Raw genomic sequence first — 60,948 nt, forward strand, 5'->3', positions numbered from 1 at the left:
GTGAGGATTTTTATGGTGGTTCTTTTAATATGTCTCATTTCTTTAACTTTTAACTCTTTCAACAACTCATCCACTCTGAATTCCTGTGGGGACAGATAATTGAGAGGACTTGACATATCAGCTAAATCTCATCAGTTTACTTCTACCAGCCCCTTGCAACATGAAGGATGGCAGCCTACCACAAATGAACACCCACTTTTCTCTCTCCTTAAAGGAATGAACCACACTGCCCAATGTGAATGGTACCTGATCCTGTCCCTCAGGCACTGCATGAGGGCTCTGGTATTCCAAGATCTGCAAACAACCCAGATACTCAGACACTGAAGTGCTTCACGCTCATGTCCAAGAAAACTCTTTATTATGTTTACATAGAGCATGAGCAATGTGGAAAACACTGGAAACTCTGCATCAGTGACTTGGGTTTTGGACAGCATTGGAAATGGCGATGCAGCTGCTCACGTGTCTGTATTACAAGGTGTACAAAGTGCCACGAGGAGCCAAAGCTTTGCACTTCCGATTGGGAAGGGCCCACCTCTGGCACATTCACTGCTTGCTCCTCTAGTGCCACAGTTAGGTGCTGAGCTGTCAGCTTTTCCTCAATTTCACTTGGAACTTGCAATTGTAGTACCTTGGAACTTGTAATTTTAGTACAAAAGCACACTTTTTGAAACCAATCCTACTAATCCACGAGAACGTTCCCCTTCCCTCTCCTCCCCCCTCCTCCCAATCCCATCCCAACTCATCCCATCCCCCATGCTCCCACCAACACATACCTCCTTCCCCTCCCTCTCACCCCGGTCACACAGCAAATATCCTGATGCTGCAGTTCCAAGCCATGTGTCCGCCCCAGCCTATGTGATCCAATGGTCTCTGACCAGGTCCCTTTGTTCAGACGTTCATACAAAACACACAATAGGAAAAAAACAAAACAAAAGGAGCCAGACACAAGAGGGAGACACACTGCCGGGCTCCAGCTCTGGCCTCTGAGCCCTTCCACTAAGCTCCACAGCACTAGGCTCTTGGGGTACCTCCTTTCACACTCAAGGCTGCAGGTCCCAAGGTTTCCAAGGTGCATAGGAAAAGGAAGAAAGGAAGTAAACTACAAGCCTGTTTCTGTTTTAGGTTCCCCCCAATCCCTTTCCCTCAACCCAATGGCTGCTGGAGGATATTCTTGACTCCGACAGGTCTTTTCCCGTCTTCCAGTGAGACCCTGCCTGGGGACCAGGTTCACTGTAAGTCACCGGTTCCTCTCTGGAACGTGGGCAATGGGTTTGGCAGCGAGGGGAGGGAGCGGAGCACGTTGTGGGGGGACGACAGGCTTTTGTCTCACAGCAGGTGGGGGGGAAGATGTCAGGGAAGGCGAGAGAAAAGAGCCAAGGGAAGCCGGTCAAGCTGGCCTTCTGCTTGATGTTCGTACTCAAAACTTCTCCTTGGGGTTGCTTCCGTGTGCCAGCGCCGGCCCGTTGTTCAGTCACCTCTCGCAGCCCTGCTGAGAAAAAGCACGTGGCGGGGTGCTTCCGGCTGCTTCATCCTCTGGCTGGCTGCCCTCGTGCCCGCCGGCGATCTCAGAGTCGCAGTCAAGCGCCTCATAGATGGTCGGCAGCGTGGTCTGCTGGCTGAGGCGCTTGCGCAGGCCCACGAGCAGCGGCTGCGGCATGGAGGAGACGTCCACGTTGTTGCCGAGGTCAACCCAGGCCAGGCAAGGGAACTTGTTCATGTCCTTCATGGTGTCAGTCAGCTCCTTCATGGTCGCCCGCGTCAGCCGGTTGCCATTGAGGGACAGGTGAGTGAGTTTGGGGAGCGCCCAGAGGAAGGGCAGCAGCAGGCGCACCATGTCATCGTTCAGCTCCGTGAAGCTCAGGTCCACCGAGGTGAGGTGGTCCCCGTTGTTCTGCAGGTAGTAGGCCATGCGGTGGACATCCCGCATGGTCAGGGGGATCCCTGACAAATCCATGGAGTCCTGGCTCACCTTCTTCTGCAGGCTGGTCTTCAGGCTGATGGTGGAGAGGGGGAGACAGAGAGATCATGAAGGGGAGCACTCCCATCCATCTCCCCCAAGTGAGAGAGCACTTGGGACAGGGAGAACTCATTAACAACATGGGCTAGAATGTTAAGGAAGGGGTTAATAGAGCTCACTGGGGAAACAATCATTTGAACCTCAGGGCAGACTGTCCTGTGGCTTTGCTGTGTATTCTCAGCACTTACACGTGAACTTTGCCAGAACTGGCTCAACACAGGTTGCTAAAGTGTCTCCCACTAGCAGATGTCAAAGGGTTTGTCTGTATGTGCCCATGCAGGCGGCTCATGCATAGAAAGCAAAAATAACCAAGGTAAGCAAACTTTCCAAGAGCACTGGTTTACACTGTGTGGGGGCTGTTTGTGAGCTGCCTCTCCAGGTGAATGATAAGGTCTGTGCTACAGAGGAGAGCCATGTTAAATGTCTGGGAAATGGCTGTTTCATCAGGAAAACACTAGATAGGCAAACTGCACTCCAGGAATGGATTTACTGTGTGTCCCTTTAAAATCTTTCACAAGCAGCACTTAGTCAGTGAGCAGCACCAGTGGCTGCCTGTTTGGGTCTCTGTGGTCAGCAGATCATCTGGGATCTGCTGCAGCTATGAGGAGGCGGGGAGGGCATAAGGGTGCTAAGAGATGGCTTCAGCCATTTCTTTTGCTGTCTGCCTGGCCAAGGGAGCGAGGAGGAGGTAGGAAGGCTGTGTTGTGAGGCTGCTGGGTGCGCAAAGGGAGTGGGGTGTGGAGCTTAATGATGGACTGTGTGTTTGTAAGAGTGCTGTGAGAAGTGGGAACTGTGGGGCTACAGGAGCTGCTGGGGGATACATTGCAAAATTGAGTAGAAATGTGTGTTAGTGTAACATAGGAGAACCTAGTCCAGGAGTGTAAATTGTGTTACTCTTGCTGCTCTTTCAGACACATCTTGCCTTAAGGACATGGGACCCATAGTAGGACCCCCCCAGTCATGTGCTCAAGGGGTCTTGTAAGTGCCTTATTGAGTTTGGGAGGATCAGGGTGGGTTAAGCATTAACCACCACTTTGAAGGTCCCCACTCTTCCTATCTGGCTCTCTGTAGTGTCCTGCACACCTGTGGCACAGCCAGTCCCTGAAAGCAATGGGTACATGGGGACATGCAATCTCCTCGGAGGAGGCTACAGCACCGCAGGAGCTCCCGTGGCAGGTGAGAATGTCCCTACAAGCCTCAGTATTGCCAGGCTCTGCTGGAGCTGTGCAGAGGTTGTGGCACTGCCTCTGTAGCTTTGCTTTACATATGCAGTTCATGGCACCCTAGAAATTTCAGCTCTTAATAATCCCCTATAAGCATGTGTTGACACAAGGGGATAAATGTGCACCGGTGCAGGCAGCAACCCTTTGTTGATTCAACACTGGCACAAACCTGCAGCCACACTTCCTTGTAGGAGCATGAGGCAGAAAGACCTCGTGGCCTGTCCTGTCAATTCTTAAGCCCACAAATTCCTGCTCTGGGTTTAGCAGTACTTTTTTCAGGCTACTCCTATGTGTCCTTGTATTTCCCGTGGGAGTTCACTGTGCAAGGCTGAAACTGTATCTGCAAGCATGCATTTGGACTAATGAGCTCTCATGGCAGAGAGCTAATAACAGCATGAATTAACTTCTATTCAGACCTAAAGCATTTTAAGTGAAATGTATTACCTACTAAATATTTACACGTCAAATGACCCACACTACACCTCAGTGGATCACAGTGGGGTCAAAGGGAGCAGTGCTTGTCTGTACTGTCAAACAGCAGGGACAGATGTACTGGGGAATTATAATTGGTCTGAGCACATGAGGGAGGTTGCCAGAGGGCCTTGAAGATGGTACTTGATATGCCTCCACTAGAGATTGGACTATGAAGAATTAATCCACCACATTGCTTGTAGCAGCAGTGCAGTTCTTTTACCTTCTGCAGCAGCAGTTGTGAACTGTGCATGCTGTGGTTTGGGTGGCACTGAGCAAGTCTCCCTTTTCCTGCTAATCCAAGGGATGCTTGAGATCACCCCAGGCTGTCTGGGAGCTGTATTCCTTCAACTCTCTTGAAAAACAATGTGTGTGGTTTGGTATAGTTTGTCAGCAATCACTGGCAGTGGTGTAGCACAGTCTACCACAAAAGAGGGTTCATCTTGTATGAAATTTATCAGAGATTAGCCTTGAAGCTGGAAACTTCTCAGGTTTCCCCTAGCACAAAAGGAGTTATCCTTTTAGCCATGCTAGGTATTTTATCTGGATGTTTGGAGTACTTGTTCTAGCAGAACAGAGCATCCAATGCACAGTGCAGGTGTGCATTCATATGGCTCAGGTGGAACAGGGAGAAATGAAATGGAGTGTGAGCCTGAGTGCACAGGGCAACTGTTCCCTGTATCCACAAAGGGCTGCTACAAGAGATACAGCAGCCTTTTCTGGCCTGTAGGGGTTTAGAATAAGGCTTTCTTGGGAGTGTGAGGAATACAGGAATAAACAAGCATAGAAAGAAGCCTGTAACTACTTCAGTGCCCAGTTTGTATGAATGCAGCCTGTGGCTCCTGGAAATTCTCTTCCCCAGTGCTGTCAGGCCATGGCAGATGACCCCACCTGGGTGTGTGGGGGACACAGAAAGGAGACATGAACACAGGGGCACCTCCCCCAGCCCTAAGCCTTGTCTCGGTCTGTGCAAAGCCTCCTCAGACCTTCCTTTGTATAAATCTCCAGAGCTGGAGCCTAGTTTGGAGTGGGGATGGGAACCAGGCTGGAGTGGGGACCACTGGAGGGCACGTCTGAGCCGGCACCGCTCCCGCTGCCTGCCCTCAGCATTCAGGTGCTGATTTTCCTGTCACGGCTGCAGCAGCAGCTTCCTTAACAGGGGGCAAGTTTGAAAGGCTCTGGGGGTCCCCTTGGAGTGACTTGGCTCTGGGTGCAGACAGTGATGACTGAAGGGAAATGTCTGAAAGACAGAAGCAATGTGCTCATCTGTGTCTGCCTGTTAAGCCTCCCCTCCTGTGACTGCCGTGTGGAGACTGCAGTAATAAGTCACAGATCGTGCTCTCACCAGAACAGGTACCTTCTGCTGCTCTCCCCAGCAACCAGCCAATACCCCAAGGAGGCTTTAATCAAGCAGACAAATTATCTTCCCATAATTGATTCTCCAGACTGGACTGCTCCTGGCTGAATGTGCTTAAACCCTCCTGTCCTGTGCCAGAGCCCGCCCTCCCTTCTTTGCTGGCTTGTTTTTCTTTCCTTTCCTGTATTTTTTGCTGCTTCCTTTTGCCCTCATTGCTGTACCTGCCAGGGTGACTCTGGGCCTCCTGTCTCAGAACTGGGGGCTCCCTCCTGTGTTTAAGCTGCTCTCTTGCCTATAAAAATGCCTCTTGTAGGGATGTGTCTGTAGGAGCCTCATCCTGGGGGACACAGCCCTGTGCTGCAGCCAGGCCCTCAGCTCTCTGGTAAGTGCTGAAGCATGAGATACAACACCCCACGCATGCTGTGAACCCTGGCAGCCTCCTCCTCGCCTCCTCGGTGTTTTGGGCAGCTCCAAGAGGCACAGCTAAACCCCATCTCCAGGGCAAGGCACAGAATAGCTGCCCACTCTCTCTATTGCTTTAGAGGTAAATGTGTCTGCAGTCACAAATGGGTCAAGGAGATGTGGGTAGATGCTTTACTCTGAATTATTTGACACTTGGTATTTTTTGGAGCTCTGTTAAGCTCTATTGCTTGGCAGGAAGAGGGGCATGATACACAGGGCACCAAGCTCTCAGTCACTTGTGCAGCAAGCAGCTGAGAAAATACTAGGTTTATTTCCAGGGAAATGGGTCATCTATTATCCCCTAATTTCTGCACTTGAAACAGGCTTTAAGATTGCTTCAGCTGCAAAAGGCTTTTTTTCCTTTGTATGAGATACAACAGCTACTTAGCAACGTGGCTCTTGATGCCCATGGGCCTTGTGGACAGAGGCTGCAGAGCACTGGGGGCTGGATTAACCTACTGCTTCTGCAACTGCTGCTCAGGGCACATTTGTAATTGTGAGGATTTGCATGTAACAAGGATCTGGACCCTGGATGCAGGGCAGCAGACTGTATTTGTATTATCTGAAACGAGCTTGGAGAGGAAACAACCCCCCACTCCCTCAGATGCTGGAGAAATGGCTGCAAGTGAGAAATTCCTGGAAAGTTTGAGCAAGAAACAAGGGCAATCAGCAGCCCTTCACCTACTGCCTGCCTGGGGATGCAGCATCCACTGAGGAATGGTGCTGGCCCAGAGTCCTGTTTGTAAGGGATCAGCACCCTGCTTGCAACCCTTGTCCAGCCCTGCTGAGGGATGAGAGCTCTTTGAGGTACATCTTGATTCTCATGTGAAAGGTTTTACTTTGCATTGTTCTCAACTCCCTTCTTGGGGTCTGGCCTTTCTCCCATGGACAAGGAATCTTCCTGCCACCCTCACTGCCACTTATCCCTTCCCTGGGTGCCAGCTCTACTCTTCAGCAGGCATTACCAGCAGTCCCTAGGCTGTACTTTGAGCCTGGCTATGGGAGATCCACCCTGGATCAATCCAGGCAGAGCAGGGGCCTGAGGGACCTGTGGGTGTCTGGAAAAAAAAAACCCCTCTCAGTGAAAAATGTGGGCTGGGAAAGAGGTGAAACCATCTTGTGCCTCCCCAGGTTTTTTTGGGAGATAAAAATCTTCCTCTTTCCACTAACACTCAGCCAGTGCTCCTGCCTCCTGGGAACTCAGCTAGCATAAGCAAATAGAGATCTGTGTTGAAATGGGACAATTAGGAGACCTGAAATGAATTGCTAGTTGTTTGTCTCCAGGACTGTCCCAAGGGAAGTAACCCTTAGGCCATCTTCCAGCTCCTTCTTTGTGTCCATGAAGCTGCAGGCTCAGCACATTTGGGTTTTTTCATTAGCACCAAATCCCACCAATTTCTTGCTCATCAGCAAAATTCTTTGGTGGCTGCAGGGAAGGGGTGTAGTGGCTCCTGAGTGCTGCCCTGTTGGGACTTGTAGCAGTCACAGTGGTGTCTGACCTCTTGTTAGCTTTGTGGGGTTTGGGGGAGCTCGTTCAGCCCAAGAATGTTGATGTTCCTGGAGTCCCAGTGCATTTGCTTGTCTCCATGCTGTGGAGAAAGGCTGGGAGGAGACAGTAAGAGTCAGATAGAATTTTACTAATGAGGGGTACTTCGTGCCTATTTCTCTGGAGAATTACCAGCTTTCTACCACTCAGTCTTTTATTTTTACATTAAATTTGTCTCCAAATACAAAACTTTGCTGATGGCAGAAATTCCCATTACTTCATATCCCCTCTGTCATTAACAGGCACTGCCAGTAGTGGCTAATTAGCCATGAGTCAGGTATCTCTCAGCTGCTCTTTCTTGCACAGAACATCAGGCATGTCTGGATGGCTTCCCTGCTTTGAGCAGTGACTTAGGGGATGGATTCTGAGCTTTTTAATTGCCTGCTTAGCATAATCTGCTTGCTTTGCTTCCCCAGTGGCACAGGGTGCTGCTGTGCAGGGCTGGCATTAACTGCCTCTAATGCAACATGAAAAAGGAAAGAGAAGCCTCAAAAGTACTGACCTAGACTAACCCAGCCCCAGCTGATCTGAGGCTGGGCTGGCACTGCTGTGAAGATGGAGGCAGTGCACAAATAGGTCACTTCCATGAGAAGTCCCTTAGTCACTTGTGCCCAAGTTCTCTTGACCAGCTGTGGAAAGGAGGCGAAGGTATCCTTTCTCCTGTCTCACTCCCTCTGCAGCTGGGGTGGGACATGGAAATCTGTAGTTGTTGATGCAGCTGAGTGCCTGTCTCCTCCTGCCTCTGCTGTCACTTTGTCCTTGAAGGTGTGTTCAAGAGGGCTGTGAACCCTTGGCCTTACTCCTGCTGCTACTTAATCTGTCCAAGGCCTCAGGTTGTTTCCCTTCATTATTTAGGCCTCTCCTAGCAAAGCAGGGAATGATGCTGCCTTCTTGCTGTAAATATCATGTCCTTGTCAGACCTTCACCTGGGTAAGAGTCACAAAGGCACAAGGTCTCTTCTGATTGCTTTTAACTACCACCTGCCAGCAATCTCTGTTATTTCATTTGCTGTCTCTCCATCAGTGTCCTGCTTCTCTTGCCTGCCAGTCTTGGCCTTTTTACTCCTGACTCTGTCAGGGCAGTGTCAAGCTGCTGGGTGACCCTTTCTGCCACCTCCAACAAGCCTTTCCAAATGTAAGGGCCTCTTGATGCTGCTGAGAGCCCTCCCCAGGGGCAGTGTTTGGGATGCTCTGCAGTGTAAGATGAGGGCACAATTCCTGCCTCTGTCCACAACTCATCCACCAGCTCATGTCTGTCCATCTGACATCTCTGTGAGCAGCAGCTTCTTGGAAACAGTGTGTGGGGCAGTTCCTGTACTCCCATATGATGTTTACCATGTGGCTTTAGTTAACTGGCTTGGCTTCCTCTCAGCAAAGCAGGAGTGATGGTGCCTGTTTACCCTGTTGCATAAGGGTGACATGAAGCTGTAGTTAATATTCTCCTCATGCCATGTGAAGGCTGGGATCTCATCTGCCAGAACTGTCAGCCTCAGTGCTGAGCGATGTTTTCAAGGAAAAAAAAAAGATCTGAAGCCCTCTGGAGCTATTTCCTTGAAGTCCTCTAGACACAAGTGCTTTCACTGCATTTTAAAAGTGCATCTAATGCTGCAATGTCTGGCCAAGGCACATCAATAACAGAAAGGGAGCAATAAGCCCAGAAGGGATCCTCTGCTCTCCATCCTCTGCTCTCCACCCCCTTTGGATTAGCCATGATGAAATTCACTCAGATGAGCAAAGTAAAGCTGTGATGAGATTTGTGAAAAGGACAGACCATATGCACGTAGTTTGGGAGTTAACTCCATACACACAACTGCCTTTTCTCTTCCAGAACCAGCCACTGTGTGAAAAATCTGGGGGGCTTTTTGTCACAATTATAAAGCTGTGTCTACTGCCTGCCTGCTTTGTGGATTCAGGTTTGATCCTTTGGATCAGGATCAAACCTTTGGATTGCTCAGGAAAGGAAGTAGTTACAGCTCTGGGGATGATGCAAGTGGAAGATACATTAAGGTTCCCTGCCATGGCCTTGCCAAGACAATTCAGTAGTAATCCAGAGCTTCCTGATCACAGTACCAGACTGTGATCCAGCTCTCCAGACAAAGGCTGTCTTCACCTGATACCCTTCTCCCTCTCTGCTCTGAACTGCAGCCCAGTGTGTCTGGCCCTCAAAAAATAATACACCCTCTGGGTCCCACCCTGTTCTGGCAGCAGATTTCTTGAATTCAGCACGGCAGGAGGCCCCAAGAATTCTGAAAACAAGAATTAATAACATCTAAAACTTCTGCATCTGTCAAAATGCCACAGAAGTGGCACTGACAGCCTAAAAGATCTATGTATAAAGGAGCATTTCTTAATTCATTAGTCTTTACACAGTAAACATCAATTTAATGAGGAAGTGAAGCTGGAGTTATACAACACTCTAGGATGTGTTCTGCTCGTTAAGTGGGAGTGATCTATACAACTGTAAAATGGTGCTAAAACTAAATTCCCTCTAGGATATAAAGGACTGAAAATTGTGCACTAGTTATGCTAGTCCCTGCTGCAGAAATCTTATCCTCCAGCTTTTGAGCTTTTCATTTTAAAACCCTCAGAGTAAATCTGCAAGAGCTCATCTTCCTGGTTTGGTTAGGCAGCCAACCCAAGTGGGGCAGAGCCAGTGGGGTGCAGGCTGTTGGCTGAGACAGGATTTTGCAGGAAAGGAGCCCCTTCCTTTCAGCGTGGCAAACTTGTCTGAGTATCACCTGGGCAGCTGAAATAGTCTCTTTGGGTGACTGCACAGCTGGGGATTGCAACCCTTCCTCCTACAAGGCATGTAGCCACTCCAAGGAACCCACAGGCAGGGATCCAAGAGGGCATGTTGTCTCCCAGCTTCACCTTCAGCAGTTTAGTCAAGCACAGAAACCAGACTGAGCCTGGGCTGGATGGCTCCTGCTCCCTCCAGCTGCTGTTGAATTGAGTTCATGGACCTGCACGGAGCTTCCTCCTTCCATATTTCTGTATGGGCTCTGCCTGTGTACTGAAACAGCAGTGCTTGAAGAAATGGATCTCATCCTGTTTGCTTTACCAGCTCATGGGTGGCTCAGGTTTGTACCTGCTGGATGTGGGTCCCTCTGACTGGGGATGTAACTACTGTTAGTTGGTTTGTGACCCACTGGTTTGGCAGTGGGGACAAACACCTGGTGTGTGATCCCACTCCTGTACTGCAGGTCTTCTCCATCTCCCATAACACATCTCCATAACAGCCCAAATGTGATTAAAACCTGGCAGATGCTCCAAGCTCTCTGTATGGCTGGGCTTGCTAATTATCTCCTGGACCTATCTAACATGCTGCCAGAAAGTAGAAATTGCATTTCAGAGAACAAGGGAGTCCAGCATCAGCTCTGTGAAAGCCAGGAGGCTGCAAAAATGAGAGGATAATTTGGTTTCTGAATGTGGTTTCCATGCAGAGATTCCTCCCTCCTGTCCTTAACCCCCATGAGATTTTAGAAATTCCTTCAAAGTCTTGCTGCTACACCCATGCTCTTTACAGGACCTCAGTAGCAGGAAGGGTGCAAGCCAAAGGCACAGGGTTTGAGACAGACACCATAGTAAAATACTCCCACTAGCAGACAGAGGGAAGTGGAGAATTTGGATCATGTAAAACAGCCTGCCTAAACAAACTTTAGGCCTTGGTATCTCCAAATGAAGCAGCTATTTCTTGCCTTCCTGCTCCTGGCAACACCCATTTTCTTGCAGCAGCCTCAGATGCCAACTCTGCAGGCGTCTTGTGCTGCAAACTGCAAAACATTTCATCTCCACACTTAAAAGAGGAATCTCTGCTGTTAAATATTTAATCAAAATTAATTTATGCTTTATGTAACACATCGTAACTGGGTGTGGTAGCCAGGCAGGGCAGCCCACTTTAGACCTATATTTCCCTCCATTGCACATTGCCTTGTTGCCCTCTCCCTGCTTGTGCTCACAGATGTTCTGTACCTGGCCAATACTTGGGGCCTGACCCCTCTGTGTGGGGTGCTCACTGGACCCAGAGCTCTTCCTCTGGCCACAAACATCCTCTCTGTTGTTACTAAGTGGTGGGTTTGCAGCAGTTTGCAGTCCTCTGCTGTCCCCAGGCTGTGCAATCCCACAGAACACTCCCAGTTTGACCTTCATCCTGAAATCCAGCAGGAGAAGAGCTTTGCTTACAAGCAGGAGTTTGGAGTCCTGAACTTCTTATCTTTAAATTTATCTTGGGAAGGGACAGGGATGAGGTCAGAACTGCCATCTATATCCTGCATCTGCAGGATTCTGCAGGATCCTATGGCAAAATGTCATTGAATGGGTCTGGAAAAGGACTCACTCAACTCTGAAACCTCAGCCTTGTTCTGTGCTGTGGTTGCTACCTGCAAAGCAGCACAAACACTCCTGCCCTGCAGGGAGCATTGGGAGTGCTCGGCTTCGGTGGCAAAGTGGGGCTACAGATGCAAGAGGCAGATGGCCTGGAAACCATGGTATTAGGGATTTTATTCCTTAAGATGCATTGGGAACCTGCCTCTGAGTCAGAATTAGAGGTATGATGGAAATGTCAATTCCCATGGGGGATTTTAAGTTGCTGGCACACACATCAAAGACTGAAAGCATCAGAAAAGCCCAAGGCCCTTCTCAGAGTGCTGCTGATTTTGCATTTCTTTTTATCCAATCCTGCATTTATTCCTGTGAAGCTAATGGGGATGACATGAGCTCTTTTCTTAGTCACTTCTCTGTCTTTTCTTCAGCAGTGGTGATCTGTGTAACAGGAACAGGGTTTGCTCCAAGAAAATGACAACAGGAGGAGTGGATTTAAAAGACATGGAGATTGCTCTTTATCTGGGCAGAAAAACCAGCAAGTGTCAAGGAGGGAACAAGTGTGGGTGTCTGAATACACTTCTAGTAGTGAAAAGCAGCTGCCATCCAGTAGCTGTCAGTGACCAGCAGCTCTGAGTTAGGTTCTCTGTGCATCTGCCATCCCAGGGCCCTCTCCAGGTGCTGGCAGAGGAGCAGGAGGAAAGCAGGATTGGTCACCTCTCTGCCAGCCACCCCAGAATGGTTCCTGCTGAATGGGGTGATCAGCTGGAGGTAGTGCCTGGTAATGGGACACTTCTCCCATTGTCAGGGAAACTCCAAACTAGGATAGGGTGTGATGCAGAGATGGGAACAGCTCCGTTTGGCACATGGGTGTTTGTGCAGGCTGGTAGCCCTGGCCATGCTCCCAAGGCCAAACACCCTGCAAGCCCTGCAGGAGGCTTGTCTGTGCTGTGCCCTCAGGGGATTGATTTCAGTGAGCTTTGGAGAGGGTGAGGAACTGTAACAGCACACACAAAGGAGCAAATGGCAAAACAGATCAAAGAGAGGAGTGTTGGGCTGGGTTTTGGAGGAGGCTGCACCACAGATGCTGTGCACTGTTTTCAGTCCTGCCACTCTCTGAAGGAGGGCAGTGGTGGCAGGCTGGGATGGTGCTTGGCTGCAGCACCATTTGCCCAGGCAGATCCCCCTGTGCCCATCCACACAGTCCCTGCCAGGCTCTTACCACACTTGGGACTTCCTGCGGGGCATCCCGTGCCGGTGCCATTTCGAGTGCGGGGTCAGGTGGTAAATCAGCTGCCTGCAGATCCTGTCTGAGGATTTCCAGGGGTCATATTCCTGAAAGCAAAGGGACAACTTAGACTGCCTGCACCATAGCAGAACATGAGAAAAGGAAGAGGGCAGAGGAAGATGGGAAAGGAATAAAGATGGCAGTAGAACAGGGTCATGTATGTAAGGGAGGCGATGAAAAGAAGAGAGAATGAAAGAGGAAAGGCGAGGCCTGAGATGCTTCTGCCACGTGCCAACTCCTCCTGGGGTGGAGGAGGAGGAGGAGTTCTGCACTGCCAGAAGAACCCCAGCCCAGCCAGCATGTTCCTGCCCAGAGCAGGGCTACAATTTCACAGCCTACCCAGGAGCAAGGGAAACTCAAGAAGGATTCATTTTCTAGGGCTGTGGCAGGGGTGACTGACAATGCTCTGTTGCAGGGACCCCTACGCTGCCAACTCCTTGTGTTACAGGACAGTGCTAAATTTCTATTAATTACCTTGTTGCCATGCTTCCCCAAAGTCTGTCTCGGGGTTATCTGATACCCTGATGTGGAAAGGTCAGTAACTGGCACCCTTGCCCCATGCCCAAGGTGCTTCTTGCTCCTCCTGCAGTAGCACACTGACTCCACGACCTCCTGTGCTCTAGCTGGGAGATGTCAGGACAGGGAACTTTGGCTACTTCCCCATAGTCCATCTGACTTCCATGCAGTCCACTCTGCTACTGAAGGTTTGAGTTTGGGAGCTTCCAATGCCAGCAGTTCCCTCCTGCCCCTGTACTAACTCATCAGGAAAAGAAGGCACCCACATGGTTGCTGCCTTCCTGGGTTATTTTTGCACATGTTCTTTAGTGCCATGACTTGGAACAGAACCTCTTCCTCTGGTGAAGCACAATGGCAAATGGCAGCTGCTGAAGGCTGGGACTTCTGCCTTCTCTGTTGTATTTTCCAGTTGCTGACAGACACCTGCATTCCCACCCCTCAGCCCTCCAGCCATGGTGCCACATGTGCATTTAGGGATTTGATAGGTGAACACGCAGTAAAGCCATCAGGGAATGCACTGATTTATTCCTTACTGCCAGTGGCTGAAGCACTGGGGGCCAACAGCTGCACTGTGACTTTGCTCAGCAGCTCCTGAATCAGCTGAACTCCCCAGGGATGCGCTGCCTGCGTGTGGCAGTTCTCCTGTGCCAAGGGGAGAGGGATCCCAGCCTTCTGCTCAGCTGAGCATCCCCTGATCCCCATCCCAGCTTCCCTAGGAACCCCATGGGGACTGGCCCATGCCTTTGGCTTAGGTGCCTTGTTCTAGACTCCTACTGTGCTGGCAGGGCTGCAGCTGGCACTCTGCTGTCACCTAGAGCAGCAAACCTCTCCAAGTGGGTGCACGTGCCCACCAGGCTCCAGTACAGCAGCTGGCACAAAGCTCTGCGAGCAATTGTTGGCTCTCAGCTGAGAGTTACCCTCCTGTTCTTTCCTGTGTCCTCACTGATTTAATTTCCACTGACAGACTGGGAATTGCACTCAGCCTGCTTTCCTGTAATGCAGTTACACCCACCAGATGCTCAGCCAGGGTCGGAGAGGGGACATGGGCTGGCATTGTTCTGGGAAGGGTGCTGGTGCTACTGAATTTCTACAACCACATAATTAAACTTCTGTTGGCTTTAAAGGGCAATTCAGGTGCTCAGCATCTTCCTTAGGAATGGGGAAAATAATTTCTTATGTAATGGGACTTGTGTCACTGCATCCACAAGGCATGAAACTAGAGTGGGGGTATAAGCAGGTGTATAAAAAAGGCAATGTGTTATCTGCCAAACACATGGGTACTGGATTAGAGTAAAATCCTCTCCTGCTGCCTGCCCTGAGGGGCACTGCACAGCACAGGCTTGGAGATGGTCTGGTAGAGCAGCTGGAGATGAGTTCAAGTGAAGTGTGGTTAAAGAGATACTACTGCTACAACCCACCCCTTCCTTCAGAGGCTTACATGAATTACACAGACATTACACTTGGAAAGATTTTTTTTTTTTTTTCAGGCTGCTCTGCAGCCCAATAATGATGATTAAACTTTGGCTAAATGTAGTTTGTCTATTGAGACATGACTGGTTAATTGTTATCAGTGAGCCTCAGGAGATGGCAGAACAAGGTTAGAAATGCCACTAATCTACACCAGGCATTCACTGTATTCCCTGGGGCACTGCTGCTTGCTCTGAGCTGTGTGTATTTAATATCTCTCTTTGAATAAAGAAATTCACTCTATTCCTCTCCTTATAAAGCAAGCATGACACTTGCCAAGCCTAACGAGCAAATGGATACATTGCAAATCCAAGTGTTTGTGGTGGAAAAAGGGTAACAGAAATAGATGCTGGTTGTTGCAGTGGGACTGGAACATCTGTGATGTTTGTCTGTTCTCAGCCCTGTCTTTCTGTCTCAGCTCTCCTCATCCTCTGAAGGAAAGTGCTGGAGCACGCAGGGATACCGTGCACATAACACATTTACCTCCTGAAACCCCAGTGGCAATATATTCCTACAGCACCATTCTTTACAGGGAACTCTGAGAGTTTATGGGGGGAAATAATGCTGGGTTGAGGTAGTTACCTATGGCAAAGGGCCCAGGAAGAGAGAGCTGGTTTTCCTGCAGAGATCTCTGCTTTCCTCTGCAGCCCCATGAGCCCCCATGAGCTCTAGTTACTTTGAACCCCTGTGATACCAGTGATGATGGCTCTCTGCTCTGTCACTAATTTACTATGGGCACAAAAAGGAATTTCCTAATATCTGTGCATGTAATCACCCCCTCCTTCAGCTACATTCATGTTCTGAGGTAGCTTTAACTGATTTCTACAGAAGTATGCCCCACAATCCATATGCAGCCACTCCCAGGGCACACACTGCCTGGCTCTGGAGGATTGATTGCAGCACCAGCTGCCCCAGCAGGGCTCTCTGCATAGTGCTGTGCCACAAAATATTCACTGAGCTCAGGGAGAATTCACCTTTTTGGGACATTGCAGATCTCTAGCAAGGCTCATCAGCAGGTCATGGGAGATTGGATCCACCAAGTTGAGGAAAGTTGCATTTTTGTAGAGCACTTCATTGAGAAATGTTCCTTCCAGTCCTAGGTCCTACAACAAAAACAGACAGTCAGGGACACAGGCTTCCTCAGAGCTGTATCCATGGGATGTTCTGAAATCAGAAAGTAAATCTGATGTGGTGCCAGACAGATGCCCAGTACAGGAAATTACCCAGCAGAGGTGAAGCAGCCGTGTCTGACCCAGCATTACTGTGCTGGGGGTGCAGGCAGCCAGAGAATGAGATTCAGTGTTAATCTGAGCTAGTCAGCCTAGGGCTGACCACCTTATTTCCACCTACCACAGGAAGGTGAGAATTCTATCATTTCCAGGCTGGCTGGAGCCTGCAGAGAATTAACTTCAGAGAAACACAGTTTTGTCAGCCTCTATGTGTGAATCTGCTGAAGAAGCCAAGCAGGAAGGCTGGCTCTAAAGCTGCTTCTCCAATCTCGGCTTTTCTGGAAGAATCAGACCTTTCTCAGGTATTTAGATGTTGCCATATGCCCTGGTGGTGGCTGGCTGAGCTGAAGTCCTGCCCATCTGTATGAGTTTTTAGCTGTGCTGTGAATTTCTCAGTAAGAACTAAGCACTGGCAATATGGGGTGTAATGGTAAATTTAGAGGTGGCTTTACACCACAGTCAGAGGAACTCCTCTTCCATCTTCCACAGTGTGAATTAGGGGAACCTCTGTGGTCCATGCAACTTATCTGTGTGGACCAGGGCATGGAGCACCTTTGGAGGAAACCTCAGCATCTTTGGGAACAAAAAGCCTCCCCAGGGCCAGATGGATGACACTGCAAAGAACTAAGCTGTGTCTTGCAAAGAGGAAAGCAAAGAGCTAATATACTGACACAGTTATTACAATCAGAAGGTACCACAGAGCTGTGAAAAACAAACTAAATTTAAAAAAAATGTGGGAAAGAGAGAGATCACATATCCACATGGAAGTGTCACAGGGGCAAAACAAAAATACCCTAGGAGTAGAAATGTAGAACAAAAAAACTCCCTAGTAAAGATAGTGCTGGGTTTGATTCAGTTGATAAAGAGGGCTCAGCTAAGGGAAGAAACAAGTCTTCTCCCCATTCTGTATGTGGCTGACAGGAGAAATGAATAAGCAAATGGGTGCCCCATATGTTCACACTGCTCTACTGAGTGTGTGTTTCAGGCACCACCCAGTGACTGAGAGCTAAAAAAAATAAATGGAGTGAGATGGGGAAAAAAAGCTGGATGTATGCACATACATCACCAACAGGGACAGAGCCATAGCTGGCAGAGGTTTGGGATCTTAACTCTAAGCATCAATCAAAGCCAGTGTTTCATCCTGTTCTGGATATGCTGGATTGAGCAGAAAGCACAATCCCAAAGACACCCTGGCTAGAGACACAGAAAGGGAGAATAAATTAAGTACTTTACAGCCCCATCACTCTGTGGACACAAATGACACCCGTAAGCAGGCAAGGAACCCAAGCAGTGGATCACTCCTGAAGGACAGACAGCCACAGCTGGATATGGGCCAGGAGCCTACCAAGGCATCATGCCAGTGTCTCCCTTAACCATAAGGCTTCAGGGAAATGGAGCCTCCTACACCAAGTGTAATGTGCACAGATGAAGCAAGCTGCCGTGAGGATGGCATGGCTGGGCATGCAGCAGTGGATGTCAGAGCAGTAATTAAACTCCCCCAGTTGGAGCTATTGCATTAAGATGAATCTGCATTCCCATTATAAATCCTGCCTGTGAGGGTTTTGTAAGTAATATAGCTGTAAATATTCACTTCACATTGATATTCCATAAATTCTTAGCCCAAAGGCATTTTCCAGCTCCTCTTACTTAGTTCCCTATCTCCTCCCTCCCTCCCTCTCTCATTTCTTGGAAAATTTTGTACCACCTAAAGGGTGGCTGCAGACAGCAGAATATTATAACTCTTGCCATTTCAGCTGGCTTACTGCTGTTGTCTTAAAAATGACACTTTGCCATTGTCTCAGCACAGGGGAAACAGATTATACCAGACTTTTTGCTGGTGTAAGTCTAATGTCTCCCTGGGCTTCAGCTGAGCAACACCCACCTAGATCAGCAGGAAAACTGATCTGGCTTGTGCTGGTGGCCATTTCTGGGATAGATGATGTGCAATGGAGCTGTCCAAGTGTTCATGTACAAAGCACACATGCACCTGTGGTTTGCAGCTGTTCTCCATGCAGTCTTCTAAAATGCTGGGATCTCACATCTCTCTTAGTGGATCTGCTTGTGCCTGGCTTGCTTGCTTTACATTATCACAGCCTCTGAACATCCTAGGAATAGTGTGCAGCCTTTTGAAGTCTGCAGACCACAGGTCAAAAACCACTGGCAGAAACACCAGCAGGGTGCACCTGCAGGGCTGGGCATGGGGAGTGTGTGCTGGGAGCAGCAGGAGCCACACATGGGATCCCGTGTCCTCAGGTCTGGCTGAGCTGTCTGCTCACCTGAGCAGGCTGCAATTCCAGTCCCACCATTTCTCTGCCTTCCCTGGGGTGTTTGCACCCTGGCCCCAGGCACAGTGATGAGGTGTGGTGTTAAATATCCTCCCTATCCACTAGAATGAACAAGGTATCTCTCTTTTTACAGGCTACAAACAGACCCTCACCTGGGACACATTAATCCGTGACTCCTGAGAGCACCATACTGCCAAGGTAAGGGGTGAACACAGTTGTGGAGTGAGGAAAATTTGCAAGTTAGAAAAAAGGCTGATGTGAAGGTGACATTTGACATCTGAGGAGGACTGGTGGTGATTACATGACTGGGTGGCAGCTGGGGGTGTGGTACATGTTAGTGGTATAAACCCTCTGTCTCTGAAACCTCGGAGCACTCAGTGAACCGGAGGCTTTGTGGTGTTGCTGCATGGGTTTCCATCTTGCTTGGCAGATGTTGTGGTTACAAGATGCGTGTCCCACTGTCCAGTTGTGAGCAGATGGACAGACAGTCACTGTTTTAACATGGGGAGGCAGAGATGGGGATCAGGAATAACATGGGGAACTGGAAAGGCAGCAGGGAAAATGTGAATGTTCAGGACATGGTAATTCTCAAGCACAGATGTGGGGAAGCCAAGTGTTTAACTGATCCTGAAAGGAGCTTAGAAATGACCCTCCATTCCATATGGGCCTGTGACTTAGCACTCAAACCCTGTCTGTTCACAGATGGACCTTCTGGAGACCTCCAGGGTCTGTGGAGGGTTTCAGTGCTTCAGTCTCCAGGAGAGGTGCTGAGCACTACAGAAAATGACATTCTGTAGTTCTGGCCTCTGGCATACCCTAGTAAAGTCTGTTCATGTTACATTGCCACATCCATGAAGTGAATGCTTGCCTGTCTTTCTTCACAAGCTTCTTGCAATAGTGCCTCTCCAAAACTGCCTTTGAAATCTTATTCAACCCTTGTCTGCCATTCTAGTGCACACACAGAGTTCTCTCCTCTATCTGTCTACATGCATGGCAAGAAGAATGTGGTGCTGGTAACAATTTTCAAGTGAATGCTAAAGTAATGGACAGGAAAAGCAGAGATGTAATTTTTGGTCCTGAGAATTCTTACTTGTGAGTGTGCAACTTCCTGATAGCCCAGGGCAGTGAGCACCACTGTCAGATGTGTTGTAAAACCCTGGAGATGCAGAGCAGGCAGGGCTGTTCATGCAGCTCCCTGCAGCTGGTGGTGTGGCTGAACAAGCATCCAAGCGAGCCAGTCCCTGCTCCACTGCACTCACACCCAAAGGTCACTTGCTATTAAGACAAGAAATAATGTATGTTCCCAAGATGAAATAGATTGTTATCCAATGAAGCAACATGATAAGTTACAAACTGATGGTGTTTTATGTCCCTGCCAGAGGTGGGCTTTGTCCCCTGTGCTACCAGCTACAGAGCTGCCTGCAGTTTGGGGCAGCTGAGTTTGGCTGGAAAGTGATGGTAGCAGTGAGGGATGGAGGAGATGGCTCTGTTCCAGCAGCAGGGCTCTGTCCTCAGCATCAGTTTGGCACCACACTGTCTGCACACTGGCTTCTCTGTTCCTGAATGGCGGCAGACAGAAACATGCTCCCACTGATACACTGACCCCTTTACCTCTCCTCCCAGCCTCGATTGTCCCAGAAGTCCCCTCTAAAACCATTTTGGGTTTCCCAGACATATCTCAGCCAGCCTGGCCGAGTGGCCATAACGGGATGTGACAGCAGTGGGGCGGCAGTGGCTTTTTTCTGGGGGGGCATCAATCCTGAGCAGAGCCGCGGGCTGGCACGGAGGGCTGTGGATGAGCACAGCCCGAGCTCAGAGCCCCTTCTCCTGTGCGGTCCCCCTGGCAGCTCCCTCCCAGCCCCCGGCAGCCGGGCCAGGCGCCCCTCGCCCAGGCTGGGGCTCGGGGAGGTGCCCGGCACGGTGGGCACCGAGCGGGGGAATGACCGGGACACGGAGCGCGGAAAGGCAGCACAAAGAGCCGGCCGAGGAGGGCTGCAAACCCCATCACCGGGGAGGGGGCTCCTACACCGCGGTTCCCTGAGCCGGAGCTGCAGCCCCCGGCCCCGCACGGCCCTTTGTCCCCGTCCTGCCCTGCCGCGTCCCCGCAGCCGCCGCAGGTACCTTCCTCAGCAGCCGGAGGATGTGCACGGCGTGCTCCCGCTTGTGCTCCCGGATGGTGGCCTGGATCTCCCGCAGCCACCCCACCCGCCGCACGTAGGGCGCGGGCGAGGCTTTCCGCAGCACCCCGGGCAGCTTCTGCGGGTGCAGGAGCAGGGAGGAGAGGTGGAAGTCGCCCCGGCCGCTCTCCAGCCTGCCGGGGCAGGGCTCCTCGGCGCTCTCCTCCTCCAGGCTGCTCTGCCGGCTCAGCCGGGAGCCCATGGCCGCGCTCCGGACCGCGCGGGCTCCGCGCTGTGGGCCGGGGGAGGTGCCGGGGAAGGCGGGGGGTCCGGGCAGCCCCGCCCGGCCGGCCCCGCCCCGGCTCCCCGAGCGCCCGACGTTCCCGCAGGAGCAACGCCCCGGGCTCCGCTCCTGCGGGGCTCCGTGCCCGGCAGCCGCTGCCCCGGCGGCCGGACAGCCCCGCTGCCTCTGCTCCCGAGGCGCCTCCTCCTCCCGGGTTTGTTCTGCCGGGAGATGCTCGGTGGGGAAGACAAAGAGAGACGCGGGTGCTGCCGAGACTGCTCCTTCCATCCAGGCATTTTGGGGAGCTATTTTATCCCTGGACAAACTCTTTGAACATCGCAAAAGGTTGTCTAGATTAATAGTAGTTCAGAACACACCATCTGCAGGGACTGCTTCTGTGGGCTGTGTTTTCTATCAGTCTGCTGTTGGACCCAGAGGAGGTGTTTTACTAATCTAGAAAGTGGCAGGAATTTTGCCCACCACCCGTCATCTGCAACTGATAGTACGATGCTGGCACTGTTCCTCACCTGCTGTGGGTAGAACTGTTTTCCTTGTATGCATTCTTCCCTCCTCCAGCAGTGCACAGCAAGTTTAGCACATGCTTTTCTTCAGACAAAATCACTGCCATCCAACAGGATGGTAAAAAAGAAAGACTGGATCCCATCTCAGGCCACCGAGATTTTGCAGGCAGCTCAATCCCAGCAGAACCAGTGGCTCAGCCTGACCTAGTTTTTGGAATTGGATCCATAAACTTACTTTTGTTCAGGATTATCACCACAATGAGCCCAGGTGCCCATGGCAGTCTGGGAGTCCTGCATGCAGAGCAGAGGTGTCTGGTAGCTGTAATGTGAGGACACACAGCTGTAGAAACAACCTGGGGTTCCCACTGGCTCGTGCAACCACGGACAAGCATCATCCAATGCATCTGTGGAAGGATGTTGTGGCTATTGGGCTCTCACTTCGGGGGAATGGGCATGGCTATGGCTCCAGAGCCTGCAAGGATCATTTTCCTTCTCAGCCTTCCTCTGAGCCATGAATGAGGATGGAGGTGTGGATGCTTTGCATCATGACAGCCTCTTTCAAATCCTCTGCTGGTGACCCCTGCCTGGCTTGAAGAGACAGAGACAAGAAGGGGCTGGACTCTAAAGCAGGCTGGCTAATGCATTAATTCTGTCACAGTGTTTGTGCAGCTCTCTAACCATGGTAGGCCAGATTCTGAAGGCCCTTCTCAGAATTTTACTCAGTGTTTGATCAGACAAAAGCCCTGATTGTCCATCTGCCTGTTAGTCCCCTCTCTGCTCTAAACACCTGCATGAAGGAAATTAGCATCAACAGATCTTGAGGAATGGCTGAGACTGACTCAAACTAATCCCACTTGGAGGGAGTAGATGCTGAGTAAAGACTTCTGGATCTGGTCAGAGAGCTTTGAGAGAGGCTGGGTCAAGAGAAAATCACTGATATGGGGTGCAGTGTTACAGCTGCAGAATTGTCACTGGGAGCAAAGGGAAGGATAAAAAGTGCTGGAGCAATGGGTAAAGGTGTCAAAGGAGGGGTGCACAGTGCCTTTCTCTGCTGGCTGGCAGCTGGACAGGCTGTCTCAGATCCCTGCTCCTGCCTGCTCTGCTCCGAGTGCCGCTGAAAGGAGCAGCAGCGATAGTGCATTTGGAACCAAAGGATCAGTTCATCAGCAGAATGACTTTATATGGCTCAATTGTCTCACACCTTATCTCTCAGAGTCAGAAGGAAACACAATCTGCATCGTAGTGGGGATGAAAGCAGGTGGATTGTTCTGAGGCAGTGAGAGAACCAGGGCACACAAGCGGCTCCGAGGATGGCACTGTTACCAGGATACCCCTCCTCTGCCTATGACTTGGAAATATCCTGCCACAGAGCAAATCCTCTTAACAAACAAACAATTGCAGGGGCAGTTCAGCTGCCTCCCAGCTGTGCTTTAGCACTGGAAACACTACAATAGCATGGATAATGGGAGCTAATGAGAAACACACCAGTGCTCCACTTGGCTTCACTGAAGGAGAATGCCTGGCTGGCAGCTCTCTGCAGACTGAGAGATAATCCTGCCCTGAGTGTGCTTTCAAATGACAGGGAGTGGAGGTACTTCTGTGGCTGAGATGTCAGCAACGGGCTGAGGCAGGAGTTTGCTTGGACAGAATGGACTCTTCTGTCAGAGTCTGTATCCTCTGCTCTCAATGCAGTCCTAGGAGAGAGTGGCTGAGCGTGCAAGACCTGGGAGATACCAACCTACTGGAGTGTCCCCCCCTTTCTGTCATCTCTGCTGCAGTGTCAAGGGCACCCGTAAGCTTTACACAGAGATAGATCAGCTCATGAGCTTGTTTGGTACAACAGAGTGGGAGCTGTAGGGTTTCTCACAACGACCACAAGCTGTGGGTTTCAGACTTGGAAATCCCATCCCTGTGGATATTTTAGCACCTCTCAGAAGGATGTTATCTTGTTTCTAAACTGAATGCGGGGTACATGGTGCTGCCAACTGCATCTAGCTGGGTGCAGCATGACTGAGTCAATTTTACCAAAAATTGCTCCTAACATGAGAAATGGAAAAATGGAAAGCAGAGATCCTTTCTCTATTCACTTAAATCCTGTCCTATAAGCACATCCCCTTGTTATCACCCAAGTGCCCAGGAATGGGAATGCTCACAGGTCCTGGTCTTTCAGGCAAGTGAGGAGAGCCCAGATCAGTGCCAGAACAGAATAATAACTGTACTGGATCACACCACAGGCCTCTTTCCCCATGGATCCTCAATTAGCAATGGTTAATAGAGGATGTCCAGCGAGGAGGATAACAGGGAGATGCGGTCAGTGTGTGTTGCTGAGTACTCTCCTTACCATCAGCCATCAGTTACCATCAGTTCAGGAATTTCCTGAGATTTGGATCTCTGCATTTAATAGTCTTTTCAGATTTTTCCTAAACCCTTTTTTGAGCCTGAGAAAATTTTGGGTATCCACAGCAACTTATGGCACTGTTCAGCTGTGTGAAGAAATATTTACTTAGTTCTGAATCTGTCACTCACTGTTTTCATTTGATGCTTTTGTAGCTTAAATATTGGAAGAGGCAGCAGGCAGTCATTCCTCATTAATTTCCTCCAAGCGACTCTCAGATAAACCTCTGCTGTGCCCTCTCTCAGGTTTCCGCTGCCTAAATTGAAGAGTGTTGCACTTGTACAGAAACCATTTCAGCCCTTAATTCATCCTTAACTACGTCCCTGCCTCTCCCCCAGCCCTGCTGTAGCCTCTGCTGCACTGGGACAGCAGCCATGGGGCTGCAGCTGCACCCTGGAGCTACCTGGGAGCACATTGGCTTGGTGATTTGGCTGCCAGCTCTCACTTGGATTTTTTTGATTGTGCTTGAGCCTTGAGCTGGTGCTTTCACTGAACACTCCTGCCTTGCTCTTGCTACCACTTGGCCCCCGTGACTCAGTTTCCCATTAATAAGCTGGGGAGGGGATAATCCTTGCTCACCCCATTTATGAATTCACACTGGCACTCATGGGCAGGGATTTCCAAGGCCTCATGTCCATGTTGCCCATCCCTGCAGGGTCTGTGGCCTGTGCAGCGCTGGGCTGTGAGTTTGGGCTCCTGTCTACGGCTGGGGAAGGCTGTGGCTCCTCCCTGCCGCTGCCTGGAGTGTTCAGTGCCTTGTGTCCCAGGCTGTTTGTGCAGTGCCCGGTGCCACAGCTCTCCCTGCGGAGCTGGAGCCCTTTCCCTCGGCACAGCCGCGCTGTGACCGCAATTCCAATGGTCCCTGCCCGCTCGGAGCCTGCCCGCTCACGGGGCTGCTCTCATTTGTATGCTGGTCAAGCTGGCTTCCAATGACAATCCCAGTTATGTTTGCCTTGTGTATGATGAAGGTTACGTTTCTGACTGATTTTGCCGGGCTGGAAGTGTAATTGATTAATTTAGTGCTTAAGAAGGGAAAGAGGATTAAGGCGGAGGTGAGGCTGTGCTGCCAGACATTGCATTGACTGCCTCACACTTTCACAGCTTCAGCTTTTGTTTGCCTGCAAACCAGCTTGTCTGAGCTCCCAAGTTGTTATTTCTCGTGCCTCTGAGCTTGTTGGCAGATCCCTCAAAGCCAAGGCTCCTGCTGGGAAGGGAGCTGTAGCTCTGGAGAGATACATGCAGAGAGCTAGTGCAGGCTCCAGATTTAATTCCATTGTATCTAGGGGCAAATGCACTTGCTGTCCGGCCATGAGCTGTTCATGTGGGAGCTCCATATCCCAGACAGCTGTAAGCTCTTGACTGAACAAAGCAGCAGACCTGCAGAAGGTCCATCTGTCCATGACAGTGCAGTTTTGGGGAAGAAGTCCTCTTAATGACAAGCATTAGGGGGATTTCTTCCTTGAAACTGCAGAGTACATGGAGATGGGGAGATACAAGATGAACACAGCATCAGCTGGGCTGGAGTCTTAGGGACTTCTGCACCATCAGTGCTGGTGGAAGCAGCTGCATGCAGGCAGTCACTGCTGGGACTCTGCATTTGATGGAGAAATGGTAGCAATAGCCCATGGAACATTCATTAGGTCTTGAACCTTTTGCTTCTTGCAGCTGAGGCTCTCTTTGCAGCCCACGAGACCTTTGGTGGTGCTCTGGGTCTGAGGCAGTGAAGGGTTTTCAAAAGGACAGAGCTCTGCTACGTAATTATGGGCACTGGCCTGCTCCTTATTGGACTAATTAATCAAGATCTTGCAGTGCCTGTAAAAGCAGATTTGCTGGGCTGTATAGAGAATATTAACAACCTGTGATCTTGTGGTCACAGTGAAATTGGACAGCACTGCTGTGAGCACAGGGAAGGTCACCAGTCCGCTCCAGTGACGCATGGCATTACCTTGACTTCTTAGCACAGGGGAATTCTGAGCTTCTGCTGCTTTCACAGTGAGTCAATTAGGGAACTGAGATGCATGGAGGATTTCTGTTACCTCCTTTCTGGGAGCACGCTGCACTAATTTCATTTAGATTAATTTTATCTTGATTAAATTAAGGTGGGCTGTGAAGAGGCTGAGGTTTGGACTCGTAGCCTTGTGCTGAACTGCTGCAGTGGCTGCAGTCCCTGGCAGAAAGGCAGGGCAGGCAGCTCTGGAAGCACCAGCAGAGATGTTCCTCACTGCTCTGGGAGTGGCCAGACTCTCCTGTCCCAGTCGGGAAGGGAATCCCACACCTGCATTGTGGGGTATCTCTTCCAGCCTTGTTGGGGCTTGCAGAGGGAGGTGGTGGGAAGCTCTGGCTCTTCTCACGTTCTGCCCCAGGCTCACACATCTCTCTTTCCTTCCACCCTTTGCAGCTCTCCACTGCCACCTGGACCTATGTGTGATTTCCAAACACCTTTTCTGTCCTTCCCAGCCCTCTGCTTTCCCCTGGCAGACACACAAGACCCTCGGGAAGCCCTCCAGAGGAAGGAAGGGGAGAGCAGCAGGAGATCTCCTTTTTAACACCTTGTGCTTCTGATCAGCCTATAAAGAGGAGCAGTAGAGTTAAAAAAATAGCAGAGCAATGCAGTTAATGAAGCAAATGCTGGCAAGTGACACTTCCAGGGGCAGCCTGTGGTCCCAAGGTGTTTTTCTGTTCAGCCACCTGCCTGTTTGGAGCACAGAGGAGCCTCTTGCCTGTGGATGCTTTCACAAGGTTGATGGGACATGTAGGGGAAGGCCCTGGGACCTCTCCAGGCATTCCCATACATTGGACCATTTAAGAAGCTGATCTAAGACAGGAGAAACATTGGAGGAAAGCCTTGCAAGGATTTACAATGTACCTTGTCAAGGGGCTCTTGCATTTCCAGCTTTTAAGAGGCAGAAATGTCTGATCTTATAACACATCCCTCTAGAATCCTTTTTTTTTAAATTTTTTTTATTTTGTGTGTGTGTGTGTATCATAAAACTATTTCTGAAAAGCTTTTAGAAAACCTGGCTTAGAAGTTCCCCAGTTGAAAGCTATGGACTGGAATTATGGTTTCATAAAAGAATTAAACCATCTTAAGCCCATGCAGGAGAGGCTGAAGGCAGCACCTGGTGCTGCTAAGCTTCTTTTGGAATTTGAAACCACAAAAGCACAGATTATGCTGACTCTAAGCATCTTAGCAAGCAGTTCTAAACCACTGAGAGCAACCACAGGCCCTGGAGGGAGTGTATGGACCAGGCACTGGAGGCCAGGCTGTGCAGTGTGACCACAGCAGACACAGTGCATGAAGTGCTGCTCTCCATCACTGGAAGCGAGTCCAGCCAGCACATGACACATTAGATGTCCTTCTGATGAGGAGGATGACCTCCCTGACTAAGAGTTTCATGTTCTCCAGAGATGTCAGCACTTCTTAAAATGTGTTTACAGTTCATGGGAGGCCTGGAAAAGTGACCAACTGTTTTTATTTCTTTTCAGTTTGACTATTTTTTCTCCATTTATATCCAAAGATAAAAAGACATCTCTTGTCTAAAAAAACCCAAATGTTTGAGAAGTACAAGAAGCAGACCTTGGAGTGGGAATTGAAGCATAAAAGCTTTTTTGAGCATTTTCTTCTCTTCCAGAGCCAGGTTGTTACACACCAGTGACCCAGCATTTCGACTTAGATGGCTGATCAGAAGCAGGTCTCCAAGTCTGTCAATGAGAGCCCAAGTGTGGAAGGGGCTTCTCTGGCTGTTCTGTACTTCTCAGCCACTGCAGTGGAGCTGTCCCCAGGATGTAGCATGAGTCTCTTTGCAGGTTTTGCCCAGGCCACTCCAGCCTTTAAAAGATAAGAGCCACTGAGCAAAGCTGACCTACTGCCCTGTTTACACCTTGGATGAATTTGGATTTTACAGTGCAGGCATCTGAATTATGTTTTGTCTCCCACCTACAACACCCTGAGGAATTCCCCCTGTGGGGTTTGACCCAGGTGATCCCTAACCCCACTGCAGTCTGCAGGGCAGTGCCACGAGCAGACAGACAGGAAAGGGTAGTGCTGCTGGAAAAGCAAACAGGCTTTTCCTTGGAGACTTGTCTGTGTCATTAATACCTGGCATCACCGAGCTGCTCAGCACAAAAGCTCTTTTGGGCTTTGCCAGGCTCAGGTTTGGTTTGGATAGCACCCATGTGTGCCACTTGTGCCCTGTGCACAGAGCTTGCTGCTCGCCTCAGTGCCCGGAGCCGTTCCTGGCAGGCTGTCAGAGCCTGTGATCTTCAGCAGATGCATTAACTGTGCTAACCTTTGAAGTAAAGTGAATTTCTAATGTCAGAACAGCAGAGGCCAACATACAAACTTCCAGCTTCCCATCCTTATTTTTTTGTCACCATGGAAAGTGCTTTGGCTATTTCTGTGCTTACCACAGCAGTTTTGTGTGGCTTAGCCCGTGTTTGCCTCATTGCGTCAGTCCACACAGTTCATTGGTGAGGAATTTCATCCACACCTTAAAGAAATTGAGGAAGATGAGGATGGGAAGGCTCTGGGGTGCAGGTCTTGCCTCAGTGATTGCAGGCAGCAGTGCTGAAAAGGAAGAAAATCAGGAGGAAGAATGAGCTGCTTTAGAGGAGCTACCTTGTGACAAATGCTTTAAGAGCAGTGACTAAGTGCTTCCCTCCTCTGTGCCATCATCCCACAGGGCAGAGGAAAGGTGCTGGGGTGGACTCCCCAGAACTGGCCTGAACCCAGAGGGATTTGGTACCTGGCCCTCGCTGTCTCTCTCCAAGCTCCAGGTATCAGGTGCCATTTATTGTCCCGGGGCTGATGACCAAGGTGCAGCCTCACAGCGAAGCAGGACAGACCCTCCCAGGGAGGATTTCTGCCCTCTTTTTGACGCTGTTTGAGCCAAATATAGGGCTGCTCTGTGAAGCAGGTATATTCAGTGAAGCTGAGCTTGGTGAGGAGTAGCAGATCCAGGAGGCAGGGCATGGATGCCACAGCCCTTGCCGGGCTATCCGGCTTCCCTGCAGCACAGGCGGCGCTTTGGCAGGACAGGACGGGATGTGAGGGGATGCAGGAGGGCAGGGCAGGGCAGCGGGGGCACCCCATGGACGGGATTGCCCCGTGGGATGATGCTGCTGGCAGCGCATTCCCCATGGCAGGAGCCCCCCTTGGGCGAGCGGCAGCCCCGGGTGCGGCCCGCCCAGCCCGGGCTCCCCTGGCAGCGCCTCCCGTCTGTGCCATCTAGTGCCCAGCACAAGAACGGGGACTGACCCAGCCTCTCACCCACAGGGGAACAGCCCGGCTGCTCTGGAGAACACGCTCTCCTCTCCCTGGGCCAGGCAGGGATGTGCTGGGAGGACCCCTGAGATGCCGAACCGCCCGCATGGAAAATCCCACTTAGCTCCAGGTAGGAGCGCAGCGCGCAGGTGTGGCTGGGATGGAGGCAGTGACTCTGCTCGGAGGCTCCAGGTGACAGGAGGCTGCCAGAGGCTCCAGGTAGGGACAGGAAGGATTGAAGCTCTTGGGAATCCTGCCTCTGCTTTTCAGGCATTGTGTTCCTGTGCCGTGCTCTAACGCTGCACACGTGTTTTAAGGGATGAAAATAATAAACCTCTGACTGGAATTCTCCTGTTTGGACAGATTTCAATGCAATTCCAAGAGAACTGCAGCTAGCTGTACTTGAGTGAACACCCTAGGCTGAAAACACCTTCTTTTTCAGTGTGTTGGGCATAATCTCTGTTATATCATTTCTTAGGTAAGTTCTTTGTACTAAGTTGTTATTTTTTTCAAAAGTTTCCATCGCTGTAGCTTGATTTGCCAGCTTTGATTCTTCACTCTGCCTCTGTCCTCTTTATCCTTTTCAAAGGAATACTTTTCCTCTTTACAGACCCAGTTTCGTTTATAAGCTTTAAATAAGAGCCAATGAATCAGGAGCTAACAAATTCTTGCTTCCTTCTTGCTGCATTTTCTCCCCAAATCTTTGTAAGAGATTTAATGGTGGTGTAAGGAGCTTCTAACACAAACCTATCAATATATATCTCTCCTTCATGTTGGCTTATCACAGCCAGGCATTGCATATTTCTCTATATTGAATTTCATTAGCTATTATTTGCTCTGTTTCACAGATGTTTTCAAGTTTTCCACAGCTGAAATTTTCCTGATGTCTTTTGCTAGCGCCATATGTTGTCTTTACTATTTCATTCCTGGGCCACAAGGAAATATACTGAATGTTTCTGGCATCTGTAGGACACCCCACTCAGCTTTTCCCACATGAAGTTTTGATAATTTATTCCCCTCTTTTAACTTGTATTGAATTAAAAATGGTCACCTGATAGCTGCTTCCCAGGACATCCTGTTAGTGACCTTAGGGAATTGGTAGTAAAACTATTCAAGGAGCAGATGAACATATCCTTGTTCCTGGGATCACATCCAGTATCTGTGAGCTCTGCTCCTCTTTGTTTGTGAACTCTGTCTGTGGGTTTGCCTCTCCAGGACATATTGCACAGGCACATCGTGCTGTTTCTGAAATGTAAATTTTCCTACTGTTTTTTTTCTTCCCTTGGTACTTAGGTAAGGCTGATTGCTTAGGAAGCCTTGGTAGCCTTTTCAAACATGAAAAGGTAGCAGTGCCCCTTAGCATCTGGTAGGTCACTGGCTGTAGTGAAAGCCTGGTGGTTTTGGAGCTGGCATGCTTCGAGCTCTCCTGGGTCTGCTATTGATCTTGGCATGTTCCTGCTTTTGAAGGGACTGATCTTTGAAACTAGGCTCCAGGAAATCATTTAAGGATGTGTTTGCATCCTGCTGAGCACTGAAACTGTGAGGATTTCAGTGGGAAGGAAACTCATCTTGAAAGAGACACAGTCTTTATCTGCTTTCCCTAATTAGCACTCCATCTTCCTGGAGGTGATATTCTCCACAGCATCCCCTTGGCAGCAGGAAGCCAGTGCTGGGGTTAAGTACCCACTTACCCAAAGCTTACCTGGTGCTGAGCCCTGAGAGCTCTGTTTCTGAGGTGCCTGAGCTCAGGGCAGGTGCTTGCTGTGCTGTCCACACAGCTGTTTGCACACCTGTGGTGGCCCTTCTGCCAGGACCATGTGTTGCAGAGGCACAGTTGGTTCTCCAGCGGGCTCCCAGCTCCTCACAGGTCTGTAAGCTCTTTTACTGCTGTCTCTCAGTTCTTTGGAACTCAGTTTCTAGGGCTTCACACCTTCCCCTGTGTAATTCACTCCTAGGTCTGTTGTGTGCCACAGTCAGGCTTTAAAGTGTTTGGGTACCAGCAAGAGTCCATTCTGTGGTTTGTTCCCAGAATTGCTTAGTTAGCAGGGAAGCCCAAAATCTCTGTTTTGCATTAAAGGAAATGGAGGCTTAGACAGCTAATGTGATTTATTGCAGTTATTTAGCACCAGAAACAGGAGAAAATCCCCTTTCACTCCCCACACCTCAGTAACCCCAATGCCACACGTATCCCTTCCCCAGCCCCTGCAGCAGAGTCAGGGTGGGTGCCCAGCTGTAACTGGGGAGGTTTGGTGCAGGGTGCCCCCTCTCCTGTGCTGAGGAGATGCTGGGCCTTACCTACATCACCTTCTCTCATGGCATGACAGGGCTGTGCCTGGGTCTCACTGGGGCCAGTGCTTGGGCAGGGCTCAGCTGAGCCCAGCACAGGAAGGGATTGTGTGGTAGCTGTATCCCCAAACCTCCATCCCAGCTTTAATTACACTGCCACTGCTGCCTGGGTGTAATTAGCAGTTGAGAAAATCTGAGTGTGATTTTAATAAGCTGAGAGTAATGCAATTTGTCTTTTCTGTAAGAGATGCTTTGCAAATAAAAGCTGTCATTAAAAAGCACATGCACAGGGCAAACAGCAGCTGTGCCGTGGGTGTGTGACTGCTCAGTGTGCCATGGCCTGGCCTGGCACAGGGGTCACCCTTTGGGGCAGTCTTCATCCCAGGAGAATGTAAAAACTGCAGCATTGTAAAACTGCAGGATTTGATTCAATTGTGGCTTTTACAAAAGGCTCTTCCCTGTCTTCACACATGCCCTTTGATATACTGTTGGGTTTTGATAAGAATAAGTCTCCTGGGTGTGATCCTCCCCACTGCTTTTTATTCCTGTCACTATTGTGTTTCTGTGTCCTCACCCATGAGCCCAAATTAGCTCGAGGCTGGTGGGATCTCTGTGGCAGAGGCCAGCAAGGCAGCCAGGGTGGCATGGGGAGAGTCAGGAAGCCTTTTCAAGAGCAGCCAGCATTTCTGGTAGCCTCAGATCTGAACAGTCAGACCAGGCTCTGGACTCTGCCTCTCTTTCCTGCTCCTTCCTGCTCTATTAAAAAAAAAAAAATCCATATCTATAAAAGGATAATCTCTTTTATCTAGTCTTCTGTCTCTGCACAATTCTGTCCTGCCCTGCTGGAGTTCAAGGTTCATTTCTGGCTGGGGGAGCTCTCACAGGGGAGCAGCCCTGTTAAACCCCAAGGTCTGTTTCCCCCAAACCCCCATGGCACATCAGGCTGACCTCAGCACAAATTGTTCCTTTTCCTCAATGCTATGGGACAACTGTGAGGGGACAAGGTGGGAGACAGAGGCCCAGCAGGTGTCAGAAAATGGTTCTACCCACAGCATCAGAGGGCCAGAGCTGTTGGCTGATGTGGGGAGGGGGGAGAGTAGGAATATTGCTCCAGCCTGTGGGAAGCCCTTTTGCCTCTATCTGCAGGGGAAGGTGAGAGCCTTTCCCAGGGAAGGCCACTCTACCCCCTGCAAAAGTCCAGTTGTGCCTGATGGCAATGGTTGCTGTGGCTCTGAAAATTTAGGAGGTGTCTGTGTTTGTAGTAGCCTTCCTCTCTCCTGTGGGACACACCCTGATCTTTGAGAGTGCATTGCCTGTGCCATCCCATGCATTGCCATTTCTCCCTGGGAAGGTCTGGGGGTCAAGGGGCTCAGGTCGATAGAGGGGGGGTTTAAGCAGCTTTGTGCTGTGCCATGCAGGTGTGACTGGCCCACTCTGCCAGGTAATCACAGCCCTGGCACGCTGGGCAAACAATCCAAGCCTTCCCCAGAGATCAGGTGGAAACATGGCAGAGCCATCTGTGCTTCCCATGGCAGTGGGAACAGGAGCAGGTGTGGGCTCAGCAGATGGGAGGGCACCAGCTCCTGCCCCATCCTGGCCAGGAGAGGCTGTGATGTACAGGCTGAGCAGCCCCTGTGTGTGCTATGGAGGGGGAGAGCTGCAGGGGTTGAGCTCCTGTGCAGGGCTGGTCACTGTGCAGGGCTCTGTGTCCGGCCCCTGCAGCTTTTGTGCTCCTCCCAAAGCCAAGTGTGTGCTCCCAGAGCCCTGCTGCTCCAGCCTCTGCTCCAGCCCAGCTCACACTTTCCAACACAGGTTCCAAGTGCTTTGAGGCAGAGGTTTGTGATTCTGATCTCTCATAAGGAAATGGCCATTTCTGGTGCCCTTTGCAGCACCTAAACAAACAAGCCCTGAAGGAGACTGGGACTCTTTCCTCTGGTCTGTTCTCCTGGTAGCATGTGGCATCTGTCAGGACAGAACACTGGGTGGTGTTTGAGCTCCCATTCTTTCCTCAGTCCTGTGGTATGCTCTGCCCAGAGAAGGAGATGCTGCAAGCTCCAAACCTGCCGGATTTCTGCATGCAGAGGCCAGTCAAGACAGGCTCCTGTCTCTGGAGTTTTCTTTTGTAGGAACTTTGTGACTGCCCTTCTGGACAGCACAGAGTCACCCAGGGATTTCAGTGTACAGCCTTGGGCTGCTGGAAACTGAACATGCTCAGCTGCTTTGCTGTGATGGGCTGTGAGAGGAGCCTGTCCCATTGTACAGCAGTGCCCATCCCACACGTGGCCTAGAGCTCGTGGTGTGCACCGAGGCTGAACCTGTGCTGTGTGTTTCTCTCCTAAGGTCAAAACTGATGGGTTGCAAATGGCCACACAGACACAAACTGCATTGCCCAAACCTTAACTTGACTAAATGTGAGCCTGAAGCACTAAGGCAGTATTGGATCTGCAGTGAGTGACTTCTTTAGAAAGAAAAATTAATTTATTTCCTGAAGCTGTTGTTCTGGGGAGCAAACCCAGAGTATGAAGCGCTGAGAACCACTGCAATGAAAGAGTTGTACATCCAGATTGTCATTTAGGGTGTGAGGAATCTTGCATGGTGTGAACCTTTCCTGTGTAGTGCTATATGAACTATTTGTATGGCTGCTGAGCACCCTCCTCACCTGCCCAACAGCTGGGAAAGGGGTCCCTGTGTAAAGGTCCATGAAACTCTTGCTTCTGGGTGTTCATCCCTGAGATAGGTTTGCCCCCTGAAGCTAGCAGTAGTGTAGCCAGAATGTGCATAGCCCCTGCCCACTCAGTGCAAATTAGAGCTTCATCCACAGCCTGCTCAGGGACTCTGGGATTTCTTCTCTCACAGCACCTAACAGCCATCAGTGGCTCTTTGCTGGGTTGATTCCCACCACTCTGGGAGCTGTGGCCCTGCAGGGCTGGCAGAAGGCAGTCCCAGGGCTGGGTAAAGCAGGGATAACAGATCTGGGGATGGCTGCACTGCTGCTGTGCCCCATCCCTCTCTGAGGGGCTGCTGCCCTGACCCTGCCATGTGGTCCCATCTTACCATACTAAGGTAACCCAGGACAGATTCTGCCTTACCAGGACGTGCTGAATTTTATGCTGAGAGATTTCATTTGTTGCTCTGAGACCAGTAGAGCTGATCCTTCAACAGAAACTGCTGAGAAAGGAACAAGAAGTTGTGGGGCTTCCTGAGAAGCGCAGCTCTCATGAGGCAAAGTTTGGGTGGGCTGCACGCACAGATCTCTGTGGGTCAGTGTTCATTCATGTCCAGGAAGAACTTCTGAACCTCCCATCTCCAAGTCCCATTGATTCTTAAGCAGAATGGGAAGTGGACCTTGGCTCTTGCTGGGAAAGTCTGTGCTCTGGTTTTAGGGCCCTCTTGTTTAGGTTAGACTTTAACAGTGATTAGTTACCCAACAACTTTCTGTAATAATCTGCAAGTTTTCTATTAAGTGGCAGACATTTTTAACTTCCTCCCAGCTCCTCTTCTGCAGTCTAATCTGCTGTCTTCTTTCACAAGGTGATGGAGGGTGCTACCTTCACATTTTATTAATTTCCTGTTTACAGTGGAGGAGACACCGAAGCCGTGAGGAACGCTGAACACAACATCCCATGGGGCTCTAGGCACAGTGCAGTGATCAGTGTCAGCCTCTGCACTTGGCACTTCCAGCTGCCTCTGGATTTCAGGCATGTGGCAGGGAAGAAAGGTGATGTCTAGGAACATGGTTAAGGAATCTGAGAGGAAGATTCCTTATTCCAGCCCAGGCATTGACCTGCTCTGCAGCCCTGTCCCTCAAGTGGGGATATGAATACTTTTATCATGTAGGCCTACAAGGCTCCCTGGCCCTGGTAGTAGCTTTAAAATGCTGTTAAGTAGTGAATTTTTTTGTGGTGATGATGACAAGAATCCAGCAGTCTGGACAGGTTATGGAGTTTGGAGATCTTCCTGTAGATGCAGAAAGTACTGGAGGCTCATATTTGGTAGGCAGCTTCACACAGTCTCCCCTGTGTGTCTGTCTCTTACCCTGAGTAGGAGTGGAGAAATAGGGGAAGGTACCTGTCATGACTCTGTTCTTCCTCTTTGTGCTTACAATTTGGTTAGAATTTACTCTGTCACCCACCCAACGTGTTTGGGTTGTCTCCAAACAATCCTATAAAAAACATGTTGCACTTTGAACAAGTGGGGAGCTTTCCTTAGGATGGATGGGGTCTGCTGCAGTTGTACTGAAAAATACCTGTTGGGTGCAGATTCTTGTTTGGATAAGGATAACAGAAGAACTCAATGTTAATTGTTTCTGTTTCATTCCCAATAGCTCCAAAACCACCACCACCCCCCAAAACAAAAGAGCAAGAGGGAATAGTTTATTGAGATTCTGTAATTTGCAGGAAAGTGCAAATATAGTAGAGTAAATCTTACATCTGTAAAAGAGAGATAGTTTGTCCTGTATCTGAAGAAGTCTCTTAGGCAGCATTCCTGGCAGTTAAAAGGGGTTCTCAGTTGTGTATCTGCTCTCTTTGACACTATCAAAGCAGACCCATTCCTCAGGGTGAGAGAGACTCAGACTGTGATGTGCACAGGAATGCTCCTTACAGTGCACAGGGATAGCTCCTTTACTTGAGATGTCACTGTATTGTGTGGACAGGGAACACCTCTGGCTAAAAAAATAACCTGTGAAGGGCTAAAGGCACTGTTGTTCTCCAGTTCACTATGCATTGCACATGCAGCCCTTCTTGCAAGAGTCATTCACACATCTTCCTTCCCCACCCAAATCTGAGAATTACCCATGGAGGTTCCTGTCAGTATAAGGTTTTGGTTCTCAGAGCTGGTAGTATTTGTTTGGCTGCTGTTGCATGATCCTGTGGATCTTGGTGCAGTTCCTGGTAGAGGACAGTAACTCTGTTTGTGAAAGCCTGGACTGGCTCCTGCCTTTCCCAATTGCCTCATCTGAGAGCACACAGAAACCTTTTATTAGACCTGGACTCTCAGTTTATACAGCAATCACAGAGGTACCCAACTGATTGTTTATAACCTTTGATTTAGGCAAACCTTGTCCTAATGCCTGATGTGGCTTTTCATGGTCAAACAAACCCTTCAGTGAACAATCAACAAAACTGAAATGAAGGAAGTCAAAAATTAATTCTTTTCCCTTTGGACAGCAGTGGTACATCCTTGAGAGATTTCCTCTCCATTCACAGGGTTCAAGATTTCCTCTGATGGAGAAGGGCAGGATGTGCCTCTCAAGAGCTTCCCAGATCAGTGTCCTAGACACCACCGTTTATGGGACGTACATTTCTTCTGCTCTACAGAGCTCTCAACCCCTAAAGCCATGGAGCTGGGCAGTGTTCCCACATCAGCCAACTTGGAAGAGTGCAGGAATGGGATTTTCTCTGTCAGGATGGGTATGGGGTCACCAGTGCTCTAGTGCAGAGAGTGTCCTCCCTGTCAGGACTTGTGCCAGGGGAAACCAGCAACTTGGCAGAGAATTGTTTGATGCATGAAGAAAAGAAACAACTCTGCCAGTACAAGATTCACTCCTGGGACTACCTAATATCAAAGTATTGTCTCCATCCTACTCTGATCTTTGCTTGCTCCCCACCCTCTCCGCTGTTCCCTTTACCGTGAGAAAGTACGGCACGGAAAGTGCTGGACCACTCTGTTCTCATCTTGCCCTGTGAGCCAGCAATTCTTCAGGGACAGGGAGGGGGAAGGGTGGCATGCCTTCACTGGTCAAAGATAGGGCTTCATTACATCACCCTCCCCTTCTGACCACTCCCATATATGAAGCCTTGCTCCCACTCAGCTCTGTGTGACCGGTCTTGTTTTTGGAGTCCCTCCTTCTGGGAACTCTTGAGGAATAAGGGGCAAGAGCACCAGGCAGAAGTGCCTTCTTTTGGTGTCACTGGCTGAAGGTGACTGCATCCAGGGAGAACAGAGCTTTTAAAGTAGTGAGTAAACAGCGTGATTTTATCTTACCATCTCAATATTTGGTTGGATTGGGGTGTGAAATAGAGGAGTTGTTTCTTTCCCTTTACTGTGTACCTTTCCAGCTCATTAATCCTATTTTATTAAAGGGTACCTTTGTTTCACAAGCCTTGAGGCTCAGGTTTGAAGAGCAAGTGTTTCTCTCTTGCAAGGATTGACAGGACTTGATCTACCCTGTGTTGCCTTTGGATTGCCTCAGTTAACAAAGGCAGCAGGGTCTCTGTCCAGGCAGCCTGAACTGCTGCTGAGCCACCCTTTAGGGGAGCTGCTGTGGCTTGGTAGGGTCAGCAGCACACAGATTGATGGCTTCAAGAAGGATTGGGGTTTCTGACAAGCTGAGATCAGGGCAAGGAGCTGGAATCCTGTGAGCTGGGATCTCAATCACATCACTATGGAAGGCATTTCACCCCTGCAGGGCCCATCCAACCCTTTGAAGGTACCATCTACCACCCAAACTGATGCTGGTCTCCGCTCCTTTTTGGGTTGTAAAGGTCTGGGAAAGGTTGGTGCAGGTTCATTGCCTGAGTGTCAGTTTGACCCTGATTTTGCAGAAAGTGTAAGTGACAGGAATTACTCATAAGAGAAGTGCTGTTTTGGCAAGCTGACACAGCAAAGGCTCCCAAAACGACCAGAGAGGTCAGAGCTACACAAACATGGGAAGGCAGATTTCATGGGGTCCTAAAGATGAGAAATTCTTACTTCAGTCAATGTTCCTCTGGCAGGTGGTGCTCATCAGAGGAATCAGAGCCTAAGAAGTAGGCTGAAATCCATAGATCTTGGATACCTCTTCTTTCCATGTCATTTTGTGCTTCCAAGTGGTAACCTGGAAGCCCTGGAAAATGTAAGCCCTGTTGGTGTGGGAGGTCAAGCACTGGCAGGTTTCTTACCTGGTACCTAGGGGAAAGGCCAGGAGGCAGGTGCAAACCAGAAAAGCTGCAGGGACAATGGGATGATGCTGAGGGTGTGATCCAGAAGAAGGGTGGAAGGGCAATGCTGTGGGAGAGAACAGAGCTCTTGATGCAGAGCAGGTAGAGCACAGGTCAGGGGATCATTCATGTATGTGGAAACTGGCCTGTGAAGGAGAAGGAAATATTCTGAAATAAATCAAGCAGTCCACATTTCATTCTTTAAAAAAACAATAAATATCTGCTGCAAAAAACTATCTAGGGCAACTGTATCAGTATGAACATGAGCAGATTCTGCCCAGGAAAATTAATATTTAGACACATGAAGGACCAGAACTGGGAGACTCTGTGCTCACTAGCAGAGCAAAAAGAATGGCACTCTCCTATGTGTGTTTAGAAAACAAATACCTGCTCCTGCTCTTGGCTGGATCCCCCCTAACATGTCAGAGCTGGGCTCTCCAGGGCTTTTTCTCTCAAGGTCCCAGTCCTGGGCTATGTTTCCTGATCCAGGTGTCCACAGCAAACAGGATTAAGATCAGGAGAAGCAAAGCCATTCAAACCAGCTCTATGGTCATTAAGATATTCACCTATTTGTAGAGTCTTGGTTTAGTAAAAACAGGTGAATTTAAGCAGCTAGCTACAATTTTTTTTCAGTTGGAAACACCTCTTTTCCAACTTCAGCTGAAGTCTGTGAAACCTCTTCAGTCTTGAGTTTATTTATTGTAACTGAAATCCAGGGTTTTTGGTGACCTCACCTATGCATCCACATGCTCTACAGTCTATAAACTACAGTTATCTGCTGTGGCAAGTATAACATTACATAAACCTTACATAAAAATTACATAAACCCTTCTGCAGAGCACCAAGAAAGTCCAAACTTCATCTGTGATCTGAGAGCTTCAATCTGCATTTGCAGGTCCAAGTGCAGCAGTCAGGCGAGGCTGGGGAAAACCTCTAGCCTTGAGAGAGAGAGCATCATTCATTTTTGCCCTTCAGTTTCCCCTTTTCCTGTTCTTTTGCCTTTTTTGTCCTCCTATCTTCATTCATTTATTTTGTCCTACCTCATTCCCGCTTTCTCTGGTTTTCCCTTCACCGGTTTAGGTTTTCTTCTTTCCCCGTGTCATTCTTTCCTCTGTCTCCTTTTACTGGGGCATGGTGAGGTTGAGGGGAAGCTGTGTGGGGCTGTGCTGCTGGAGGAAAGGCAGTTCTGGCAGCTGCAAGAACAGTCCCTTTGGTGGCCTGGCAGAAAGGCTTTGCAAAGATTAAAGGGCTTTATAAAGCTGGTCAGATAGATGGTACAGATTGATGGAGGTTCTGGAAACTGCAGAGCTTGACATAAAATTAATGAGTAAGATTGAGTTGAGATAGCAGAGAGATAAAATTGAGGAAAAATGATAAAAGAAGGCAGAACTTGGACAGAGGATAGCCACTCTTTTCTGGAAGGGAGGAGCAAAAGGGTTTCTTCTGCAACAGCAAACAACAACCTCCAAGCACCAAGGAGATGCAGTAGTTCACACAGCTCTGTCACAGCAATGCTGCTGCAGCTGCCTCTGGGGTTAGAAGGATATTGTTTACTGGTTAACCAATGTGGCTGGGAAGAAAGGGTTAATTAACCTCCCTGTTTACCAGTTATCTTCCACTTGCTTACCTTTGTCCCAGGGAAAAGTGTGTACCTGTGGGTGATTGCGGGAAAACACATCCATAAAATGAAAGCATTTGGGGTTAGTGGGTGGCTCCATTTCAGCAGGGGAGTTCTGGTGAAAGCAACTCTCACTGGAGGGGAAGGAGGTGCTTTGGCTGTGGACAAACACCTGCTGGTTTGTTTTCAGCTCTCTAAAGCAACTTTTGTGCCCTGCTCTGAGTCAACTCAACCTCTTGCACACGAGGCATCTTTTCCATTCTTAAAGTACCTTTTCCCTAAGAGTCTCCCTTGGTGGCTCCTCCAGCAGTGATCTCTTTTTTGCATCAGTGTTTCTTAGGTCATGCTTAGCCTAAATTAGAATTGTCTGCTACCCACACAGCTGGTACTTAGCTTCCACTGGTTGTCTTCATCATGGAAGAGTATAGCAAGGGGTCAAAAAGGGAACTATTATTTAGTAGGAAGAAGCCTCACATGATTATTTCCTGCTCTGTGTTAGTGGACACTTGAGATGCTATTTTTGATGCTCATGTTCAGGTAATAAAATAAATTAATAAATAATAAATTAAGAATAATAAATAAAATTAATAAATAATAATAAATAAAATAAAAAATAGTGAATTGCAACACTGCTGTGTTAGAGGGGAAAGACTTCCTCATGGGAGAAACAGCTAACCTGCAACAAGAGGTAAACCTAAGCTACAAAATCTTGTAACAGCATCTACTCCAATAATGCATCAGGATGTTAAAACATTGAGAAATGGGGGCCTTAGGTTGCTTGTTCTGCCATAAAAAGTAGGAGTCTGAACAGTAGATGTGGTCTGTGCTCTGTGAGTCTTTGCTGGGGCTGCTTCATGAAATTCCTACAGAAAAAATCAACAAGGGTGGGGGGAAGAAACAAAAACTCCCCAGAAGTGCCTCGGGTTGCCTGATGCTTTTCAGTGTCTGCAAGTTCCATGACAAGAGCTATGAAGGCATTGATTCATGTGCTGAAAGATGCACTCCTGTGTTGCTCAAGTTTCTATGTAATAGCACATGCTAATTTTGGGGGAGTGTTAAAGACCATGCCATGAACATCACAGATGGAGGTAGGTGGTGAGTCCTTCAGGAGATTTTATTTTTTCTTTATTTGTAATGGGCTGAGAAGAGCAAGTCAGCAATGCACCTGCATTAAACATGGCATTACTGTTGAGGTGTGGCTTTTTAGCTTGAAACATGTAAGACTGAGTTATAACAGGGCTCTCTATCATATTAGTGCCTAGACAGAGATACTTGATAGTTGCCAAGTATATATATACATAAATATATATATATATTTGTATATATGTGTATATATATATATATACCAAATATGTATTATACAGCTGAAATAAGTTATCTGTGCATAGCACAGCCTGTACACATCAGTGTTAAACCCTTTGGAACTGCAGGCACTGACTTCAGGTTTCATTAATTTGACACCACCTTCAACTCTTCTTGTGCATGGGTGAAAGAGTAACTTGCTGAGGAGCATCCAACTTGTTCCAGCTCTGTGTTGGTAAGAACATGGCACTGCATTATCCTTGAAGAAGGACAGAATTGCTCAGTTTTGTTGGCTCACTGATATAAACCCTGCCTTTCAGCAGTGGGGTGAAATACTGCAGTGGGATAAATATGATTTAGAACTGGGCTTTCTTACAGCCTTTCCATGTCATCTTGCACCCTCTGAAAAAAATGTGACAGGGAAACTCTTTTCTGACCTTGACCCACTTCAGGGATGTAGCAACTTTACAAACATGAAAATATTAAGAATAAAACCTGGTCCCATCACACCTACAGGGTCAGTAAATTAAGAAAAGGCTTCTGCTCAGTAGACTGCATCTTAAATTCCCCTGTTAATATTAAAGGTGTGACAGGCTGAAAGTGCAGGCTGATTTGTTTGGGGACGAGACCAGATACCTTTCTACACTGTTTGCTTTTTCAGAGGATAGTTGTGTGCTCCTGTCACAATCTTTTCTGTGGAGCATCGTGAGTCTCACATCAATAAATGTGAGGGGTGTGCGTTAACAGCTGAATGTGGCCTGGATTCTGAATGTGTAGTTCAGACTGGCTGGTAGGAAAAACAACAGATACATCAAATGCAGAGTATTTTCTGTGCCAGTATGTACTTCCCAGAAAGTTTCCACTTTTTGCTCAAGACCTCTTGGACAATAGCAATATAGCTGGAGGAGCCTGTGCTCTTCATACAGTGTCTTGAAAGGGGTATTTGAAAGCCATCTTTGAAAGATGGGCACAGGCTATTTTCCTTCCTTCCAAATATCTCAGGACTGAAATGCTCATGTTTTATAGTACTGATTTTTCCATATGTAAAGGTTAAACAGAGCTCCATTTTGTGGCTATTACAGGAAAGAAGATGTATTTTTAGGCAGAGAAAATACCACCCTAAAGCTTTTAATCTTGGAAGTAGCCCAGAATTTGTTAATGAGTCAGTGTAGTACAGCTACTGCAGCAAGTGGAGATCTGGAGTGTCAAAGGTTGGAGTGGGGGGCAGAGGGACTGGGCTGGTTTGGGGTTGAGGCATTAACCTCTTGACTGATGCCAGAGTCCAGGGATTGTGCTGACTAACGGTGCTAACTGGCATCCAGGCAGACTTTGCTTCATCCTGTGTTTGCAGAGTGCCTTCTGCAAGGCACTCTTAAGTCAGGCTTAAGATGTGTGGGCTTGGATCTGCACTGTGCCCGAGCTTAAGGCAAGCTGTGATTTGTTTGTGTTACATTCTGGATGGGCATTCAGCATTTCTGGGTGGACACTGAGCTCATGTTCACGGGAGGGTCTGGGATTTCTGGAAAACCAAGGACAAGAACAGTGGCCTAAGTTTTAGTAGCTGAGTCCATAGAGTCCAAGGACAGTTTGTACAGCTCCTTACCTTAGTCTGGGCTCTGCTGGGTTTTGTGCTGCACTTCAACAACAGGTGAGCTGCAATCTTGGAGCTGCAACTGTGCTGCCTGACTTGGCACAAGCAGATGTGGAGGATGATTGCTTAAAATCCTCAGTGAGGTTTAATGATGGAGGACAGGTTTCTTCATCCCTGCCATCCTGCCTGCCAGAGGTTCTGCCAGGCCAGGCAGAACAGGCATTACATCTTCTCATTGCAGCTGGGGTGTTAATGTGATGTGAAGCTGGTGCCAGTTTAAGGTGCTGAGGGCAGGTGTGGGAGCTGCTCAGGTGCCCTGGCACTGCCAGCAGCTGCCCGTGCTTGGCAGGCAGGTTATTCCCACCAAGTTATTCACAGCTGATTCTGGCAGGGTCTGGGTTTAAGCTGAGGGGACAGACACAAAATCCAGTCCATCTGTGAGCACAAGGGTTTAGGCAAGAGTGGTGTGAGGATACCTGGCCATGTGGAGACACCATGTATTTAGAATCACAGAACAATTGAGGTTGGAAAAGACCTTTAAGATCACTGAGTCCAACCATTAACCCAGCACTAAACAGTGTCCCCAAGTGCCATATCTATGTGTCTTTTAGATGCCTCCAGAGGTGGTTACTCCACAACTTTCTGGAGCAGCCAGACCACCATTTCAGTAAAGAAATTTTTCCTAAAATCCACTCTAATCCTTCCCTGGTGCAATTTGAGTCCATTATATTTGTCCAGTTGCTAATCAGAACTTCAGAGCTAGCAATGAGGTGAGTAAAAATATTTGTACCATGTAGTAACCAAATCCAGGAACACAGAATAATTCTGCTGTTGATAAACAATCTTCGTGGATCCTAAAATATGCATTTTAAGAGGTGTGAGTTCTTGACTCTTCACCCAGTCAATGATTACTTCTGCATTCCTCTGGTACTGTGAATTCAAGCGTAATGAGTCTCAATGGGTTCACCTCTGTGAGCAGAGCTGTACAAATACCAAATACAAGTTTTGGAGAGCTTTTAAGGGCAGGTACGTGGTTACTGCTACAAGGATGTTTTTCCCCTAGAAAAGAGTTCACTTCCTGAAAAATGACATTCACAGGAGGTCAGTACACACAGGTCTGTGCAAAAGGAGAGGATCAACTTGAAAATACTCTAAAGAGGTAAGGGGGAAACAGGAATTACCTTCATTGAGCCATTCCCCTCAACCTGAAAGTGCTGTGAGGGATTTCTTATTTGACAGAATGTGTGAAAATGTGACTTTTTTAGTAAGCAGATGAAAGCTTGCCAAAAGAGAATGATAGGACCTGACTAACCAGTCTGAATGAGTTCAAGTCTAATAAACAACTTCTAGTTTGATGGCAAAAGAGCACCTGAAAACATCTTTTGCAACAGTTGGGAGAACTGAACTATTTTGATGAAGCATTTTGACTTTAAAATGGGAGTGACCGTGACAATAATATTTTTAATGGGTTTATAAACTTGAATAACTTGTGGTTTTGAGATTAAGTTTGCCAGTTGTGGATTTCCAGGAGGTCCTCAACTAGGAAACACTGTGAAAACCATGTGAAGTGGGGAATTCTGTATTTATTCCACCTTTCTGCCCTTTTTTTTCCACTTCATACTTTATGCTGAAGCATCTTAAAATAAAAAATGTTGGATTTGATGCTAAAATTTCTGCAGGGAGACATGAGGGATTTTTGAGGAAAAAGTTGCATCAAGAGGAAATTATTCTCTTTCTCAGTGAGCTCAGAGTTTGATCTACATTGGGCAGAACACTACAGGCTTCAGAAAAGCCTGTGCCTGTGGAGGAGTCACAAACTGATCACAAAACTCTCCTGGAGCAGCACCTGAGTCTCTTCATTCACCCTTCATTCATTTAGCACTCGGTTCTTTCCAGTGTTGATTATCCCAGCAATAAGCAGGGACCACTGATCCCCACTGAGGCTTTTCTCCTGCAAACTGATGTGTGTCCACACGAGTCTGCAACGCTGGGATTAACCAAGAGGGGAGTGCTGGCTGCTGGACAGGAACCAGCACGGAGGCACCGTGTGTGAGGAGAGCTTTTAACTGGGTTGAATGGAGTTGCTGTGTTTCTCCAGGGACTGCTTTGTCCTCCTGCTTCAGGTGGGAGCAGTGCCTAGGTCTGAATTTGGAAGCCTCTTTGGGCTTCTTCATGGCTGGGCTGAACCTCTGCTTTAGCTCCCTTATCATCGGTGGAGATGAAGACTGTGTAAGACTCCAATTAAAATATCTCCTGATGGAACTTCAGTGTTTGTCACGTAACACGAGGGCATAGCCTGTGTCCTGTGACAAGAGTCCAAATGTCCAAACTATCCTTGCTTTTCTTGTGCTGCCTGGGAAAGTTAGGGTGCATATCTCAGAGCTAATGGCCTGGTAGTGGCTACTGGGCTGTGAGAGGGAGCACAGGGAACTCTCAGGAGCAGGCACTGAAATATGAAGCTGTTGCAAGATGGGTTTGAAGCAGAAGCCTGTTGGGTTAAAGTTTATGGGGTTGTCAGTGGATGCTTCATTTACTATTTCATTTGGGAACAATGCAGTTCCTGATCATGTCTGCAGTCCTTTGTCATCCTCTGGTATCCCACTCTTCTCTCCCCACTGCTTTCTGGCTGGTACTTCTCTTCCAATTCTCCTGGCACTTTCCCTGACCATGGGAGATTCCTCGTCTCTACAGAATGCCCCAGCCCTCTTGGCAGAGATGTCAGACCCTGCATCTCCTGCCTGACACTAACTAGCAACCCCCTGTTGCACTGGGGCACTTTGAATTCAAACCTCGTGTCATGTTTAAATAAGGTTGTGCATGTTGTGACACATCTGAGTACAGCTCAATGGGGCTGCTTGTACAAGCATAACTCTGCTGCTTGCTGGTCCTCCCCCTCTCCTAATGTAAATTAAGGTAATCAAGCTGCTTTTTAAATTCTGTGGCTAAGACTGGCTGGTGGACCTTTATAACAGTGAGAAATAATTGTATTGCTTTTAATTGCTTTAGAGCCACTCTCTCCTGGAGACCTTTTGCTGCTGCCAAAGCACTCTGTGACTGAAGCCAAGCTTCCAAGCAGCTGGATTTGGCAGAGATGTGGAGGTTAAAGCCAGCAGACAGTAGCTGGGGAGCCTGCTCAGGTGGTGGCTTGCAGGTGCTGCTCCACCCCCAATAATAAATCATAATGGGGACTTAGGGACAAGGTTCAAACCATTGCTCCAAAAACTCAGCTGTTTCTGCAGTGTGCCTGCCCAGGGCACAAGGAGTATGGAGAGGTGGGTTAGCAGTGGATATTGCTGCTGATTTCTGTACATCAAGCCAAATGCACATTTGGCTCTGCTGTGCCACAGCTGGAAAGGCAGTGAGGGCTGTGCTTCCCTCTAAGGTCAGGCCTGGGATGGGCTAAGGAGCTTATGGGAGCTGAGCTGGCAGCAAAGGTGGAGAGGATTATCCTCAGCTGGGTTTGCTCTCTGCTCGCTGCTGGAGAGGAGAAAGCTGCAGGTCTCGATCTCATACATCTGCTGCTTGCTGAGCAGGATCAGTCTGACAGATTGCACACATACACCTTCATTAAGAGCATTCACTTGTGCTGCAGAGGCACAGGCTGGTACAGCACAGGGTCAATATCTCTGCATGGCAGCCTGGGTGTGCTGCTGCCCCATGTCTTATCCCCATGTCTTATCCTCATGCCTGGCAGGCCAAGAGCTGTACCTGAGTCATATGAAGGATGCCCTTTCCAAGGTCTTTGCACTCAGCAGGCAGCAGGACAGAGCATGAAGCTCTTCTGAGTCTACAGGATGCTCACAGGTGTGATCCCATTCCAGAGAGGAGGTGAGAGCAGGGGCTGAAATTTGCCCTTCTGTCCTGCTGTCAGAGTAACTTGGCTGAGGAGGCAGTAACCTCTGCAGGGGCCCAGCAGTGAGACAACCAGCTGTGGAGACGAGCTGCAGAGCCCCAGCCAGGAGCCCATGGGTTAACTCAGCACTACGGGGCTTGAAGGACAGCCCAGCACAGAGCAGCCTTCAGACCAAACAAAGTACCTTCTGCTGAGCTGGGGCACAGATAAAAGATCCCATGGCATTTCTTGTGAAGCCTGGAGGAGACTGCCAGTGCTGAAGCTGAAATCTCTCTGCCAACAAACAAAACTGTCTTTAAACTCTGAGGCTGTGTGTGAGCTATTGTTGGGGACATAATGGCTTCTCTGTTTCCCTGCACAGTCATTGCTCTGCAAACACACCACTGGTCTCTTTTAAAAGTGGTTGAGTGTAAATTAAGTTCTAGAACCTGGAAAGAGGTTTCATCCATTTACTTTTACTACCCTCAGTTGACATTTGTTTACAGAGCAGCACATACAGTAGATTTACAGCTGCTTTACCTGGATGGAGACGGGCATCTTTAGTGCTCAGACTGAGACTCACAGCTACAGGGCTTGGACAGCAAATGTGTATCTCCTGGTTTAAGCCAGGGCATGAGGCTGGGGGGGCCCTGCTTGCTAATCACCCCCTCTGAGAAAAGTTTTGGTTTGGCTGGCCTGGCCTGTTTCCTCTAGTTAGCTCAGTGCTGGCACACTCACTGCTGCCTAATCCTGGCTGTGCGCTGCTGCAGGGCACTGAGTGCTGCTCTGCCTCTTGGAGTTCACTCTGCCTTGGGCTGCTGGGCATCCACAGTGGGGTTTGTGCATCTGTTCTTCACCACAATTCCATGGACTGGCTTTTCTCTGAGGATGGCAGATGCTTTGGTAAGGTAAAGGATATCTTGGCTATTGTGCTGAAGTTGTGGTAAAAACCCAGAGCTGTGGAACAAAGGGGGAAGGTGGTCTCTGAAGGCAATATGATTCATTTAGGTCTATTTTGCTGAAATGATCTTGTAATAGAAAAGGAGTCAAAGAGGAGCTGTTCAAGCTGTATTTGCTGAACTGCCTGTCCCACCAAGGTGGCAGTGACTCCATCCACTCCATAGCTCTCCACTCATCCCCGTGTGTACCCGGAGAGCTCCCTGGCATTCTGTGCTCACTCTCAGATGAGCTGCAGCCCTGTGCAGCCCGAGAGCAGCTGAGTGCAGGACTGGGACACATGGAGGCCTGAGCACATGGAAGTGCCTGGCTCGTTGGGAAGCTGCTCTGGCCAAGGGCCCCAGGCAGGAATGGGTGCTGTGCTCACACTGGGCTGTGCCAGGTAGATTTTTCCAAGGTTGCTTCCTAATGACCTAGATGTGTTTTGCACTAGTCCTTGGCAACCTTCCAGACAGAGACTCCTCCACAGACATGGTGTTTAAAAGCAGATTTTATGAAGTTAATTTTTTAAAAAATTTTAAAAGATTTTTTGTCCTGAAGATGATGTCAGCCATGACTGACAGCAATTGTGTTCTGCTCCTTGGATTTCCCTTCTCACCTATGCATCTGGAGGTGGTTCAGTATGTGATGTTTCCTGCCTGCTGTAAGGCAGGTCCTTACCCAGGTGGTAGTTGCTGGTTTGAGGATATGAAAGGAGGTGGCAGCAGGGCTGACAATCCTGTCTCTTTCCACAGGAAGATGAAGACACGCTGTGTGGTGGTGGCAGTGGTGACTGTAGTCCTGCTGGGGCTCGTCCTTTTCCTGGGGCTGTTCTTTGGGCTGCGCTCAGGGGACACACACATCTACAGGAGGGCGGCCGTGGCCACCGACGCGGGGCCGTGCTCCATCGTTGGCAGGTACCCACTCATTACTCTGACTCTCTTCAGCTCTTGCATGAGACAGAACTGTTGCTTCTCCAATGTTCAGGGCCAATCCTTGCAGTTGCCCAGCATGGATAAACAGTCCCTAATCTCCCTGTAGAAAGTGGAGATCCTAATAAACCCCAGGCTTTTCCCATGCTTTACCAGCTTTACTGCAGTTGCTCACAGACAGTGTAGCAGGCAAAGATTCCTTGGATCCATGAGCAAAGAGAACAAGAGTTTTCTTTCTAGCTCCTTGAAAAAAAAAATATTTATTTATCTTCCAGTTCTAGTCTCAAGTGCTGCAGATTTAAGGCTCCTCATAAAACTGTCATTTCTTATGACAGTGTAATGAATGTATGTGGAATGTCTCTCCCCACATGTACCCTGTCACATCTCACTGTTTTCAAGCTGTTTGGGATGTGTCTCTAATGAGGGCTGATCTGGTCTGCACACTGACCATTAAGGGTCTATTCTCTCTGGTGAAAGAAGCTCAAAACTTCCTTTTCCTGAGGAACACATAGACTGGGTGTGGACAAATGTGCCTCAGACAATCTGTCATAGCTGCTCTGACATGGTGCATGCACTGCTCACAGGGAGCTGAGACACTGTCACATGTCACCTTCCCTTCTCCTGCACAGGGACATCCTCAAGCAAGGAGGATCAGCGGTGGATGCTGCGATTGCAGCCCTGCTTTGTGTAGGACTCATGAATGCTCACAGCATGGGCATTGGAGGGGGCCTCTTCTTTACCATCTACAGCAGCACAGGTAAGGGACAGGGCCACACACAGCTGCAACAGTTGGAGAACTTTATCTAAGGCAGGTGATTTATCCTACCTAAGAGAAGGTAAACTACTGATGCTCACAGCCTCTGGGGGAATGTGCAAAGTAATTGCCAAGAAACTGGCTCACACTGATCAGAATCCTTCAGCAGAGACCATGCCTGTGTGCTCAGTCCAGAGCTAAACATCATCTTCCTTGCTCTGTCATTAAAGGAAAAGTGGAAATCATTAATGCAAGAGAGGTGGCTCCAAAAAGAGCATCGGAGAACATGTTTGGGAACAACACACAGCTCTCTCTGAAAGGTATGGCAAAGGCTGCTTCACTGCTTTGGGGGGAACACACAGCTCCAGCATTTGCTGCTACTGGCAGCAAATTAAGAACATTTCTTATGGTTAGGTTCTTGCCTACCTACAGGATTTGTCACCTAGAAATATCCTCTGACACAATTTTCAAACTCTGACCTGACAAAGAAGCTAAAAGCAATGCCCTTTAAACTAGTCAGGGACCCCATCACTTTCTGCTTTTCACTTCACAAAAAATCAGGTGAATGCAAAGCACTGAGTATAACCTGTTCCACATGTGCCATCTTTCTTTTCCACCTCTTTGAATAAATCTTGTTGTGGATCACCTTGGGTTTTGTCAGTTCAGGTGTCCCCCCTAAATTACTTGTGGTGGCTTCAACTAATGGATTGGGGCCTTCAGAGAAGTTTCCTTTCAGGAAAGTTTTTTCTACTAAGAAATAGAAAGAAATACTAACCAGTTCTCTTCATGGTGACTCTTCTAAGCAAGAAAGAACAGCACCTTGGAGGGGGTGAGCAGTGTGTTGAACTTCCAAGAGATGCCAGTGAAAACAGGATTGAAGCAAGCTGCAGCATCACTGTGCCATGTGGAATCAATCTCTTCCAGCTGTAGTTACAATGCTGCAACAAAGTTTTTGGCTTAAGTATGTCACAGTCTGTGTCCTCTCACAGTGATAGCTTGTGTTCTGAGCAGCTTTGTTCTGGTACAGAGCCTGCTGAGGGGAAATGACCCTAAAACTGGAGTTATGAGCAAGGGGACAGAGGGGTTTCAGCAGCTCAGAATATGTAGCCACAAATGTCGGACCAAATGATTCTGTTAATTCTGTTAATTCTTACAAGCTGAGCTGGTCACAGTACACACAAGTCTTGCCTAAAACCAGGGCTAGCAGAGACACCTGCCCTACCTCCTGCTCCATCAACCATTTTCTTTTCTTGTTGTGGAAGACTTAACACATTTCTTTTCTGCTCCAGGAGGACTGTCAATTGCTGTTCCAGGAGAAATCCGTGGCTATGAGCTGGCTCACAAACGTCATGGCAAGCTGGCATGGAAAGACCTGTTCCTGCCCAGTATCAAGCTGGCAAGAGAAGGATTCCCTGTTGGGAAAGGCCTTGCTGCAGCCATCAAATCAAAAGAGGAGGCAATCGAAAGCAATCCCTTGCTGTGGTAGGTAGAGCAGTTGCTGTTCTGTGCAGAGAAATTTGGGGTGGCTGCATCCGATCTGCAAAGTCCCTGTGTTTGTGTACTGCAGTGTCTGTGTGCATCCCCTGCAGTAACCACACTCACTGTGCCTGCTGGTGTCAGTGCTGACACCTAAAGGTGCTAAATCATGGGGAATGTTCAGTCCTGACCTTTAAAGGGGGAGAAATTCTGCTCCTGAAGTCCACTTGTCTGAGCAAAGGTGGAATTAGAGTACGTGCTGGGGATCAGTGTGCCCAATGTGTTTTCTGAATGCTCAGCTTTTCCTCGTGCTGTTTGGAGCAATTGCAGAGTCTCCTTGAACATCTCATCTGCTGTCAGGCAGTGGGAATTTGGATCATCCCTTACTCTACAATCAGCTTTCCTCAAGCAGTGCCTCTGACCATCCACTTCTGGCAAAGACTTTGAGCATGAAGGGTTTTAACTTTGGCTTTTTACAGTCAAACCCTTAGTGTTTATGTCCAGCCATGCTGGAGATCATGCTTAATTCTCTCACTTCCTTAAAATCTCTGCCAGCTGCAGGTTTGTTTCCTGTCCAATTGGTAATGTACACCCTGGCCTATCTCCTGTCCTTCCATCTGGCAGGTCCACAGCAGCACAATCATGACCCATCATGAGGGAGCTAGAGAGGAAACCATCTACCTTAAAGTGATCTAACAAACAGGGACCAAAACACTTCTGGATTTAATGGAAGCTTTGAACCTCATAGCTTAATAGACTGTGCTCTGAACTGCTGAGTTCAAGGACTGTGGCCCCTCCTGTGTGTCTTGAGGCACTTGTTGGCCCCCTGGGTGTGCAGGGAGGGTGGAGCTTGGTGAGAATCCCTGCTGCAGGCTCCATTGAGCAAACTGAGCACGTGGAATTGCAGGTCAGAAAACACTGCTCAGTTTTATGTCCCAGTGCCAAGATATGAGGACCCTTGGGCCATGGCTCAGGCAGTTTTTCTTCTCTCCAAGAAGCGTCTAGCATGGACACTCATGCTGGTTCAGCTGCCACAGATACACTGAGTTTTGATCTTGTCTCTCAAACCTGATCCTCTCAATCTCCTTTCTCTTAGCGAAGTTTTCTGCAAAGGAGGGAAAATTCTGCAAGAGGGCGAAACCATCAAGTTTCCCAAACTAGCCAACACCTACGAGACTATAGCCAGTGAGGGAGCAGATGCCTTTTACACAGGAAGCCTGGCAAAGCAGATCATTGCTGACATCCACAGTGCAGGTGAGAACCAGGACATCTGTCCCAAGCAGCAGGAGGGACCACACTGCTCAGAGCCCAGGGTGGAGCTGGTGACTTGCAGAAGCCCTGGGAGAGGGGAGCCCTGAAATGCTGCCTCTCAGATCTGTGGGAACAGGACACCCAAAAGAAGCACTTTACCAGATGTGTTTAAAACTCAGAAATGGAGAGCATTTCCTGTGCATTTCTGTACCATAGAGCCTCCCAAGCTGTGAACAAGCTATTCACAGAGCCTGAATCCACCGAGTTTGTACCTAAAATGTTACATACGTGGTGGTCCTGTGAACTTTGAGCTGTTTGATCTCTCAGTACCACTAGATGGTGGCAGTTTCCTATCCTCACCAGCCAGCACTGGCTAGCTTGGCCAGTGCTTCCTGTGAGTAATTTACTGCCTTTATTTGTGGTGGATAATTACTTACTGTCTTCCCCCTTCAGATAGGAAAGGTGATGGAACACTCAAATTATTCTACCTGTGGGGTGCCACAAAGCATCTGCACCCAAAACTGCATCTTCCTCCTGTAAACAGAATTCTTAAGGACATTTTGTAGCCTGACACTGCTGGTGTCCTTTGTAAAAAAAGATGGATCACTGGAGTTTTGGCTGCTGTTAGTCAGCCCAGCTTTGTGCTTAGACTATCTGAGCCTCAGATGGATCTATCAAAGAGTAGATCTCATGGGCAGCACACATCTTTACTTTCTTTACCTTGGTACTTTTTGGGTTTGTTCATGTTCCCTCCAATCCTTGCTGTGATTCATGTTGGAGTATGACCTCCTCTTCCCATCAGAGGTCACATAAACCCACATCTCTAGTTTCTTTCTCTTTCCAGGGGGAATTGTCACATTGGAAGACCTGCGGGACTACAATGCCACAGTGATTGAGGACCCCATACAGATCAAACTCGGGGAGTTCACCCTCTACACACCCAGTGCCCCCCTAAGTGGCCCAGTTCTGGCCCTCATTTTCAACATACTGAAAGGTGAGAGTGCCACAGAGCAGTGCCCCAAGGCAGCAGGAGCTGGGACAGCTCCAAAGACATCACCTTTTTTGGGGGAGCAAGGCTTCCCTGATAGCTCTCCAGCAGGTGAGAAGTCTGAGAGCCCAGGAGAGATCAGAAAAGCAGAAACATTCCTCTTCTGCTGTAAACTCAGGGATGTTGCCTTCCTGCCTGAAATACAGGTGCAAGAGGAAAAATATTTTCCTGATAGGGGAGTTTCCCTGATACTTGGACAGGTGGAACCTAACATGTACTTGAGGCTTCTTTGGAAAACACCTCTGCAAGTACAAATTCTGCTGGTGACTCCCACAGTGCTCAAAACTACCAGAGCTCCTGAGTTCTCTGTGTGGAGATTGGGACAGTCCAGTGACTGCATCTCTGTAGAGACTGGGCTTCAAGGTTATGCATTTGACATGGGTGCATTAGGAATCCATTGGCCCTGTGCTTTGTGTTCACAGTTGTTTGTCCTATGTTGCCAGGATATAATTTCTCTGCTGCCAGCATCAAAACCGTGGAGGAGAAAGGTCTGACCTACCACCGCATCGTGGAGGCCTTTCGCTTTGCCTACGCCAAGAGAACCTTGCTGGGAGACCCAAGATTTGTCAACATTACAGAGGTACCTGGCAAAAGCCTTTTCTTTCTGCAGCACCAAAGTTGACTGGGACATGGCATAAAGTTTTTGGTGACTCCACCTTTGTCAGGCATGCTCTGTGCCACTTGTTGACAGGCACTGAAACAGCTCTGAGTCAAAAAGTCATGTCCTATATGGTTCACAGATGAGTTTGGAGGCAACCTTCCTGCTGTAAGGGATAGCAAACTCCTCAATTCACCAGGAGAGCTGGAGTACATTTAGGTCTAGCCCTGCCTGTTTTTATAGTGTTTGAAGTTTTATTCACTATATTCCCAGCATCCTTATGGCTCTCTAACCAGAGTCCTGCCTGTAGTAAAATGGAGCAACAGACGGGAAGGGGTGAGACTGCTTGTCCCAACTTTGTACTTTGTGCTGTACTTCTGTGCCTGCAAAAGCAGCAGACTCTGAGCCCAGCCCAGCTTGATGAACACAAATTTTCAACTTACAGAGCTCTGGTCAGACCTTGCCTTGTCCTTGTCCTCTCAATCCAATCCCATTCCTCTTGTCCCTGAGGCAAGTGTAGCCCTGCTTGCCTCACAGCAGAGTGGAGGCAGCTTTCCACAGCACTGCAATAATGGATGCTGATCAACTTCAACTCAAAGGGGTGACTGTAACAGCTGCTCCTATGACAGCCTAAAATCATCTTTTGGTACAATGTCCATCTTCTAAGAAGGAAGGCTCCTGGGGAAAACTGTAGCCTCACTGCTGGGATTTGCCACTGTTCTGTGGTCTGAAGTATTGGATATCAGCCTCATAACTACATGTCTCAATCTGCTGAGTAACTGCACTGGATTTCTCTGACAGGCAATCAGAAACATGACATCCGAGTTCTTTGCGGATAGTCTCCGGAGGAAAATCACAGACAACACCTCCCATCCGGTTGGCTACTACGAGCCCGTGTATTACACTGGAGACAATGCCGGTACATCCCACATCTCCATTGTGGCTGATGATGGCAGTGCTGTGTCCGCCACCAGCACCATCAACCAATAGTATGAGCTCAGACATTCCTTCCCTGTAGGCCTTTGCCATCTTCCTAGTGCTGGTTCTGGGGTTGGTGTCAAACACCACTGAGCTGTCACCTCTGGGGCCGGGTGGGGGTCAGCAGTGCTGGTGATGGGCACTTCTGCTGAGCTTGCAGGTCAGTGCTCAACACTGAGGCCTCGTGCTTGTGTCAGAGGACAAGATGTGTCCTCTCTCATGTTGAACTCCACCACAACATTCACTGCATCTGGATCTTCTCATAAGCAGAGCTATTGCTGCTGGTTCTGATTTCCCAGGCTTTTGGAAGGAATTTGAGCTAATACAGCTGGCCTGGAAGTGCAGTGTTTGGCTGTGAGTGCTGTCAGAAAGAGCTGTGTTTGCACACATGGCCTGGAGCCAGGGCATGAAGCTTATTGTTATCCACAGAAAATGTCTCCAGCTTGACACATCTGAGCAAGCCCCCAGTCATTCCCAAGTGTGCTGGCCTTTGATCTGTGCTGCCTCTGAAGGGAGTGCAGTACTGCCCAGCTGGAAAGGGCAGCATTTGTACTGAGGTGCTGTGCTGGTTCTCCTCTCAGGGGAGCTGTAGGAAGGGCTCTGAGCTGCCTTTCCTCTGTGTGTAGCTGTGTACTCACTGTATTAACTGATTCCTTCCCCCTAGGGGTGACAGAAAGTCCTTTACAATGGGAAGGAGTAGAGTGCTACTCCAATCAAATCCCAAGTTTCACATTGCAGTGAATTCAGCTGAAGCTCTGCCTAGATTTGCTGTGGTCTTGGCCTGACTTTGACAATTTATTTTCTCCAGCTTTGGCTCTGATGTACGATCCAACGTGAGTGGAATCATATTCAATGATGAAATGGATGACTTCAGCTCACCTTACATAATCAATGGATTTGGGATCCCTCCTTCTCCAGCAAATTTCATAGCTCCAGGTAGCTGTAAAGTACCTTCCTGGCTCAATCTCTTGGCTGCATTGTGCATGCTCACACTGCAGCATCTGTGCCATGGGACAGAGGTCTGGGAGTCAAGAGGAGATGGGTGCAGGGGGTGGTGGGATCCCAGGGACTGAGCAGGACAGGAGCTGAGACAGGAGGGTGGATACTGAGGCTCTGGGTTTAGATACGGAGCAAGAGCTGGAAGTTTTGAGCTGCAGGTAGAAAGCTGAGCCTCTGTGTTGCATCTGTGTCCCCAACAGGTAAACAGCCAATGTCCTCTATGTGCCCCTCCATTTTGGTGGATAAAATGAAAAAGGTGAGGATGGTGGTCGGTGCTTCTGGAGGAACGAAAATAACTACAGCAACAGCACTGGTATGTGATGGTGTGGGCAAATGGGGGACAACACGAGGTGAAATGGGAGATGCAGCATTTGGGGGAACTCCCCATCTGCACCTGTGACAGGATCATGGCTGTGGCTCCCTGCTGAGGGCCAGGGGCTTGGAAAGGAGGTTCCTGCCTGGCATTCTGAGGGCCAGACCTCCAACATCAGCTGCTGCCAGGGCTACAGAAGGTCTGCTATTAAATTGCCTCCTTTAGTGACGTTTTCTCTAGAAAGTTGCTCTTACCACTTGCACAAGATTTGCTTTGAGTTCTGTTTTCTGGATCTCCATGAGCCTATTTACCTAGTTTATAGTTGTTCCTATTCAACATCCCAAACTTTGGATCACAGTCACACAGAGAAGCTAAATAAGAACTCAGCTCAGGCACAGTGTCAGGCCTGACAGGCAGGGCCTCTGTGAGCTGCCATGGCAGCCACTCAAACCACACAGCAGTGACTGTCCCCTGTGTCAGCAGCAGCAGGCTGGATCTGCCTTTTTGGCTGAGGTAGAGGAGAAGTCTGTAAAAACCACTACAAGCAACTTCCTAAACCCTGGACTCAGTGTTCTCACTTCCCAGCAGCTCCAGCCTGCAGTTCAATCTGTAAGATAAGCCAGGCCTAAGGGAACTGGTTGTACAATAGCAGGAAGCTGTAGGTGTGTTTGTTAAGGTGACTGTTGTGTGCTTAGTTACAGCAGCATAAATCCATCCACCACAGCTTAGGGATCTGATCCTTCTGCTATGTTAATTTTAGTCACTCATGGTTCCTTTGTGTGGGAATCCTCCTAAGCATATCCAAGCTGCAATGTACCTGTGTTCTGCTCAGCCAAGAGAACAACTACTGAAAGCCATGTAAACCAGAAATGCCTTTTGTGTGCTCTGGTGAATATTCTTGAGGCACCTCTGTCTGTGTGGCTTTAAGGGTCAGACTTCTTTGAAGACAAGTAATTTACATTAAGGCTTTTTGCTTCTTACAGACAATCATGAATTCCATCTGGTTTGGTTATGATGTGAAGAAAGCAGTGGAGGAGCCCAGAATTCACGATCAGCTGTTTCCCAATATCACAGAGCTTGAGCAGCAAATAGAGGAGGTTGGTTTCACTAGAGCCATACATGAGCTTGTATGGGCTGGGTTCCTAGTGCTGGGAAGGCAAGCACTGTGAAAATCATCAGGTTTGGCCAAATGTTCCTAGGTGAGCAGTAGAAAAGCTGGTACTGGTCTAGTGCTGGGTCACAATAAGCTGTTCAAAGTGTACCTTTAGTCTCAGTCACACAGGTGTGAAGCTGGTGCATTGAAGAGTGATTTGTATCTGAAACTGAGCATTGGCTTGCAGTGATGTTGGGCACAAAGGATTTGCAAAACAGCAAAACAGCAAAACTCATCAGGGCCCAGAGCATCCAGCAGTCTAAATCCGGTCAGTCTCAGGGAATTCTTGTCCTGTTGTGGAACCTCATGATGAGTCTGGAAGGCCTGGCCCAGAGCTAGCAAGGGGGGATGCCCAGAGGGACCTGGCAACAGACTTGAAAATAAATTCACAGTAGAGATGTCAGCACTCCAAGTCCTATGTTTTCCACCACTGCCAAACAGGATCCATCAGTCCTGGCTGTTAGTGTGTGAATATCTGTGACCAAGAATAGTATTGGTAACCCACACTGAGCACCACAAATATCAAACCTTCTGAATTCCACTTCTTCAAAAGTAGGGCATCCCAGAAAGCAAAGGGAAGAGGAGGAACAACATGCAGATTTAGCCCTGTGTGACACAGACTCCGAACCTGGGTGGTTGTGGGAGGTGCAGCAGGTGCAGTTTCCCTCTGTGCTGTGCTCACCCAGTTGTGCATTGCAGGGCATAGAGCAGCAGCTGAAGAAGAGGAAGCACGACACGACGCGGGTGAGCGGCGGCGCGGTGGTGCAGGCCATCCTCAGAACGGAGCGCGGATGGGCTGCGGCCTCCGACTCACGGAAAGGGGGCTTCCCTGCAGGCTACTGACCTGGCTCAGCTCCTTCTTTCAGTGGTCTAGTGACACCAAGGTGTGTTTGGGGGGAAGATCCTTTAGATCTGCAACTCAGGGACTTCTCACAGGAAAGAGAACACATTTACCTGTGATTCTGTTGATGGAACTGGGACAGTTCTCTACAGCCATGACCGAAGTGCCTCATGCCACAGCCGTCTGCTAAGACAGGCATGTCCACCAGGACGTGCAGTACTTACTTGAAGAGTCTGTTCTGCCTTGAAGAGTTTGTTCCCTGCCTCCTCTCCATCCCCTGAACACAGATTGGGTGCCCAGTTTCTGCAGAAGGTCCAGCTCACTCAAGCTGCAGGAAGTGTTTCTCCTGCACGGTGTCAGCTACCAGGAATGTCCCTGTCACTGCTAGAGAAGATATTTGTTTCCTGTTGAGTAGGTGGGAGTTACAGGACTCTGGGACTGGGTTTTCTAAGTTACAAACTAATAGGTCTGTGCCATAGCAGGAAGCACAGCTCTAGACTGGGCTAAGCCAAACTCACCACTCTGTTAACAAAAGATGTTTCTGCATTTCACCCAGTTGATTTTTGGAGATGAGTGTGGAAATGGGGAAATGGCTTCAAACTTTTTTATATTTCTGTTGAGAAGGTCTAAAGGGAAGATGCTACCTGTAAAACTCTGAGCACAACTAAAATAAATAAATACGGAGTCACACATTTTCCTTGCCTGCACAGTTGCTGCAAAAAGGGATGGTGAGAGTCTGTGTGAAAGAAGCTCTTCTGAGATTTTTGTCTTTTCTTCACTGCTTTGATGAAGTCATGAGTAAACAATAATAGTTACATATCCAAAACAAGCTTGTTTTTCTCCACTTTGCTTTTTATTACATCGTACTGCTGGCCTGAAATATTAGAGGTTGGGGAAATGAAACTTCTGAAAAAGGGCAGGCTGCAGCTACTCTTGTTTAAAGGTAAGTTACTATTTACCAGACTGTTAATGAGCTCTCAAAAATCCCTGTCTGATATTGAGCAGCTGAGAGTGTTTGTACCTGCATGAGGGGGTTTGGTGTTCACCTGCCACCACAGACCAATACACCACATCACACAAACTTAGCCCAAGATCAAAACCAAATGCTCCAGGATGTTGTCACACTCTAGTGGTCTTTTTGAAATCCTTGATTACAAGTGGCAGTAAGTTAACTCATCTATTTGGCTTGTTGAAACATCCTGTCAGTTTGTGAGAACCTTAAAATACAGAAGAGAAAATGAAAGGCTGAAGTTTTAGGCATCATGCAGCCTCTTTCCTGTAAGTGGCTGGAGTCAAGAAGAGCCCAGTTTCACAGAATAAAGTGAAAGCTAGATGATGCTTAAATCAGAGTCATGACTTTGACATACATACATATTTGTTTATATCATTTGACCCAAATGAGTGCCTCGTACCAAACATGCCCCTGGTGTGTTCTGGCTCCTTTTCCCGAGCTCTTACTGGTGGTGCTGCAAAGACAGTGATTGTAAACAACCTCTAGTCATTGTGTTCCCTCTTGTTCCCTCAGGAGACCAGTTTGGGGCCAAGTCTGTGTGCTCTTATGCTGAACTGAGACTTACACTTTTCTACTTGTAATTCCACTACTGGTGTTCCTCAATGTCAGGCTGCCTTTGGAACTGGGACTAGCTGAGTTCTTTCTTGGCTAGATGTGACCTGGAGAATAAAGAGAATTACTGCACAGCAAAATAAGCTTATTGGAATCTTACAGTCATTACACTTAGTCCAAAATTGGAAGGGAACTAATTTCTGGGAAATGCCTGTTGGACAATCCTGATTTCTGGTACAGGTCTGAGTGGCTGCTGCTGGGCTGCCTCTAACAGTTTGTGGTGCACAAGTTGTTGTTACCTTCCTGAATTTCTTTTTGTTAGTCAGAAAATTCCCCTATTATTTATAACCTGTGTTAAAAAACTTCCCCTGTGGAAAGCTTAAAACACTCCTAGTTACAACTGTTCTTATATAAATGCATTTGAATTCTTGACTCTGCAGAAGTTGATTTGTTTGGTTGGTTTTTAGCAGTATTACTGCAGAGGAATGATTTGTTAAACTGGGCTACAGCTTGCATTTATATCCTATGTTTTTTAAAAAAGCTATGGATACTTCTGCAAGCTGTAATTATCTCATTTGGACATACCTGTACATGGAGCAGGCACTTCTGCCACCTGCTTGGATATCACATCCCACTACTCACCCTACCATGGGGCTGTCTGGGCATCAACAGCCAGATGTCAGTCAGTTCCTGCTGTAAAACCTCTGACTGTATCTTCCAGGCTGCTCAGCTTATGGGATGATTCAGCTGCAGGGAAAAGTCTTCTGGATAGGACAAGAGGGAATGGCTTTGAACTGAAAGAGGGTACATTTAGGTTACATATTAAGATGATATTCTTGACTGTGACAGTGGTGAGGCCCTGGCAGAGGTTAAACCCAGAGAAACTGTGGCTGCCCCATGCCTGGAAATGTTCAAGGACAGGCTGGATGGCACTTGGAGCAACTGGGTCTAGTGAGTGACATCCCTGCCCACGACAGATGGTCTCTGAGGTCCCTCATTGTTCCATGTCCCACCTTTGGAATGCAACCAGCTGGCTCTGCTCCTGGCTGTGCCCAGTGTGCTGGTGTGGGCTGCCTGCCCTGGTGCAGGGCATGGAGAACAGCACACATTCCATGACTGATTCCAGCTGATGTGAAAGGAAGCTGTACCATTAAAAGGCAATTCCGATTATGAACTGGAGGGTTCACCTCTTGCCCCTATTCTTCAGTCTGACATTACCACAATTTTCTTTTGGCAACCATCTGCAAGGGAACAAAACTCAGCTGTGAGAGACAAGTGGCATGAGCTGCACCATTCCTCAGCTTCTCCAGCAGCACATGAGGCTCCAGAATGAACAACTGTTACTGCTGGAAACACCTGAATGGAGTCCTCTGTGCTTGTGTGATGGGATAGGCAACAGGTTTAGAGGAGAAACTCCCAGACAGGTTTAAAAACACTTTATTAAAAGTTTAACTTAGACTTCATTAGAAAATAGAGCAGCCTCTGTACAATGATGCTTTGAAAGTCCATGTAAGTTGATTTCAGTACAAAAATAATGCTCTGTTGTTGGGAGGAGCAGGAATGTGGAGAGACAAAACTGAGAGGCACCTGACCCAAGCAGATTTCAGCGGTGAGGAGGTGGCAGGGCAAGAGCAGAGGTGCCAAAGCAGGTACAATCTCAGCTTCACCAGGTATTCTTTTAGGAAGGACTGCAGGACTGGAAGTCTCTGACCCACTGAGAGATCTGCACTGGCATTCCCTTCTGTCTTGCAAATTAAATTTCTGATGGGTTTTTAAACCACTTTACTGGCTCACTTG

The 60,948-nt window shown here is 48.7% G+C and overlaps 3 protein-coding genes across 5 annotated transcripts in view; 1 reads left to right on the plus strand and 2 right to left on the minus strand.

Annotated features, from left to right (window-relative positions):
- Positions 1–326: 326 nt before the first annotated feature.
- LRRC75B (leucine rich repeat containing 75B) lies at positions 327–20,585 on the minus strand. The gene is made up of 4 exons (XM_058851739.1): positions 20,302–20,585; positions 15,641–15,769; positions 12,618–12,730; positions 327–1,994 (listed from the first exon to the last, which is right to left on the minus strand). Exons 1-4 carry the CDS (start codon positions 20,557–20,559, stop codon positions 1,472–1,474), a joined length of 1,023 nt encoding a protein of 340 aa, XP_058707722.1. The 5' UTR covers positions 20,560–20,585; the 3' UTR covers positions 327–1,471.
- An 8,633-nt stretch (positions 20,586–29,218) lies between these two features.
- GGT1 (gamma-glutamyltransferase 1) lies at positions 29,219–58,279 on the plus strand. Of its 3 annotated transcripts, none has more exons than XM_058851737.1 (13): positions 29,219–29,237; positions 48,000–48,161; positions 48,806–48,933; positions 49,161–49,250; positions 50,220–50,412; positions 51,503–51,660; positions 52,502–52,651; positions 53,149–53,285; positions 54,105–54,292; positions 55,090–55,217; positions 55,481–55,593; positions 56,577–56,690; positions 57,446–58,279. In XM_058851737.1, the coding sequence occupies exons 2-13, from the start codon at positions 48,004–48,006 to the stop codon at positions 57,587–57,589; spliced, it is 1,701 nt and encodes a 566-aa protein (XP_058707720.1). In that variant the 5' UTR covers positions 29,219–29,237; positions 48,000–48,003; the 3' UTR covers positions 57,590–58,279. The 3 variants fall into 3 exon arrangements, with proteins under 3 accessions (XP_058707720.1, XP_058707719.1, XP_058707718.1); XM_058851736.1 differs by lacking the exon at positions 29,219–29,237 and adding an exon at positions 36,848–37,002; XM_058851735.1 differs by lacking the exon at positions 29,219–29,237 and adding an exon at positions 43,490–43,635.
- Positions 58,280–60,572: 2,293 nt separating this feature from the next.
- GGT5 (gamma-glutamyltransferase 5) overlaps positions 60,573–60,948 on the minus strand; it is a 16,996-nt gene continuing 16,620 nt past the window's right edge. Inside the window, exon 12 of the mRNA XM_058851727.1 lies at positions 60,573–60,948. This exon is cut by the window's right edge and continues 2,709 nt beyond it. The gene's annotated coding sequence lies outside the window, so the exon portion shown is untranslated.

The sequence above is a fragment of the Poecile atricapillus genome, chromosome 16 (genome assembly GCF_030490865.1).
Source record: "Poecile atricapillus isolate bPoeAtr1 chromosome 16, bPoeAtr1.hap1, whole genome shotgun sequence".
NCBI classification, from domain to species: Eukaryota; Metazoa; Chordata; class Aves; order Passeriformes; family Paridae; genus Poecile; species Poecile atricapillus.

Coding starts and splice junctions, on each gene's coding strand:
- LRRC75B (XM_058851739.1), bottom strand. CDS start 20,559: ATGGGCTCCCGGCTGAGCCGGCAGAGCAGCCTGGAGGAGGAGAGCGCC. Junction 15,770..20,301: donor TCCTCCGGCTGCTGAGGAAG/GTACCTGCGGCG, acceptor TTTTTGTTGTAG/GACCTAGGACTGGAAGGAAC. Junction 1,995..12,617: donor CGCAGGAAGTCCCAAGTGTG/GTAAGAGCCTGG, acceptor CTCCACCATCAG/CCTGAAGACCAGCCTGCAGA.
- GGT1 (XM_058851735.1), top strand. CDS start 43,562: ATGACATTCACAGGAGGTCAGTACACACAGGTCTGTGCAAAAGGAGAG. Junction 43,636..47,999: donor CTTGAAAATACTCTAAAGAG/GTAAGGGGGAAA, acceptor CTCTTTCCACAG/GAAGATGAAGACACGCTGTG. Junction 56,691..57,445: donor TTGAGCAGCAAATAGAGGAG/GTTGGTTTCACT, acceptor TGTGCATTGCAG/GGCATAGAGCAGCAGCTGAA.